Source organism: Peromyscus leucopus, chromosome 20, assembly GCF_004664715.2.
Source record: "Peromyscus leucopus breed LL Stock chromosome 20, UCI_PerLeu_2.1, whole genome shotgun sequence".
NCBI lineage: Eukaryota > Metazoa > Chordata > Mammalia > Rodentia > Cricetidae > Peromyscus > Peromyscus leucopus.
The window spans coordinates 19,812,977-19,883,650 of NC_051080.1; the positions used below are offsets into that span (position 1 = coordinate 19,812,977).

General features: G+C 53.6%; 1 protein-coding gene across 6 annotated transcripts; it reads right to left on the reverse strand.

The window, feature by feature from the left end:
- Nucleotides 1–5,893: 5,893 nt before the first annotated feature.
- On the reverse strand, nt 5,894–46,849 carry Prr5 (proline rich 5). Of its 6 annotated transcripts, none has more exons than XM_028878118.2 (9): nt 46,771–46,849; nt 28,601–28,720; nt 22,050–22,130; nt 16,328–16,376; nt 16,029–16,086; nt 10,205–10,296; nt 9,707–9,847; nt 7,899–8,034; nt 5,894–6,799 (listed from the first exon to the last, which is right to left on the reverse strand). In XM_028878118.2, the coding sequence occupies exons 2-9, from the start codon at nt 28,708–28,710 to the stop codon at nt 6,330–6,332; spliced, it is 1,137 nt and encodes a 378-aa protein (XP_028733951.1). In that variant the 5' UTR covers nt 28,711–28,720; nt 46,771–46,849; the 3' UTR covers nt 5,894–6,329. The 6 variants fall into 6 exon arrangements, with proteins under 6 accessions (XP_028733951.1, XP_028733952.1, XP_028733953.1 ...); XM_028878119.2 differs by lacking the exon at nt 46,771–46,849 and adding an exon at nt 40,449–40,813; XM_028878120.2 differs by lacking the exons at nt 28,601–28,720; nt 46,771–46,849 and adding an exon at nt 40,449–40,794.
- Nucleotides 46,850–70,674: the final 23,825 nt, after the last annotated feature.

Genomic DNA, 70,674 nt, shown 5'->3' on the forward strand with positions numbered 1-70,674 from the left:
TAGTCTAACCTGGGCTACATAGAGAGCTCTGGGAGGGGCTACTGTTGCTGTGTGCACCTCTATCTTGTGGAGCGCCTCTCTCTCTCTCTCTTCTCTCTCTCTCTCTCTGTCTCTCCTCTCCTCCCTCCCTCCCTCCCTCCCTCCCACCCCCAAATTATCCTTCAGAAAGGTGTAGGCAAGGTCACTGAGAGGGAAAACCCACAATAACTGTAACTGGCAGACCATGCCACTGTGAGGGGGGGGGGGCTCAGGACCAGACCCCCCCTCCAATTCTTCTTCCATCCCTCCCTCTTTCCCTCTCTATCCCTTCTTTCTTTACCACTTGGCCATAGCCAAGAACAATGCCCTGCCACACTCCATTCCAGCCCCCTCGGTGCTCCCAGCTTGTCTGTAGGAAATATAAGAATGTTGCCTGGTGGTGGTGGCACACACCTTTAATCCCAGCACTCGTGAGGCAGAGGCAGGCAGATCTCTGTGAGTTGGAGGTCAGCCTGGTCTACAGAGCGAATGCCTGGACAGCCAGGGCTATGTGAGAAATCCTGTTGTAGTTAGAAGTTTTCCTGTGTCTTGCCAGGTCCTGAAGCTGCTTATAAAATAATCATTCAGAAGCTTAATATTATGTACAAACTGTATGCCCTAATGGCTCAGTCTTCTCACTAGCTAGCTCTTATAACTTAGCCCATTTCTATTTATCTGTAAGTTGCCACGTGGCTCTGTGGCTTACTGGTACTTTCACGTCTTGCTTCTCCTGGTGGCGGCTCCCAGTGTCTCCTCTCCTCCGCCTCTCCTTTTCTCTTCCTCTCTCTCCAGTTGGAATGTACTGCCTAACCTTATTCTGCCTCACCATTGGCCAAACAACTTTATTTATCAACCAATCACAGCAACACATTTCACAGCATACAGAAAGACGTCCCACAGCATCCTGTCTCAAATACAAAACAAAACAACATAACACACACAAAAAAAAAAAAAAAAAAAAAAGCAAAAACAGTTGATCGATCGCCCCAGCCTCTGTCCCTTTTGTGGCCTCCAAGTTGCCTGGTCTAGGGCCTGGTAAACGCAGGCAGAGCTTAAAGCAGTGCTTTCCTGAATCTGTGGTCAAACAGTGGTGACCAGAAATGATGGGGGTACTCTGGGAAAGTGGGGGTGAGCTGAGGAGTCGCAGACCCTCTCTACAGCATACCTCCCCATCCAGGGGAGGGCCAGGAGGCCCCCCTTCCTGGTGTTGGTGGGTGTAGCAGGCAAGTGTGAACATGTACTGTGAGTGGGTAAGTATACAAGCATGTATGTGTGGGTGTAAGGAGTATTGTCTTCGTACGTGTGTGCATATGAACATGTGAGTGGGGATGTGTGTGTGTGTGAAGGACGGCTGGATGTGTGAAGAGCGCTGGGACTCCAGGGAAGTCCCCGTGTCCCTGTGAAGACAGGACAGCGGAGCTTCCAGCAGAGTGGGTGGGTGGGTAATGAAGGGGGCAGGGGAAGGCAGTGCCCCCCTCCTCGCTCCCAACCCCGCTTCCTGTGCTGTGTGGCACAGGTGCAGGGGAACCTGGGAGCTCCAAGAGCTGGGCTTCAGCCAGGTGGACAGACTGTTGAAAAGGGCACCGAGGAGGTTCAGTCCTGCACCTTGGGAGCACGTTCGCGAGGGAGCGGACGGGAAGGTCAGCGCACCTCTCTGTATGAATGCAATGGCCTTCACCACCAAGCCCCCGGAGTGGCTTGTATCCCGAGGGCACAGGGGAGCCCTGCAGAGCTGGGGACAAAGGAGTACTGTGTCCTAATCCCTCTGTCTGTGCAGTCGGGGCCAGGCTGCTGAGGGCTGAGTGCGGGAACCACAGAAGTACGGCGAGTGGACTTGGGACAGGGTGGGGCAGAGGAAGCAGAGGAATCCAGGCAACCAGGCCCTCTGTCTAACTGGGTCCTAGGTCCTGTGGGTGTGAGGGAGAGGCCAGGCAGGAAGCATGATCCTTACACTAACACTAATCAGACCCCCATGTGAGCCTACAAAACGCCTCGATTTCCCATCAGCCTTGTTGAGGCTCATGACCTGGCTTGCCGTTGCCTCCAAACAGCAGGAGATAAAACCCAGGTGTCTGATAGCTTGATGGAAAAGTGATGGTTCTTTTTTTTTAAGACAGAGGTTCAGTGGGGGATGGTGGCATAGACCTTTAATCCCAGCACTTAAGAGGCAGAGGCAAGGGATCTCTGTGAGTTGGAAGCCAGCCTGGTTTACAGTGAGCTCCAGACCAGCCTGGGCTACATAGTGAGACCCTGTCTCAAAACAACAAAACATAACAAGACAGGGTCCATGTGACCCAAGGCTGGCCTCAGACTCACTGTGTAGCTAAGGATGACTTTGGGTGTGAGTCACCAGGAGATCAAACCCAGGGCCTCGTGCATATTAATAAGCAGGCAATCTACCCACTGACCCACATCTTCAGCCTCAAGCAGTGGTTATCTTTGTATTATCGAACTCTAGTGATGGGAACTGAGCCCAGGGCTTGGCTTGCTGAAGGTGAAACCTACCCTGATTGTGTTCCCAGGGCTCGCTGACATCTCATCCACCCCATCTAAGAACTGCCGGAGCGTGTGAAGGGGCTGGTCCTGCAGAGCCAAAGCTGCAGGATCTCCACGACACAGCGCGACAACAGGATACCGGAGAGGAGTCCCTCTCAGAGGATCTAGTATTGATAGTGTAGCAGAAGCCAGAGGCCTCAAACCAGACCAAGGACTCATCGCAATGGACATTTGCAAGCAAAACTGGGCAAAAGGGTAGACTGTGAGACACACCATGACATGCCACAGCTTCCATGGCGAGGTTCTTTTGTTTTTTACTTTTTATTATTTAATTTGTTTTCTTTGGGGAGGCGAGGTTGTAAAGGTGGAGGGCGGATACGCAGGGACCGGGAAGATGAGTGGGATTGGGATGCATGACGTAAATTCACAAAGAATCAATAAAAAGTTACAAAAAAGATGGACACACATCCCAACATGCCAAGTTTTTAAAGCCCAAGACATCATCCTCTCCACAGATGGGTGTGGTGCTCTTTACTGTCCCAGAAGCTTTTGGGTGTTAGCATAAAACAAAGGGTCAGTTACCAGGAGTCACTCCAGTTGAAAAATGTTTTCAAGGTCATTTTATTGTTGTTTTGAGACGCTGTTTCATCATGGAACTCTAGCTGGCTTGGAAGTGGCTCTGTAGCCCAGGCTGGCCTTGAACTCACAGAGGTCCACCTGCCTTGGCCTCCCAAGTACTGGGATTAAAGGAAAATGCCATCACACCCCACTGAACATGAAAACAACAAAAACTCCCCAGAGCTGTTTTCTGTGTGCTCCCTATATCCCCCACCCCTCCCAAGAGAGTAAACTGAGGCTCAGAGCTGAGGGCCAACAGGCAGGGCCTGGTGTCCCACCCCATGACAGTCAGAAGTTCATGGGCCTTCTTTATGTTCTCCCTGTGGACTGAACTTCTTATCAGTTAGTAGGGCTTGCCATTTGTGACAAACACCTGCCTTCCAACCCATGGGTGGCAGACACACACTGCAGGTCTGCAGAGGGAGGAGGCCAAACCAATGGAACCAGCCTAGGACACTGAGAGTCCCCCACTGGGGCTTCCCCTGGGGCCCCATGCTGATTTAGTAGTAACTAATTAGTAGCAGGACACAGGGCTGGCACTGGAACAGATCTGGGAGCTCAGGGAAGAGGGACTGAGCTGCCTGGAGTGGGGGACTACGAACCACGAAACCATGACGTCTCAGCTAGGAACTTGGGCCCCCTGGCTCAGGGCTCTCCCGAGGAGTGGGCGGGACATCCTAGCAATATGTTCGTATGTGGGCGCATCCTGGTGTGATGGCTATTCTTAGTTGTCAGCTTGACTACATCTGGAATCAATTCAAACCCAAGCGGTTGGGTACACCTGTGAGGAGATTTCTTTCTTAATCAAATCATTTGAAGTGGGAAGTCCCACTTTTAACCTGGATCTTTGAGGTGGGAAGACCCACCTTTAATCTGGGTCCACCGTCTGGTAGTTGCCTGTATAAAGGGTGTGGCAGAAGGAAGCTCGCTCTCTGCCTGCTTGCTCTCAATGCACTCTTGCTGAAGGGTCCATTCCTTCCCTGGCATTAGAGCCTACTTCTGTATAGTCCACCAGTTCTGTTCCTCTGGAGAATCCTAATCTAACTGGCTATGACTGTTCGAGATGCTTACAGCAGAAATCCCCACACACAGTCGAAGCCTCTGCCCATTAATTCCACTTCCACCTCTCAAAGGGGTTCCAGAGAAGTGAGGGTTGGAGATGAAACTTTGCTGGTGCTGAGGGAGGCAGGGTGGCACAGCTTAGCCAGGTCCCAAGCCTACCTCACTTCCCTGAGAGCCGCAGCAACCCGGCCAGCTTCTAGCCAGGGATTCGATTCAGGTTCCAGCCTGATGCCCTGCCTGTCTTGAGACTGGGATGGCTCTTGCTCCCCTGGGCCCCTGGAGGTCACTTTTCCAAAGCCCTGTGTGCTGGCTAGTTTTATGTCAATTTGACACAGGCTAGTCATCTGAGGAGGGAACCTCAATCGAGAAAATGTTTCTGTAAGATCCAGCCACAGGCAAGCCTGTAGGGCATTTTCTTATTTGGTGACTGATGGGGGAAGGCATGATCCATTGTGGGAGGGGCCACCCCTGAGCTGGTGGTGGTGGTCCAGGCCTTTAATCCTAGCACCCAGGAGTGAGAGACAGGTGGATCTCTGTGAGTTGGAGGCCAGCCTGGTCTACACAGTTCCAGGACAGTTAGGGCTATGTAGAGACCCTGTCTCGAAACAATACGACAAAAGAAAACAGGCCCAAGAAGCCATGAAGAGCCAGCAGGAACCCCCCATGGCCTCTGCATCAGCTCCTGCCTCCAAGCTCGTGCCTCACCTTCCTTCAATGGTGAGTCTGGATATGTAAGCCAAAAACAATGAATTCTTTCCTCCCCAAGTGGCTTTTGAGTCTTGCTTCATCACAGCAATGATGACCCTGACTAAGACACCCTGTGAGTTCAGCATGTGCCCTGACCACAGGCAGCACACTCAAGCAGGCCACCCCAGGTGGGAACAGGCTGTTTCTCCCACCCTGGGGCGCAGGGGACCTTCTGTCCTAACATCTCCAGCAGATCCCCTGGCCCCACAAGGCCTGCAGTTCAAGCGTGAAGTCGCTGCTTCCTATCCTATTTTCTGGCCAGGTCTGGTCACTCTGCTCCTGGGTCTGTTATTCCCAGAAGACAATCAAGACCTGAGTGCTTTGAAGGGTTTCGGGGCAGGGGTCAGCATGTGATCAAGAAGGACCAGACTGTTCCTGGCTCTTTAAAGAGGATCTCCACGGGACAGAGGCCAACTCCAGGCATGGCTTGTCAGGCTAAGCCGCTGGGCTGGTGCAGGCCTGTAGCAATCCTTCCAGCACTCAAGAACACTTATGCCCATTGACCAGGCAGTGGAAGCAGCCCATCTGCAGACCTGGGAGGTCCTACCCACCCTCAGCCTCTGGGTAAACCTCTCCAGAGGTAGAGAACTACTCCTAGGGCAGATGGGAAGGCTGGGCTGCCTGTCCCACCAGGCCAGGAGGGTCTTCAGCAACCCCCACCAAACAAAGGGCAAGATCTGTAGATCTCATGTGACCCCCTTCCCTCCCTGGCTGCAGTGGGTCCCTCCCAGCCAATGCTTGGGGGCTTGGACCAGGGATCCACAGTAGTTCCTGTCTTATACCTAAGCATCATCCATTAAGGTTTCAGGCCTACCTTATATGCTTTCTGGACAGTGGGAAGAGTGGACAATGGGCAAGTGGCCATGGCCTCAGCTTGGGAATGTGCCCCTGGCAGGAGGGAGAAGTTCCATGAGGTGGGGGTCCCAGAAGGACACCAGGGGGAAGACAGGAGCCTGGAGTTGTAACTTTATTTCATGCCTTCCTGTTTCGTGGCCACCCAGGGCAGAGGGAGGCAGATCTGGCTGTGGCGTGAGTCCCGTCACTGTGGGGGCCAAGCTGGGCTGGCCTAGGCAGAACCCACTGGCTTCACATTTTCCTGGGTAGGTGTGGGTACCAAGGGTGGGGCAGGCAGGAGGGCACATGGTGACCACATCCTCGAGGTGGCTGAGTATCTGTCTGGGTGGTGCTAACAGGACGTCCCAATCAGACCTGGCGTGAGCATGGGAAGTGGAGAGGTTTTCCAACAGACTGGGAGTATAAAGTGACCAAGGCAGTGTGACAAGGGGGCTGGCGAGATTCGGAAAAGTAACAAGTCTCTCACGCACACCTATACAGACACGCGCACACACATACACCGGCCAGTAAAAACAGGAACTAACCTCAGGTCATCACACCACACTCGGTCGGCTTCCGGCTGCATCAAAGTCAGACACACTGGAGCGACCACCCCGCCCAAAGTCAATGAATATTCCTTCGGAGTCTGAGTCCACGGACTCCAGGATCTGGTCCACCAGGGTCTCAGGGCTGGAGGTGGGTGGGGAGCCGTGGGCTGGGCCCTGCTCGGGAGAATGGGCAGGGGGGTAGAGTCTGCTGGGGCAAGGCCCTGAGTGGGGTGTTGGAGAGGACCTGAAGGTCCCCGAGGGGCCCTGACCAGGTGTGTCCACAAAGCCCTGGGGCTCAGGACAGGATGTCATCTCGGAGACTGAGTGCCTGCGGATGCTTGTACCACCAGCCGCTGTGCCCTCCGCTTCATGCTCAGCCACGGGGTTGAGCAGGGGTGTGTTGTAGCTTTTGGATCGCACCACCGGGTTCTTGGCTAGGACGTCCCCGGAGCGGGCGCGGCGCAGGAGCCGTTTCTCTGCAAGAAAAGACACAGTCATGGACACCAGGACGGTGGCGGCTGCCACCCCACATGTTCCCTGCATGTCCTAAGTCCCACCTCTGGGCAGAGGCTCCTCCTCAGGTCTCTAACCCACAGATGGGCCACCCAGTAAAAGGCTCAGTGGCCGCTAGTTCTGGATCAGCCAGCCTCACCAGCCCCTGGGCACAAGCCTCCTGCCCTAGCGAGAGGACTTTAACATTCCCAGCCTTGGCCTGAACAGGCAGTGGGGCCTCAGCTGCCCAGGTTCAAATCTGCAAGCTGCCAGTGACCTGTGAATGACCGTACATCCATGTCTCTCCTTCCTCACCCACGGAAACCTATGGATCTTAGGTACCAGTCTTCCCTAGGCCACGTCGGAGTAAGGCTCCCAAGCAGGACCCTGCAATGCCCCACAGTAACCATGGGGTGGCACTCCTGAGTACAGATCAGGAGGGGTGGCCTTCTTGACTGCCAGGTATCTTTCTGTCTACAGACAAACAGGTCCTGGGAGGTGCCAAGCTCTCCAGCTCGAACTTGCCTGAGCTGAGGGACACCTAATACCAGGGCTTTATAGCTCAGGTAGCAACCCAGATGATGGGGAGCCTTCCAAGTGACCCCATCTTGCCTGTTCCTACGATCCAGTCTGCATCCCCTCCTGCAACCCATTGGTCACCATGGGGACTCACTGACACGTCTTCCCTGCCAGACCAGAATTACGAAGAAGGGTGTGGCTTGGTCCCTGGGCTGGGAATGCAGAAGGTGCCCAGATACCACTGAATAGGGGATGACATGGCTGGCCTCTGAGGGACCCACCAGACTCTATAGGGCCTCCTTTTCCCTCACCCCTCCCTGAGCCAGTACAGACGTGACATCTAGGGGATGCGGGAGGCTCCCCGCATGGTGGGTCTCTGTGGAGAGCCATCACTGTTCTAGGGGTTACCTGCTACCCTCCAACACCCTCTACCCTGGGGGTCCAGGCATGCACACAGCAGGGCCAGGCAGGTGCACAGGACAGGCAGGCTGTGTGACTGTAGCTGGTCTCCTGGTTTTGCCCACACTATCTATCGCTCCAGCCCTAGCCCCAGGCAGCACCCACCAAGAATGCAGGAATGGGTGCAGGACCCTTCGCTGGAGTAGAGGCCATAGGTGCCCAGGTACGGTGACACCACCTTCTGGATCAGGGTCTCCAGGCGCAGGTAGTCCTCGGTCACACCCCTGGACTCATGGACTCCCTGCAAGAGAGTGGGGGGGGGTCACACACCCTGGTCCAGCAGCAGCTTGTCTCTGCCCCATCTTCCCCAGGCAGGAAGATGCTGCTGCAGTCTCCTTCCTAGCTGGGTGCCCTATAGTCACATAGGTGACAGACCCTGAAGTCACAGGCACCGGTGTCCTGGGGGTCCTGGGTGGCCTTTGAGAGACAGCTGGCTTGACCCAGGAGCACCACGCGTATCACTGGAGGTCCTACACTCATTCACTGCTCATGCCCGGGGGGTGGGGAGGGTGGGGTCCAGGCAGGAAAGGCTGCTCATAGGGTGAGACAGGTCCCCAGCCCATGTTCTTTTTGAGATCAGGTCTCATTATGTATTCTAGGCTGCCCTGACCATGAGATCCTCCTGCCTCTGACTCCCGAGAGCTGGGATTGCAGATGTGAGCCACCTGACCCTGCCCATACACTTCTGTGAAGTCACATCTTCCCTGCCTATGGTACAAATGAGACTCACACACAGCTGTTAGTGTGACTGGCACCCCACCCCTCGGACCCCCAGCAGGAGCTGTGATTCTGGGGATGAGGCCGGGATACACAGTAGGCTCTCAATACACCTCAGAGGAACTCAAGACCTGAAACAGTGAGGGCCAGGTTTACTTGGGGGGCCAAGGTGAGATCAGGGAACAAATTCACAGCAACCTCAGGGCAAGGTCACTCAGGCTGGGGAGAGGTGGCGGGCGGAACAATGGAAGCCTCTGTGGTATAGAGGCTATCTATGCTGGGATGTAGAACCACAGCCAGGAAGCTGCAGGAGGCAGAGTAGCCAGCAGGGGGCAGCACCGCTCTGGGCACTGGTTGCCTCCTCCAATGGAATCTCAGATCCCAGGACCAGAGACCTGATCGCTCCCAATTCCCTTCACACCCTGCCAGGCTGGACCTAGTCTACGGAAATCCCACCCAAAGGCTTGTTTGCACTTGGCTTCATTCCAAGGTGACCACAGCCTCCAACCCAGGGCAGCCCCCGGGCCCTGAAAACCCTGGAAACTACAGCCTGTTCCTTGCTCTGAAATCTTTACCATTTCCTTCTGCCCTAAGCCCAACCCCATAAACCCTAATTTTAAGAGGATTCCACAGGTGTGTGTGTGTGTGGGGGGGGGCTCATTACAACAAGGCTTTTGGTGCCTATGAGAATCCAAGTGAGGTCGTATTCCCATGAACAGTAAAATGTTTCCCTGTTAGTAAAATGGCGGGGGGGGCAGTTGGTGGTACCTCTAAAGTCCTGTAAGGATTTCAAGCTGTGAGAACCCAGTAAGGTGAGCTGGCGAACTGTAAGGGGATGTGCCAGATGCAGGACACATGTCCTGCATGTCTCTGTCCTGGGGCAGCCCCTTTACTCCAACCATACTTGCTGGCCACTGTCTCTTCTCCTAGCCCCGTTGACGGAGTCCATCTGTACCAAGTATCTGGAACCTGTGTGTGTGTGTGTGTGTGTGTGTGTGTGTGTGTGCGTGTGTGTGTGTGTCCACCCCTGGTAACTGATCGAACATACAGCCGGCAGCTGCTGCCATCCATAAGTAATTCTGGTCTGGTTCACATCCCGGCCCCAAAGCCTCCCCTGCCCATTCCCTGGCCAAGAGTCGGTCTCTATCCATCATTCCCCAGTCTCAGAGTCTTGGGCCCCCAAACCCTCGACCCACCTGCAGCACCAGCAGCATCTGTGCGATGGCGGGGGGGACACGAGCGTGGGAGCGGGCCAGCGCGTCCTCCAGCTTCACGCTAAGGGTGATGGTGTTCCGGAAGTGCAGCAGGGCCAGCTGGCGCACCGACGGCTCCTTGCCCTGTGGACACGGGAAGAGGCAATGCTCGCCCCAAGGCTATCACACAGTTTTCTCTCTCTCTGTCCCAGGTCAGGAGTGGGATGTGGGGACAGGCCCGGTGACACTCAGCCTTTCCCCGTTCTCTCTCCCACACGAACCCGGCCACAAAGACCTAAGATTCCCCGAGGCCTCCCCTAGAAGGGCTTTCTCTATCATGTAGGGCCTGGCTGCTCCACTAGGCTTCCCTACTCCAGGCCTGTAAGGGACAGCCAGGATCAGTGCAGAGGCCTGGAGTCCTTCCTGGAGCCATCCCAGGACCCCACAGTGTATCTTGGACAGCTGGGACTCCCCCTCACTCCCACGCACCCAGCCATATACCTGCACGGGGTAGAAGATGGCCTGCAGCGTAGGTAGCACGTCACTGAAGAAGAAATCCCAGGTCTCCGCCAGCGAGTCGAGCAGCTTCTGTCCTGTGGGCAAGAGAAGCCATCACGGTGGCATGTCCTGAACACATGCAGGACAAGGAGCTAAGCAAGAGTAGGAGGCCCCTGAGGCCCCGCAGAGGCCTCGCCTGCCCCGGCACAGGGCAGCTCTCTGTGCGTTCATGACATCTAGAGCAGATGGGACAAAACGAGATGAAGCCATGAAGATGCTCAGTCCAGGTGATGGTGAATCCTGGCGGCTGACTCCTGTCCTGCCTGGAGTATGCTGCCACAGGCGCTGGGTACAGACCCTTTCACCAAGCTGTCTCTTCCCCATCCGCCCATCTACTTCGAGAACTCCTAATTGGGACAGGCCCGATCTTGGGCACTGGGGACAGTCAAGTCCCCAATGGCGCTGGACACCCCTTACTATGTGGCAGGGAGGCAGAACAGCCTCGGGGAAGACAATGGGTAACGAGTGGTTTCTAGCTAGGGTCAGTGACCCAGGCTACAATATTCCAACCTACTTGTGGGAGATGGGGCAGAGAGTCGGCAGGGAGGACTTCCTGGAGTTGTCTGGTGTCTAAGCTGGCTTCCCAGATGGATATATGTTGGGCATGGGACGCCCGCCCCTACCCCACCCCTACCCCACCTCTACCAAGAGAAAGAAGCAGCTGTGTGGGGAACTGGAGTTTGGACAAGCTGTAGGAACTCAGCCGGCCTCAGGCAGAGTGGCATCACCTGTCAGGTGGGTGGCCATTGGGGAATGGGGCAGTTAGGTGCCCCAAGATGACTCTGTGGCTTGGAATCTGTCACCGGGGTAGACAGCAGAGACGGCTCTAGGAGTGAACAGACCCAGCATGTGTCCCATTGGCGTCTGCTGCCATGTGGGTCTGAGCAGGGAGGGAAAAGGGTCCTTGATTGCGGGCCAGCCTGCCTGTCTCCAGGTTTCTATGGGAACAAGGAAGCCCGTGAAGGTCTTTGCCCAGCTTCCCAGTACTTGTGGAACTTTCCCTCATGGAAAGCCCCAGGTCCGTACAGAGTGAAGATGTTGGGGGGCACAGAGAGCTAGCCCCAGGAGCAGGCTGGCCTCTGTGTGTGGCCGCCCAGGGCTGCCTGCTGGCGGAGAGCTCTAACATTCCCGGGTGGCCCACACCTGGCTCCAGGGGCAAGGAGGCCGCAGGAATGCCCGGGGCAGGCGGATGCTCGCAGCCCCTCGGAGCCCTGCCTGAACACAAAGTCCCTTCAGTTCCTGCCATCATACAGGAAGAAAGGCTGTTCAGTCCTGGCTGGCTGTGGGGTGGCCCCTGGGCGCCGGCCAGGGCAGTGTGCCACCAAGTGAAGGTCGTCCTCCAGCCCACAGGGCGGACACACCACAGAAAGCAGATGTTGGAAAACACAGAACCCAGGCCCCGGCTGGAGCTGTGTGCTGTCAGAGACCCGGAAGGATAGCCTGGTCCCTGGCTGGGTTCTCGCCTGGGACTGCGGACTGGGCTGTGTGCTGGGGAGTGGGATCAGCAGAGGCTAAACTCGGACACGAAGGTTGGAGCCTTGCTCTGTGGCTGTGGCGGAGCCCTAAAAAGTTCTTCCAGACAGACCTAGTGGCACCTAATGGGGACTTATCCTCATGACAGTATAAGTCCCCAGGGATCGATGACAAGGTACCCTGTGTTTGCTGCTGGTATGACACAGCCAGTGTGTGTGTGAACCCTGCCTGGGCCCCAGGCAGAGGTGGAGCAGAACGCCCTGGTGAAGGGCCAGGCTGAGGCTCCATGATGGTTTCACGGGACAGTTAGGCTCTCCCTTCTTCGGCCCCAGGGTGGTAAGAACCAACGGAAGAGAGGCAGGCCGGTACAGTTCCAGTCCACAGGCACACAGGGAAGGCTCCAGTGACCACGGAGAAATGTGGCGGTGGGAGCTGATGTTGTATACGCTGGGGCTGAGGCATGGGCGCAGGCGGGCAGGCAGGGATAGAGGAGAGAGTGCTGTGCACAGTCACATCAACTACACTCAGTTTGGCTCCTGGGTTTGAGAAGATACAGACCCCAGCCTCAAGAGCCACAGACCCCTGCGGCCGCCTGGGTGCTGAGCTGGGAAGCTTTCGTGAGGTGCCAGGCTATTCCCTTGCAGGGTACTCCTGCTCCAGCTGGCTGCCGACTCCAGGCAATCACCCAGTTTGGGAGATGATGACTGAGGCCTCCCTAGAGGCTGCAGAGAGGGGACAGGTGCCCAGGCTTGGACTGCTCTCTGGAGGCTACCACCTGCCTCCACGTGTCCCCTCTAGCAGTTATGGGCTGAGGGCACAGCTGGCGTCAGGGAGCAGTCTCAAGGGGATGGATTTCACGAGGTGGAGAGAGCCTGGGATGGCAGTGGTGTGGCTGAAAGGGATGGATAAGCTCCCGGGCAGACCACACCTGGAAGCCACATCCAGGGGCTGCAACACAGCTCTGCACAGCTGTCCCTGTGTGCGAGGATGGGGTCACCCTTCCTTCCCCAGTTTCCCTTCACCTGACATTCATCACACTGGCCTGTGGACATCTGGTTTATGTCTCGGTCCTCAGTTGTGAGTTCCAGCAGGGTAGGGCCTGTATCTTTTCCATCTCCAGGTCCAGGGAGACTCCCTGGAGCCCTGGCTTGGACATAGCTCCTTCTTTGCTCCAGTGGTTAAGAAAGGGGCCCTGAGGGCAGGGCGGCTGCAATACGTGATATCCATGGTGTCTTCACAGATGCCTGGAGCTTGCCGCTTTCCCTGGGCCGAGAAGTCGGACAGTCCTGTCCTCTCCTCTTTCCCTGGGAGGCCCTGAGTCACAGTCATGAGGCTCCAACAGGCCTCACAAAGCTGCCCTTCTCCCAGGACCTGGCTCCCCTGCGCTGCGTTGGTGGGAGACAGAGGCACCTCAGGGAATGTGCTGAGTCAGGCGGGTCAGGAGGGGGTGGGAGGCCTCTTCCTCAGGTGCCAAACATTCACTGCGCCATCCTAGGCCTGGCTACTGCCTCCCCCGGGAAGCCCCCTGGACCCTGGCTGCCCCGGGCCTCCTGCCCACATCCACTGTTTTCAGGCTTTCTCATTCTTGCCTTGGCCTGCCTTCTCTGACACATGTAGGAAGACGGCAGGGAACAGGGAGTCCCTTGGAGCGAAGCAGGACTCCGCAGGACTCCGGGCCTCAGCCCCCCAATCTCTGAAGTGGGCCGACAGCCATTTGCCCAGGGCCCAGCACTTGGGGGAGGAACCTGGAGCCGTGAGCGACTTGAGTGGGCTACCGAAAGCCAGCCATCTGCTCCGTACCTGAGCTGCCATGTATAGAGTGCGACCCTGACAGGACTGAGTATTGGTGGCTCCTTCCCAGGGCTTGCTGGGGCGCCCGCCCAGTCAGCAGAAGCAAACCCACCAGGACATAACCTAGTGGAGACCACACCTGGTGCTTGGCCCGCGGGAGATGCTCAACGAACGCACACAAAGCCCACAGCCAGCCAGCACAGAGCCAGGCCACAGTAAACGCTTTTTTCTTTGTCTTCCTTCCCTTTTCCTGTCTCTCTTCTTTATTTTTATGGGTTTTTTTTTTTTTTTTTTTTTTTTTTTTTTGTTTGGTTTGGTTTCTGAGACAGGGTTTCTCTAGGTAGTCCTGGCTGTCCTGGAATTCATTATGTGGAACAGTGAATTCATTCACTATGGCCTTGAACTCAGAGATCTGTCTGCCTCTGCCTCAAGGCCACCGGCCGGCCATAATAGGTACACTTATATAGAACACTCAAATCCTGAAGCCAGAATAGGAACTAGTATACAGAAAGTAGGTGCTTATAAAATGCTCACAGCCTGAAGCCAGTCTAGGACCCAGTACATAGTAGGTGCTCATTAAATGCTGCTCACCAAATGTGCTTACCAAAGTCACCCCGGCACACAGCAGGAATTTGCAAAGGAGAATCTGTATATACCGAGTCTTCTGGACACCAGCCATACTAGGGTGCCAAGCTCCTCCTGGGACCCCAAGACTATCAGATGCCAGGGGCCTTGAACGCTGGGACCAGGAGGTCAAAGCCCTCTGCCCTATGACGCAGGTTGAGCCAAGCAGGGAGGCTGGCTGGGACTGTTGAGCCTGAGAAAGGACTAGGGGTGCCCTGACATCACACCAAGGCTTGAATTCTGCCTCAGCCCCTTCCCTGTCGCGTGGCTGTGGACAAACTGCCTACTGTCTCTGTTGTCCCAGTGTGGGGACAGTGACCTTTGTCATCATCTACTTCTCTGCTCTTTGGACATTCACAGACTCAACATGGTAACTGTCAGACAATGGGATGGGGCTCCTGTTATGGTCTGGATATAAGGTAGCCCCTGAAATAGCTCATGTGTTGATGGTATGGCCACCATCCCGTAGCCAGGGGCGCTGTGGAGGTACCTGGATCATGAGGGCGCTGGCTTCGTCACAGGATGGATCCACTGACTAGTTCAGAGTCACATGTGCCTTAGGAGGCGGGGCTTGGTGGGAGGAAGTGGGTGGCATGTGTGATGGTTAGTACTGGCTGTCAGCTCGACAGGCTTCAGAACGGGGGATCTATCCGCCCTGGGTATGTCTACGAGGGAGTCTCCAGGCTGGGTTAACTGAGGTGAGAAGACCTGCCCTCAATGTAGTCAGCCCGATCCAGACGCTGGGGTCCTGGACCGAGTCAAAAGGAGAATGTGAGCTGAGCATCGGCATTCACCTCTCTGCTTCCCGGCTGTCGGTACCATGTGACCTAGCTCCTCATGCTTTCCCCATCATGATGGGCTGCAGGCTCCGACTGTGAGCAAAATATCCCCTTCCTCAAGCTGGTTTTGCCATGGGAATAAGAAACATAGCTGATGCACTGGAGGCTAGGGAAGGTACGCTTTGCCTCTGGTCTCTTCCTGTCTCTCTGCTTCCTGGCCAGAGGCTGGTCCTGGTGCAGAGCTGTGCTAAGCCACATGCTCTGACATGACACTGGCTTCATCTCGGGCTCAACGTGATGAGGTCACTACCCACTGGGGTGGTGCCCCCTCCGCTTCATCTCACTACCCACTGGGACTGTCCCTGGACCTCTGACACTGTGAGCCAAAATAAACCCTGTCCCTCTGTGATGGTTGGCTTTGCCGACTTGACACAGCCCACCATCACACAGCAAGAGACTCACTCAGAAATGATCTAGATCAGGTTGGCTTATGGGTCTCTCTGCGGGGGGCACTGCCTTGATCGCCAGTTGATACGGGAAGACCCAGCCCTCTGGTGGGTGGCTCCGATTCCTAGGCAGGGGGTCCTAGACTGTGTAAGAGAGAGCTGAGCACAGCAGACAGCAGCATGCACATGTTCATCTCTCTCTGATCTCGACTGTGCCTGTGCCTGTGTGATGTCCCTGCTATGAGGGTCTACACCCCAGAACTGTAAGCTAAATAAACCCTTTCTTTCCTAAGTTGCTTTTTGCAGGGTGTTTTTTTTTTTATCACAGCGACCGAGATGAAACTAGGGTACCCTTTTAAAGCGCTGGCTTCGTCACGGTGGTGTAAAGCAGAGGGGCACCGTCCCTGTGGGTAGTGAGGTGAAGCAGGGGGCCTCCCCCTGGGGCTGCACAGCCTTTCTGGGCTCCCAAGTATGGGGGACAGACTCTCCCCAAGGTCCCTTCTTAGCCCTGTTGCTCAAGGCTGTTTCTTTCCTTTTCAGCCATCTTAACCAGAGAGCCACCCCTCGCTCCCAGGACCTGCCATGCCTCTGTCCCAGAACATCAACCAGAACCGGGACGCAGCCAGGCTGGCTACATCCAGCCCCCAGACTCACCCTCGTAGAAGCGTATCTTGTCACGAAGGATCACCATGCCCTTTGTGAGCAACTGGTTCTGAAAGCGAACAGAGGCGCCATCACCGGCCTGCAGCTACCCCAGGTGGTCTGGCCCCCAGGACCCCCAGGAGTCCACCAACAAGCAGCCAACACGAGACCCACCCTTCTGCCACACAATCAAAACCCCGTGCACCCTGAGAGGCAAGCCTTGAGCCTGCTTGGGCTGTCACAGGTCACATGACAGAGCGGCATCCTTTGAGAGACAGACCAAGCCTTCCTCTGTGGCAAGGCCCACACACCTGCAGGTACTCAGTGAAGAAGGACCCCAGCTCCGTCTTCAGCAGCTGCCTGTTGGGGAGGGGAGATGAGAATGAGTTGAGGTCACAGGTGCTGGCGAGGGCTGGAGTCATCCGGGCAGCCAGGAACCCACCTGCTCGGTACAGCAACACAAGCGGCCCAAGAGAACATTTCCCTCTGTGACCCACGGAGCGTCTAGCTCATCATGTATCTCCTCTAACCATCCCACAGAAGGGAAGCCTGAGGGTCCCAGTGGGACCATGACATCTCTACTTCCTCAAGCTGACACCTGCAGGCCTGACCCCGTAACCCTGGGCTCTTCCATCTTCTACCTGCCTGACCCCCACAGCTGGCAGCGCCCTCCTTTCCCAAGCGGCTTCCCCTTTATTCCGAGTCTTCACAGAGCCAGCGTCAGGCAGGCACTGACTGGGGCTCCAGCATATAGCTGAGGCAGGAGCAGCTGAGAGAGGTCTGCTACTGTCCCCAGGCCACACAACCCATGTCAGATCAACACAGGAATCGCTACTTTGTGAACAGTGCTTCTCATCTCCAGTGGAGTCATTTTCCGCCCGGATCCCACGCTGAGAAAACATGGCTATGGTAAAGGTTTGAATGAGAATGTCCCCCATGGGCTCCGGATCCTTGAGCACTAGGGTCCCCGGATGGTGACGCTGTTTGAGGAGCTTGTGGAACCATTTGGAGGTGGAGCCTTGATAGAGGAATTAAGTCACTGGGGGACCACTTCCTGTTTACTCTCAGCTTAGTTTTGGAGATGGGAGCTCTCAGCTCTCTGCTCCCCACCACGGTGGTCTCTTATCCTTCTAGAGCGTAAGTCCAACAACTCTTCCTTCTGTGAGTTGCTGCTGGTCACAGCATTTAATCACAGCACCGGGAAGGAAACCGCTACAGCCACTGACATGCACAATCCTCACGTGCTGAGCCAAACCCAGCAGAGGTCCTACCTTTGCTGACCGCTGATGTAACCAGTCCTGAATTACAGGCAGCCCTCGCCCATCATGGTTCCGATACACACCAACCCTAGTTAATCGGGCTTAAACAACATCCCCAACAGCATGGTCCTCTTTCAGTGGCCACAGCGAGTAACTACAGTATAAGCTCCTCCCCATCCTGATAGGTGGCTGAGCAAGCTCCTCCTCATCCTAATTTGGTGGCTGAGGGCAGCACTTTCTTCAAAGCTGCTCTGTGATTGGTCTTATAGATCATCTGTCCTCCAGTTCACACTCAACCCAGCACGTGGCTCCATCGACTCCTGGTCTCCCAGGAACAACCCCCACAAGATGCTTCATGAAAACAGACAAGCCAGGTGCTGGAAAGGTGACTCCGTGGTAGAGCACCTGCCCGGCACGGACAGGGCTCAGCCCTCAGAACTGCGAACAACAGAAATAAGGACCAGCCACACAGGAACTGGAAACACAGGAGGGCGAAAACTCCAAACACAAACACAAAAACAGAACAAAAAGAGGAAGTGACCAGCAGACGCGAAAGCAAGTCCTCCCCCATGTGCACAGGAAGCTGAAAATGCCCACATCCAGAATATACTCACAAAACTGGGTGCAGAGGCACACATGTCAGGACACTGTGGTCATCCTTGGCTATATATCGAGTTTGTAGGTCAGCCTGGGCTACAAGAGATCCTGTGTCTTAAAAAAGCAAAAAATGCACCCACTCCATCTAATGAACACAACAGCATGGGTGGGCCCACCTTGGACATGCTCAGAACATAGTCTCCTGTTGGCCCACACTGACACAAAGCGCCGACTCAGGCAATTTACTGAGTCTTGTACAGAGCATGAAAAACAATGGTTTTGCTGCAAGTGAGATGCTCTGGACAAGCCAGGCTGTAAAGTCATTCCCTAATGTTCATCCATTCATTTTGGACAGGGTCTTGCTATGTATGTAGCTCAGGTTGACCTACAGCTCACTATGGGGCCTAGGCTGGTCTTAAGCTCACAGTGATCAAGTCTTCAGGAGGAGAAACTGAAATTCGGAAGACATGAAATGTGGTCAGAGTCAGACCTAGGGGCCCCAAATTGGCTCCCTAGTCTTGTGGATTAAAAAGGTAACCTGGCCAGGCATGGTGGTGCCAGCTTGTAATGCCAGCACTCGGGGTGGGCAGAGGCAGGAGGATTGCTACAAAAAAAACTTTCCTCAACAGTAAACCCTCTGTGCTCTCAAGAAAGCCAAGGAAAAAGGGGAAGGGATATGGGATGTGGAGAAAAGATTGAAGGTAGCGCCCAGTAAGGGTTTAGACTTCACCATGTGCTATGGAGGTAGCAGCATCATGAATGTGCTGGGCTGCATTCATAGCTATCCAGAGATGCATGTGGCCTGAGGGCTGCAGGCTTGATACACCTGCTAGACCAAGAAACTCACAGCAAAGACGGTCAAGGATGCAAGGCAATGCTTCTCCAAAGAAGATGTACAAGCAGCCAATGAGCATCAAGAAGATACCCAACACCATTAGTCACCAAGAAATGCCAACCACAGCCACAAGGAGACACTGTGGCACCCCCAGTGCTGTGAGAATCTCAACCAGAAAGAAATGCAGTGAGAAGCTGGGACCCACTTCACTGCTCACACTCTGGGAAGCAGGGAGCTCCCCCAAACTGAAACCCTGGCACCCAGCAGATCCAGACATACGCTAAGAAAAACAGTATCACACATCCTTGTAAAATCTTGAACAAAGAACCTGGATACACATCCACAATCCTGGCACTCAGGAGGCTGAGGCAGGAGGATCTCAAGTTCAATGGTAGCCTAGGTTGTAGAGATCATCAGATCCACTCTTTTTTTCTTTTTTCCAAGACAGAGTTTCTCTGTGTAGCTTTGGCTGGAATTAAAGGTGTGTCCCACCACTACCCGGCCAGACCCATTCTTTAAAACCAAAACCAAGCGAGGCAGTGATGGTACATACCTTTAATTGCAGCACTCAGGAGGCAGAGGCAGGTCCAGCCTGCTCTGCCGAGAGTTTTCCAGGACAGCCAGGGCTACGCAGAGAAACCCTGTCTTGAAGAACAACAACAACAAAAAAACATAGCCAGGTGGCCCATACCTTTAATCCCAGAACCCAGGAGGCAGGGACAGGAGGATCTCTGTGAGTTCAAAGCCAGCCAAGGCTAAATGGAGAGTTCCAGACTCGTCACTGATACATCATGAGACCCTGTCTCAAAAGAACAGACAAGACAACGATAACAAAACCCAGAACTAAATGAAAACCCCCAAGCCTTCTGCACAAGAATGTCCACAGCAGTAGCACTCAGCACTCCACCACAGCCACGGGCCACACAGGTGACCAGAGGAAGCAAACTCAATGTCACCACAACTCCAGGCTCCGACACAGAAGCACCAAGGGAATGGCCGCATGCTGTCATGAAATGCCATTCATATGGAATGTCCAGAAGAGGGAGTCAAGAGGGACAGGAAGGAGACATGCTTGCCAGGCTGGGGTGAACAATGAATGGACTGTTAAAGGGGAGGGACCCTGCTGGAGTGATGCAGAATGAACTGGGAGTTTGGTGACAGTCCCACAACCACAGATGAACACCCAGCACTGACCAGGGCATCTTCAGGGCATCTTTACGGTGTACGAATTGCACGTGAATAAAAGTTGACACAGCCATGTCACAAGCGGCAGGTCCGTCGAGGACAGTGGCTGTGCAGGTGTACCAGGAGGCTGGAAATTCCTGCCACTGAGCATCTCTGTACCTTGTCCATAACACATAGCACCATGTCACAGTGTCCTAGTGCTCAGGACAGTGACCTGCTGGCGTCTGGGGAGCACTGGGCAGGCCACACTCTGCACCACAGGCATGCAGCTGGATCGATCTACTATCTGGGTTTATGAAGCCATACTCTGTGATTATCTCACATGGTGGAAGTGCCTGGGGATGCCGATGTGACCAAACCACTCGAGGCTCTGTGTACATGTGCATGCGTAAGTATGTGTACACACATACATATATAAAGGGAGAGAAGAGTGATACAGATGGCGGAGACTTCAATTGTGACTGTCCCTATCTAGATACAGCTGATAGACCCGTCCATGTCACCGGCTAGCCCTTACTATGGTGGTTGGTAACTTTTGTATGCAGCCATCAATGGCTCCTGCCTCCACAGACTCTCTCGCTGGATCAAAGCCAATGACCAGCCACGCATGTGAAGCACAATCAGTTGCAGTTAATTTTTTATTTGAGGCAGGGTCTCAAATCTGTTGGGATGGCTTTAAACTCGATATCTAGCTGAGAGTGCTCTTGAACCCCTGACCTTCTGTGTCTACCTCTCCAGCGATGCAATTACAGGCGTGAACCACTGATGTACTGATGCTCAGCAAACACTTCGCCTCCTGAGCCACATTCCCAGCCTTAGTCCTAGTTAATTTAATGTGGAGGAGAGCCAGAGTGGGAAGGGACACTCCTGAATGGGCGTGGACCCTGGAGTTGGGACCTGAGTTCTATCTCAGTCACCAAGTCACTCAACTGCCAGCCGGTGACCGTCTGTAAAATACAGGCAGGAAGACATGGACCTGCCAAGGGCCGTGGTGAGTGGAGGGGTTCAAGGAACCGCAGGCGCTCAGCACACGCTAGCACAGCAATGGGCTTCACCGAGGGAGCCCAGTGCCATTTATGGAAGGATTCCTGGCGTTCTGCTTTGCGCTGGTATAAAAACAGCCACCCCAAGCTTATCTGATGGCCCTGAACCCAGCACCTCCCATCACCCTGACTTTTACCCACTTTCTAGCCAGGAGCTGGGACATAGGGTGGTTCCTCTGAACCTTTACCCTTCCAACCCATCCCAGGGAGCAGGGTAACCCCTAAGGGCTGGAGGCATCTTAGAGAGGAGACGGCAGCCCCACCCAAAAGTGCCAAGAGAGATGCACAGTGCTGGGCTCCACCTACTCTGTGGATTTAAAGATTGTTTAGATTTGTTATAAGAAACTCATTGGGAAAATGGGTCCCCTGGGCTGGCCAGATGCGCTTCGAATAGCGGGGTGCCACAAGTTAAGCCACAGCTTACAAGGGCTTGGGGAAGCACTCTGCTCCGTTCTGTCTGACTCTGGCCAGCCCCCTTTGGCCCTGGGCCTCAGTTTACCCACATAAGAGCTCTTTCAGGTGGGTGTGGGGTCGCTGACCCCTGACCCATTTACACTCCCTGCCTTCACTACCAAGGGAAAGGTTCACTGCTGACTTTTCCAGATACACTCTGAATCCAGGGACAGGATGCTCCGGGTCAGGGCTGGAGGTTAATAGCGCAGAGTGGAAACACCTCACAGTACCAGCTTGTGTGACCGTGGGGAGGCAGCAGGACCATGCTGAACCTCCAGCCTCCTCCACTAACATGCTGACTGCAAGCTCTCTCAAAGCGGCCGTGGCCTGGTTTACAGCAGTCGCCTGAGTGCGTTTCTCCGTCCACAGCTGCCTCACAACTTGGTTCTCAGCTAGTCACAGGAAATGAGGGGTGTTCGTGGCTGGACTGCTTCCTGAATGGCAGTGGGTCATTAAGCAGGTGGGCCCTTCCTTTTCTGACAGAATAAATATCCTTCTGTAATGCACCGGGGCGGCGGGGAATGTGGACATTATCTCAAGCCGCTAAGTTCCACCCTGCTGGCCCGAGACGGGCGTCCCCAGGAGGGTGGGGTGTGGACCTTCCCTCCCCCTCCCCCAGCCACACAGATGGCTTTCCCAGACAGGACTGGCTTGTACTCACCGGACACCCTCGTTGAGGATGAAGAGCTCCTGGTCGGGCAGCCCCTTGCGCTGGAAGACAGCGATCACGCCGTTATGGATGCTGTGGGCAGACAGGAGAGTGGTCACCCAGAGGCGCTGGGCCCCTCGCTTCCCTCTGGGCCTGCCCCCTCCCACCTCTCCAGTCCCATCCAGTCCTACTCAGCCCCTCCTGAAACCTTGGGTGTGCCCATGCCCTAAGTCCAGGTCTGGACTCCTGACACAAAGTCTGCCTCCCAGGCATCCTGTGGGCACTGCCGTCCAACCTGGGCAGACCTTCCCTTCCTTCCTGCACGCTTTTAACCCTCCCAGCCAGGCCAGATACTCGGGGCCCTCCACATCTCTTCCCTCTCTGCTTTCCTTGTGTCCGCCTAACTTTGCCTCCACACCCCAATACTTCCAGCCCCATGATGGAGCCACTGGGGTCCCAGCCCTCACAGCCCTTTCCAATGTCAACAGTGACACTGACCCTGTCCAGGCCCTGCTGATTAAAACCCTCTGAAGCAGGACGCTGCAAACACTTTTCTCTAAAGGGCCACAGGGTTAGCTGTTAAAGGTCTGAGGCCTACCCAGCCGCCTGCAGCTACCCAGCTATCTGCTGAAGTTAGGAATGTGGGACTGTATACCAATAAAACTTTATTGTTCATACGTCAGGTGATGGATTGGGTTTGGCCCATAGGCTTGCTTCAGCAGCCCCTGAGATGAACCTGCCTAGGCATTAACCTAGGCTGCCATGGCTGAGCCAACAGCCCCGGAGGCCCCCCCCCCCACACACACACATAGCAGCTGACCATCATCTCCTAGGCCAGTCCAGGTTGAGTCTCTGCCCAGCTCCCCACCCACCCCTTGGGCCTCGCACTCACTCCAGCCTGATGGATGAACTAGCTGAGCGAGGGGCAGGCCTGGGTTTGCATCCTGTTCTGGCTTCTCAGACCTTGGTGTTCCTTTCCATATAAATGAACTGAGTGAACATGGCGTCTACATCCTGGGGGCCTCCAAGGCCTCTTTAGAGATGGGTACTCAGGACACCTGGCCACACCCAACCCAGGGGCCACTCACTGCATGTGGCCTCTTTGGTGTTCTAAGCACCAGCACGTGGTGGGGACAGTCAGACCCCAATCAGAGAAGAAAACACTGAGTCTTCATGAGGCCAAGGGACACATCTATTCAGCAGGACCAGAACTGAGATGAAGTCATGGCTCACTGTCTTCCTGTCCCTCACGTTGCGGGTACACAGGTTAGACCCTGATCCTTTTGACTCTCCCTAGCTCTGAGGCTCTGTGGGCTTTCCAAAGCCCCCCCCCAAAAAAAAAAAAAAAAACCAAACAGAAACAAACAAAAATCCTGTCAGCTTGGAGAAAGGGAGGATAGAGAAGGCCAGAGGACTTCACATGATTTGTCATCCTGAAATACAGAAGTGAAACCCCGCCTATCTCAACAGCCTCCTGGCCAAAGCGGCAAGCCCAGTCAGGACATCTGCAGATGGTCCCCAGGAAACCACAGGCACGGAGGGACTTCCGGGAGAGGGCAGGGGAAGACATCCTCAGGTGTGGAGCCCCACCCCTCTCTAGCCTCCACTGGAAAACCAGGCCCCCAGTGCAGGCAGGCCAGGTCCCAGCCTCGGAGCCTGGATCACTTCACTGGGTGGGCACAGGGAGAGGCAGAAAGAAGTTCAGCCTAAGGCAGACTCACAATGTCACCAGGAGGCTGAGATTCCGGCAGAGAAGTGTGTGTGTGTGTGGGGGGAGAGTCAGGGCACCATTTCCCCCAGATCCTGGCCTGCACTGGACTCCCCCAGAGGCATCTGAGGACATGGAGATAGAAGCTTGTTCCTTCTTTGCCAGGGGCTCTCCTGAATGTACCTGGAAGCTGGGCTGACAAGCAGCCATGGTGCCACCTCAGACCTTAGTTCTTAGTGACCAAGCCCAAGCAGGGAAGAAGAGCCGGGGTGAACATCTCGACTGCTAAAGATACTTAGTAGCCTACAGCAAGCCAAATCTGCTCTGACACCTGGGAGGCAAGGCACCCATCACTCACCAGACTGGGCTAAATCCCAGCATAGCACGCGCCTCCTGGGGAGGCTCCAGGCTGTATGTTCCACCTTGTGGGCCTTCTAAGCACCTGTGTCCTTTGCTCCAGGTCCTTCCTTGTCTTCAAGGACAGCAAGGCAGGACTCTAGATCTCAGCTCCCTGATTACACCTCTTACTCTGACTTGGCCCACCCATCACAGATTCTGTAACCACACAAAGCCACCTAGACAGGCTGGGGGCCATCTCTTCGGCTCAGCAACTGTAATTTAACCACATTTGCTGAGTCTGCTAGCCACGTGAAAGCCCACATCCACAGGCTGAGAACGAGGGCAGGGACACTTTTGGGGGCCACCACTCTGCTGACCACACCTAGACTGGGGTCCAGGGCACAGCAAGGCAAGTGAGGGCCCAGAACCCTAGGACCCTAGCCTGGATGCTTTTGGCTCAGTCCTCTGGTCCTTAAAGACACCATGGACTGGAGGCTCCCATAGACTTCAGAGTTGAACCTGGGTGGGATCTGGCCTCCGTTCCCTCTCACATTTTGGGCCTACGTGGTTCCTGCAGCTCTTTGAATCCCAGTTTTCTCATCTCTACATCAAGTGTACTCAACTCCTCCCTGCAGTTCCTGCTCCTTATTCTCACCTCGGCTAGGACCACCTGCCCTGGAAAGACAGCTCTAAGCTAACCCTGCTTCCCCCTGCCTCGGGTGGAACAGGAACTCAGAGGCATCCCTGACACTGGACTCCCTGACGGGCCTCGTTCAGACCCCAGACACTGCTGTCAGGGGGTACCTTGGTCACCTCCTTCCTCTGATGCCCTCATTCTCTTTACTGACAAGGAGAAGGACAGCCCGCTTGGGAGGAGGAGGCAGGCTGGGGGCAGGGGTGCACACCTTGCTTTGCAGGGGTCCCACACTTTGGGGTGTACTTTCTCCTGCTCCTGCCTGCCCAGGACTTCCACCTGCTGGGGGACAGAGGTGAGGCATTGGTCGAGGGATGGCTCAGAAGGCTAGGATTCCCCCATGTGTTCCCCTAGCCCTTCGGATCTGTTGTGGATCTTGACATCTTCTAGGAGTTTGTCGGGAGCCTCTGGGCTTGGCAGGCTAGGGACAACAGCCAGGGCCCATCCCTGGCAGGGGGAAGCTGTGAAGTCAGGTGGGGAGGCCTGTTGTGCCCTTGAGCTCTGGGAAATCAGCAGCAGGTGCCCGGGAACAGCTCTGGACTCCAGGTGCTGGGAGGGGGCAAGGCAGCATGCCACGCCTCTTTCAGAGAACTTCCCAGGCCCCTGCACACCCAGCGGACATGGAGAGCAGGGGCAGACCTGGTCGCTAGCAGTCCAGTGTCTCCTGCTCTACTTCCTCCAAGTGCTAAGTGCCACCCGCAATTACCTCCCCCACTGACAGCCCTCTTGTCTACTTTCTGACTAAGTCTAAGGTCTCCAGCTCTGAGCAGGCTGTTTGCTGCTAAACCAAGATCTCAGCCTGGTCCAGCCTGTAAGGATTCTGTCCTTAATTTCTGTCATCAGCCTGCGACAGTGTCCCAGCCTAAAAAGTGGGCGGGCCCTCTGTGGGCCCCTTTCTCTTTCTGCTCTCTCTCCTTCCATCTGCCCCCCCCCAATAAAGCTCTAAAAAGGTAACCATGGCTTGTGATTCTTCCGACCAGCATTCTCCTCCATAACCAACACAGCCAACACCAAGAAGATGAATGAATGAATAAATGAATGAATGAACGAACACATGACTGAGTGCGTGGACTATCTCAGGACACAGCAGGGGTTGTGCAGGGAATTTGGGGGATGCACTCACTGTCACTGTAGTGGGTCGGACACCTGTCCCCGGGTATTTGTGTAAAGCTAAAGCTTCCAATCTGACTGGGAAAGAAATTAGCTACAATGTCGAGGGATGAAGCGGTCCTGGGCTGAGGTGGCCTCATAAACAAAAGACACTCGGGTCAGGTGTGGTGGCACATGCCTGCAGTCTTAGCACTTGGAGAGGTGGAGGCAGGAGGATCAGAAGTTCAAGGTCATCTTTGGCTCCATAGTGAATTCCAGGTCAGCCTGGGATATGTTGGGACCGTGTCTCAAAAAACAAAAACAAAACAAAGCTAGGGAGCTGGAGAGGTGGCTCCGCAGTTAGAGCACTGAACTCCTCTTGCAGAGGGCCCGGGTTCAGTTCCCAGCACCCACGTGGTGACTAACAACCACCTGTCACTCCACTTCCAGGGAATCCAACACCTTTTTCTGGCCTCTGCAGGCACTAGGCACACACACACACACACACACACACACACACACACGGCACACACACACACACACACACACACACACACACACACACTGGGATTAAGGGGGTAAAATACTCATTCATACACACTAAGCAAAAATATCAAGAAACAACAGCAAACAAAACAAAACAAAACAACAACAAAAAAAAACCCCTAGAAAACCACCACTCCCCTACAAAACTCAGAGACCTGGCTAGAGAAGGTTCTGTAAAGACAGAGATGGAACTAAACTGAAGCTGCCATGAGCCCATGACAGCAGAGCCAGCAGAGGCAAAGCCAGGACCCTCTCTAGAGTCCCCAGAGGTGGACGGCCAGGCCACACCCCCACTTCTTATTGTGCCAGAACACACTCCTGTTGTTCGGGGTGGTCCAGTGTGGTATGACTCTACAGCCCCAGGACACTAATGAGGTCACGGAGGAAAAAGGGGGCACCTTGGGCTCAGAATGAGGGCCATAGCTTGGAGGCCTAGCCAGGATCTACAGGCTGATCCTGCTGTGGGTGATCGGGCTCAGGGCTGATATCCTGGAGCCCTTGCAGGCAGTATACTGGGAGAGAGGAGCAGGAAGATAGGCAGGGGCTGGGAGGGGACTCTGGGCCCATGGTCCCAAGCCCCTTCACTTCTTTTGGGAGGGGATCAGGAATCAAGCAATGCTCACAGTATGGGTCCCAGGTGCTCTGGGTAACCCTGTATCTCTTATCTGGGGTGGAGGGTAGAACCTCCCTCGTTGGCTAAGATCGTGGCAAGGTGAACTGAGGTCCCTGAACGGGCTCACACAGGACAGGAGCACAGAACACAGCAGAGCCCCAAAGGCTGGAGACAGGAGCTGTTCAGGTACTGTGGGGGCTGCCATCAAGCTTCTGCAGTCTGACAGGCCACCAAAGGAAAAACCCTTGGAAAACTTGGGTGACCTCTCCTTGCAAAGCCCCCCAGAGCTCTGACAAACAGCAGACCCCCTCACCACCACACAAGGTGAGGAGCCATCTAAGCCCTCTGAGCCAGAGGACCCCAGATGGGAGTGAAAGGGGTCCCCCCAAAGTTGCTTTTAGTAACCCCCCAGACATCACTCCTAGGGGTGTTCTCTCCACGTGCCTTGACTTGAGTTCTGGATCACAGGGTACCTACCTACTGTGTGCCAGAAGCCATGCTCAGAGCCTTATTACACATTCCATATTTAATCCAACAACAGTCACTCACCCATATTATTGATAAAGAAACTGAGGACCAGAGATGGTAAGCAAACTGCTTAAGGTCACACAGCAGAGAAGTGGAGTTGATATCTGAGCCAAAAAGTCAGCGTGGCTCCACTAAACCCTGGCCAGAGACAAGGAAGGGGATGAAGACAGTAGTGAGCAGTTCTGGGGCAAAAGGAGTCTTCCTTCTCTCACTGTTCTGCTCCCAGCCCAGTCAGGAGAACTGTGCAGGCCTAGGATAGAGGGAAACTGAGGCAGGTAGGTAGTCTTGGCTCCTAAGCAATCTGCAGCTTAGTGGAGGGGTGGAAGACAGGGTCCCAGCTGGCAGCCCCATCTTCCCCGGGTTGCTCACTAGACTAGATGAACAGAAGATGTGTGTCCAAGTGACAGCCGGGTCCCTGGTGGCAGACCACAGCGGGTGAAGCACCTGGCAGGATTTCACTGCCAGGTGGAGGGGTGGAGTGGAGAGCCAGCCTCCACAGACCTCCCTCAACAGCCTGCCTCACACTCCCTCGATCCGTATTTTACTTTGGGTGGAAATACTTATTTTTGAAGGGGCCAAGAGGAGACCTACTGGGGAACTCAGCTAAAAGAACTATCTGTGACTCGGGGCTCTGCTAGCACAGCTGGGGGAGGGGCTTCCCACGCCCGGCTGGTCCGGGATGGGCCTCCGGAAGGGTCCGGTAAGGAATGTCTGGCAGCTGCCGCACCCCCACGGACAGCTGGGAGGCCCGGGGTCCAACTCGGGGGAAGCCACCGCCCACCCCGCGCCGACAGCCCGACACGCATACAGGAAGTGCAGCGGCGCCCCGCTGGGCCCCCACGAAGCTCAAGTGCGCCCCTGCGAAGTGGGGGGCGCAGGGGCCTCCTGCCCCGGGCCGCCCGCCCCCCGGGGCGCGATCGCGGGCTCGAGCCGCCGACACGTTGCACTCACTTCCCTCCCCGCGCGCGGCCCGGCGGCGGGGCGAGCTGCGCGCAAAGTGGCGCGGTGCCGTCTCCGGCCACGCCGCTCCGGGCTGCGCGCCTTACCTGTTCCAGGTGGCGTTGGCGCAGGCCCGGCGCTGCTGCGTGCCCCGCTCGTCCGCGCCCGCCGCGCCCGGCTCCCTCTTGCCCAGGTCACTGAGGCTGGGCGAACTCATGAACTTCAACCTGCGGAGAGTCCTCATGCTCACCCCGGCCCACGCGCGCCCGGCGTCCCCTACGACTATACTCGGCTGCTAGCCGCAAGCCTGGCGACCCCGTGGGGTCCCGCCCCGGCCCCGCGCCTCCGCCCGGGGCCGCGCGCCCAGCGCCGGGCCCTGTGAACCATTGCTCGCGGCGGCGCAGCGTGGAGCGCTCGGAGCGCAAAAGCAGGCCGGGGGCGGGGCCTCCCTCTGGGCGGGGCCACGATGGGCGTGGTCTCGTGTTGGGAGGGCGGGGCTGGCGTCTTGGAGCCCTCAGCGGCCAAAGGGCCAGTTCAGGGGGCGCTTTCAGCCGCCTCCTCCCTTCCCTTAGGAAGCCACCACACAAGAGCCACACAGCAGTCCAACCCCAACTGCCCACCCGGCACCCAACACTATGGTCACATACACACACCATGCACAGGGACCCCTGGTCTCCCATCAACGTCTCCTGAAGTCACCCCTCGCCAGTCATCCATCCCAGGAGAAAAGGCTGTGCCCAAAGAGATCCATCCAGACCCCTTCACGTGGGCACAAGCTCCTCCCACTGCGGATCAAAGCTTTCAGGCGGGTTCCTCAACCATCAGCCCCACCCCACCTGAGTCCAGCTTGAACCAGGCTGTCCTAGACCTCTTTCTTAGGGGAGGGGCCAGGGATTAGGGTCCTCTCTCAGGCAGGGATCCTGGATGATTGACTGGCGAGAGGGGTTGCTGCACTGGGATTAGAAGGAATGAAGGGGCAGTGATACCCAGAGTCCTAGGTTCCCCTGTATGGTAGAAGTCAGGGAGTATCCTAAATCCTTGTGCCTGGGCAAGACGATCCTGGGACAGAATGCCACACAGCCTTGGGGCACCGAGAGCAATCTGGATTCTACCTGTTGGGGATGTTGTGGCATCCAGGGTAAAATAACCTCTCCAGGGTTTTGCCACTCAAACATGGCAAGCCGGACCTAACCCAGGCCTCCTGAACACACAGCGCCCAACCCCTGACACAGCCGACCTTCTGAGAGTCCCACTAGTTTTGCCTGCCATCTCCAAACACAGGGGACAGGCGTGGCTCCTGGTGACTTGCAGGAGAGCAGAGTCATGGTTCAGTTACAATCAGCCAGCATTTCCTAAGCACCCACTGTATACCGGACACCCCCACATGCCTGTCTTAGGAGGCAGTGATAAACAGACAACTCCTTGTTCACAAGAACTCTCCCAGAGCCTAAGGCCACTCAAGCTACTATCAAGGCCAGGGAAGGGCTGGGCTCCCCAGCCTCCCTCCCAGTCAATGGCTCCAGGCTGTCTGTCCCTGCCAGTGTGGACTTGGGGGTCAGCAGCAGATGAGCTCACCAGCCTCCAAGCAAGGGTGGAGGTGACTATGGCAGGCACCAGCTTCCTGATCCATGTCGAGGAACCCAGGTCTGGAAAGAGGAGGCACTCAGGTGGGGGTTGGTGAGGGGGGCTTCTTCCATTCCTTCTCATCAAAGCAGGGATGAGACTGCTCGCCCAGAGAGGTGCAAAGTGCTCACCCAACTACGGAGGGAGCGCTGGGCACCCTGGCCAGGAGCTCTGCTCAAGGGAGCAGGAAGAAGCCAGCTTGAGCACTTTCCAGCCATACTGACATGCACAGGACACTGTCACCACTGGACAAGGTGTTCCTATCTTAATGTAAAATAAATAAATAAATAAATAAATAAATAAATAAATAAATAAATAAATAACTTGGATGAAAATCCCAAGTGAATTACTGACCCACCAGCCCATGCTGGTGTGCACTGTGGTCACCCTGGTTAGGGTGGGTGGGTGGGGCAGTCACTGTCGCACAGCACTAGCCTTGAGAGATCTGGACTAGCTGGAGCCTTGGGTGAGTCACTTCTCTAGGGCCTCAGTTTCCTGTGTGGAACGTGAAGGCCATAGGATCTTCGCTTCTCCCTGTCCCTCCAGGACATCCAGGCCAGGTGCTGGGGTTTTTCATCCTGTATCAGGAGTGCCCAATCCACTGCCGGTGAACTCGGTGTGTCGGGATCGCTACCAATGCCGGCCACCATAAAATCACAACTCTAACCCTAAGGCTGGGTCTCAGCATCTGGCAGTTCACAGCTACCTGTCACTCCAGCTCTAGGAATCTGACACGCTCTTCTGGCCTCTTTGGGCACTGCATGCAAGCACACAAGCCTACAGTCAGGATACACACACAGACACACAATTAAAATTTTAAATAAAAACAAAAACAAAGGTAGGATACATGTACTAGACCCTCCTCTTCCTCCTACCTGCCCTTCCCCTCCCCAGCCTCAGTCCTTAGCATCTCTAGCCTGGACTACATACCCCTCCTGATCATTCTCTCCAAGTCACACCTGTGCCCTCCCAAACAGTAGCTGGAGCTGGCCATGGCACACACTGCCCTCCTGAGTTCCCACCTCCATGCCTCCCTGCTCTCCAGAACATCAAAGCTGAAGGTCATCTCCCCCTTCCGATTGCCTCTGCCCTTGTTTAGACTTAGGATGGCTTTCTTGACATTTTCTATCAGGGCTGGGGGCTGTAACATGCTTATACCCGCATTCCCTATGCTTAGCACACGGTAGGTGTGCGAGAGGAATGGGTAGATATACTCATCTCCTATTTTAGGCCATATTGGTGAAAACCAAGATGCACAGACATGAGGCGGCCATGTCTCTGCCACTGGTGGTGTAACTGCAGGAGAATCCCAGGCTCTTCAGAGAAGCCTGGCCTTGTACCCAGCACAGATAGGCAGGTCAAGGGGGCAGGACTGACTTCTGGTTGCCTGCCTGGCACGAGTGGCTGGCTGGGAACGGGGAGGCAGTCTGGGCTGCTCTGGAAGAGGCTGGTAGATGAGGGGAGACCACAGTGGGCAGGAGGAGGGAGGGAGAAGCCCGGGGATCCAGTGGAAGGGGCTGGGGTGCAGCCAGGGTCTAAGAAGTGAGATAAATAACATGCAGAATGGGGTCCGCGGTTGTACGAATTAGAAGACATCTCTAGAGGCAACTGTAGGGATGCTCCTCTGTAATCTTGGTAGTTGAAAGGCTGGGACAGGAGAACTGCCTTGAGTTTGCAGCCAGCCTGGGCTCCATAGTGAATTATAGATTCTTAGGAGACAATGTCTCAAAGAAAGGAAAAGAGAAGACATCTCCAGAGAGAGTGAAGAAATGAGCTGTTCCCGCCCCAGCACAGATTTACACCGGCTACACCCACAGCCCAAGGCAGAAGTGTGACAGAGACGCGGGGGTGCCACCGCCGGCGCCGGGTGTTGGGGCTGGTGGTAGGCAGCGCGGGTGAGTGTTGGTGGTAGGCAGCAAAGGGCAGAGCTTGCTGGTCCCAGAAATCCAAGGCAGAGTCTGGGAGATCAGGCTGTTCCAGTTCCCCAGGAAAGACAACTGAGGAGTTGGGGGGCAAGTCTAAGCCCCAAAAGTGTTCCTGTGGCCTGAAGTGTCAGGAAACCCCAGCAAACCCCTATGAAGCCAACTTCGATAGGTCGAAGGGACAGAGAACCCCTGTTTGGCAGAATTCCTAGACAGCTCTTGGTACAGCTATCACCCCTGTAAGCAGGTACAGGGACTTTGTGTCCCTGCTGGCCCTTCCAGGCACCAATGAGGACCTGTGGGTTTGGTACCTGGATCAAGGATTGAGCAGCTGTCTTAGGAATGGCCCTGAAGAGAGTCACTTGTGTCTAAGGCTCTTGGTTAAGGACACGGGAGGATAAGTGAACCCACTCACACATCCCCTAAGAAGCCAGTGTCTCCACCTCAGAACCATGGCCTCCTCCCACGGGACCCCCGCGCCAACCTCTACCTGGCCAGCAAAGAACAGGAACCTGAGACGGGATCCTGGCCACCAACTGAGACACCAAGAGCATCAGGGCTATCCTGCTGGGAGTGAGCCCTAAGTGAGCAGCCAGGATTGGGGTCCATCTAACCTTGCTGCTGGATCAGCTGACCTCTAGGGACCCGGGGAACCCATTTGGAAGATGGGCAGTTTCTCAGAATTTGAGGGTCAAGAAAGAGAAACTGAAGGAAGCCCTTAGGGGCCCCACACTCCCCACAGTCCTCTCCCATTCATGGGGTATGAAGGTACTGAGGGGCTGGCCCAGATGGTTCACATGCAGGGCACGGTACTCTCAAACCCTGACCACCGACCTCTAGTCTACTACGACAAGATCACAATGTGGTTTCACCTGCCCATGACATTTAAAGGGGACAGAGAACTTATCTAAAGGAACCAGTTGAAGAAGGGTCCCCTGCTAGGGGTGGGAAGGACAAGAGACAGGGCAGAGAGGCAGGACCTGAACACACTGGCCCATCTGGTCCTCCCAAGGCTGCTCACCCTGGAGTCACCAAGGGGATCCCATGTCATAAAAGAGAAATGGACGCTCCGGGAGGCTGGGGCACATGCACAAAATCAGGGTGGCCAAGTGGCAGGGCTGAAGCTGGAGTCTAGCCTGGTGAGCAGGAGACAGCCCCAACTCAGTCATTGTCACCTACCTCCCCCATAAGCACGCTCACTAGGCCCTCCTCTCAAGAGTCACCCACTCCAGAGGGGGCACTTTTGCCCCATTGGGAAGGCCTGGCAGTTGCCCAATGCTGACTGGTACCACGTCTCTAACAGCCTGTGGCAGAGTTGGCTCCTAACCCTGGGGTCCCAGGTACCCAGGAGAGGACCAGCAGACAGCTAAGAAGCGTGCCTGGCTCTGCCTCTCTGGCCTGTGGCCCTGGGTCGTGTCTCATCCCTTCCTTGGTGTGCAGAAGATGGAGAAGCAGGGCAATCACAAGGTCGCGGGGTCACACCAGGAGCTTGGCCACTGCTCTTATTACAGAGGAACAGTGGGAAGTGGGTGTTGAGCCAGGGCTGCAGAAGCCCAGTGAAGCTATCACCACCACAGGGTAAGACTAAGCTAGGATCCTAGAGGCTCTTCTCCCTGCACCCCAAAGCCAGACGACCAGTCAGCAGGCAGTGCCATCTGCCTCCTCACCCACGTCTCCTCGATCCATGCTACCTTTCCCTCAGGCCTTCCTGACATGGGACAAGCTCGCCTGGCTGGTCCTGATCCTCTGTCCTAAATACTTCTCTGCTATGCTTCTGGCTGCTGTGAGTTTCTGACCAGCAGAGAGAGATCCCTTGTAGCTGACACCCTCACCATATCCATGTGACCCCAAGAGACTCTCCCTTCAAGCCTCAGTGAAGGTCTGGGACATCAGTTTCCAAAGGTTCTTTGGGTAGGGTGGTTTAGAACCCTGGTTCGGATCCATCACTCAGTGGCCCCGGGGGAAGTGAGGTTCTCCATGGAGCTGAATCTTGGAGTGGCGGAAAGTTAGCACTGACTCCCTTAGGGAGATCTGCTCCAGCCCTGCCAAAGGCATCACAACCTTAACATTGAACATGGCTGTCCTGCTTCATGTGGGTGCCTGACTGTGGTGCTTGTCTCCACTCAGTGGACGGACGAAGGCCCACACGCCAGCAGCAGGGACCTGCAGGTTGCCAGCTTGCCTTCCTGCTCTGGGCTCTCCTTGAGGCACCTTCTTGCCAGTAGCTTTTTCTTAGAAGAATTCTTGGAAAGAATGAGTGTGACTTAGGAATCAGCTCCTGCTGGCACTACCGGAGAAGAGCCCAGACACAGTAAGCACGCAAGGCGTGGTAGGAGATCTGAATGGAGAAAGTTCCTTCTCTCTCTGACTGTCTGAACCTTGCACCCAGCCCTGCCAGGTAGCAAGAGCTGCTCCCTGTCAGGATCCAACGTGGGCGATTGGAACAGGGAGAACCAACCCTTGGCCTCTCTCCCTCACTTCCTGGTGGAAGTACAAAGAGCCAGCCCAGGGTTGGCTGGATACCACCAGGGCCTCCCAGGAGGAGGGTGCTGTTCTCCAGGGTGATGTTCCCCAAGCCACCCATTCCTGGCCTTCTACACTCAAGAAATTATTATCTGTGAAAAGCTCTTCTGATTAGAGAGCCCGAGCTGGGGGAGGAGTCATGTCACGTGGTGGGGGAGAGGCGGAGACAAACCCAGCCGTCAAAACTTGGGTCCTTCAAAATCTCCGTGAAGGAGACGATCCCTGGAGGGTGGGATCCCCAGCGGACCTGGACACCAACGTCAGGAAAAGCAGTGACATTTACCAGGTACCTGCCACACCCAGCCCGGGCCACTGAAGCCCAGCTGAGGTCCCAAATCCTGAGGTCACCACAGAGTCACAGACTGGTGAGAACCAGAGCTCAGACTGATGCTGGAGTTCCTGTTGCCTGTTCTGTCCCCAGCTCCCCTAATGTCAGGCAGCAAGACCAGAACCCACCCGAGGACAGCAGGACCCACCACTGCTGCCCGGCAATGTGGCTGGGGCTCTAGGGGCCCTGGCTCTCTGCTGCCCCCTAGAGCTTCTACAGGGACCAGCAGCCTCCTGTGGGCTCAGGACTCCACTGCCACCTGCTTGGATCCCTGGCCCTGTCCAGACGGGCCCCTGCCCTGCCTACCTAATCCTTAGATCGGGTCCTGTGCCTTCGGAGAAAACTCCAAATTCCAAAGCCTGGCATTCTGGACCCTAGGCAGGCAGGGCCCAGCATGCATTCTTTGGGTCCTGTTTCCTCTCTCGAGACTTCCATTCCCTGTTCCCTCCACTCCTGCCGGGGCCTCAGAATCCTGCCTGCTTCCCACCTAGCGTTGTCGAGACTCTGCCCTGCGAAACAACTTAAGCACACACATAATGAAGCAGCCCTGATCAAGGTGCGGTCTGGTGGTCTCTCTTTGGCCCCACCTCTCATTTGGCTATGGTTTTTTTTTTTTTTTGTTTTGTTTTGTTTTTTGTTTTTTTTTTTTGAGAACGTAATTATTAATGTCAGGGAGGGGTCCCTGCAACAGGCACCAGAAAGCCAATTTTGCTAAAAGCACCCAGGCCCTCTCCGTCCAACAAGGCCACTGAAGGCAGAACGAGAGCACAGCATCCCTTGTCTCGTTTTGTCTGTCTCCTCCACTTACTTCTGTGCAGACACATGTCAGTCACTCAAGGATTGTCTATGAGCCGGTCCTCTACCCTTAGCTTCTTGCTTCAAGGCTAGAAGCACAAACAACTGCCGAGGCAGACATGGTCAACTTTTACAGTGTCCTATTCCAGACCTTGAACGGCGCCCAAAGGTCTCCAATCGCTGCCCTAAACCTGCAGTCACCTTGGATCCCGACAACATTGAGAGACAACCCCTCTTTACGGCAAGGTACAGAAACACCCCCAAGCAATGGCGAAGTGCAGAGCTTCGAGGGACGGGACACCTCCCAAAGGAGGGCCTCTTCCAGAGTGGCCAGGCCACATGCTGGTCCAGGAGTGACAGACAGTCTTAGGGGATTCTGATCATTTCCCATACAGCAGAAATAACTTGGGGCCACCTTGTCGAACAGAACCTAGACAGGGATCACCCAGGCTACACCGTGACCAGGACTGCTCAATTATGTGTTTAAATCGTTTTGCCGGGGAGCTAGAGAGCTGGCTCAGCAGTTATGAGCACTCTTTGCTCCTGTAGAAGACAGTTCAACTCCCAGCACCCACATGGTGGGGACTCATAACTGCCTGTAACTCTAGGGGATCTGACACCCTCTACTGGCCTCTGTGAGCACCTGCATACCAATGCTCAGACACACACGAGTGAAAAATAAGATAAAATCTTTTAAAAATGAAATACGATCTCAGTGTAGCCCAGGCTAAGCTGGAACTCACTATGTAGCCTTGGCTAGCAGGATTCAAATTCTTAGTGCTTCTCTTGCCTCAGGTGATATCACATGTATGGGCCATGAGGCCTGATTTTTAATCCTGTGATTTCATGCTTCCGGTTCTGCCTAGTCCAGCTGGGCCTCATTGAAGAGTCCTGGGATTCTGAGGAGAAAAAGACCCAGCCTGGGACCAATATGGATGAACCTTGCGCTTAGCTCATCAGAGCACTTTTTTTGTTTGTTTTCTTGTTTTTTTTGAGACTGTGTTTCTCTGTGTAGCCTTGGCTGTCCTGGAACTCGCTCTGTAGACCAGGCTGGCCTGAAACTCACAGAGATTCACCTGCTTCTGCCTCTCGAGTACTGGAATTAAAGGTGTGCACCACCACTGCCCGGCTTTCAGAACACTTCTTAACATAAACATTTTTTATTACAGGTTTTTATTTATCGCGTGTGTGCACACTTTTATGCCTTGGCACACATGGAGAAGTCAGAGGACAGTCTGCGGGAGCCCATTCCCTCTTTCCACCATGTGGGTTCCAGGAGTCGAACTCAGGTCAACACCTTTACTCACAGATTCATTTTGTTTGGCCCCACACCTTCAATTTTTATGGAATGGGGGCGCGTCACAGATTTGAGAATTGCAAAGAAATGCATTGAAATTTGACCTTGACACCATTGTAATTTGACCTTGACACCGCTGTCACAGCTAGCCTGCCCACTTCGGCCACCTCTGGCTCCAGCTTGCCCAACTGCCAGGCTCCATTCCGGCAGAAGGCCTCTGACTCCACGACCTAATTCAGCCCTCCTCCGCCTTGGCTCTTTGAGGACCTTGGGCTGTGTGCCCCTGGGGCTGCGGCTCCCGTGTGCTGGGATGGGAAGTCAATGGCCAGGGTCCACTTTACACTCACTGCGGAGCAGGGATTCCTTCACGGTAGGCCCCTTCTCCTCTGGCCTCACTGCCACACGGCTCTCATCTGTTCTCTCGGTCACTGGTCACACGGCCTTCTTCCCTCTCCTCTTCCCTCTCCACGGGATATGCTCTGCTCCTTGTCCCCAGCACCACCTCCTCCTGCTCCTCTGAGAAAATAGTCCAGACAAGTTCCTATGCCCAGCACCCACAGTGCTCCCTCTGAGAGTGGAGTGACTATAGTGCTCCTTCTGAAGGTGGAGCCTCCATGGTGCTCCCTCTGAAGGTGGAGTCTCCATGGTGCTCCCTCTGAAGGTGGAGTCTCCATGGTGCTCCCTCTGAAGGTGGAGCCTCCATGATGCTCCCTCTGAAGGTGGAGTCTCCATGGTGCTCCCTCTGAAGGTGGAGTCTCCATGGTGCTCCCTCTGAAGGTGGAGTCTCCATGGTGCTCACTCTGAAGGTGGAGTCCCCATGGTGCTCCCTCTGAAGGTGGAGTCCCCATGGTGCTCACTCTGAGGGTGGAGTCCCCATGGTGCTCACTCCGGGGGTGGAGCCCCATGATGCTCACTCTGGGGATGAAGCCCTCACAGTGATCACTCTGCGGTTGACACCCCATGGTGCTCACCAGTCCTCATTTCCCCCACGTGAAGTACCTCTCTGAGGTACACTCATTTGGGTATATCTGTCACCGCCCAGATGCTGTGGGGTTCCCACAGCAACCCTGGAATGCCACCCCCTCCCCCCTACTGGAGCACTGAGGTGGATGAGTCAACAGGTCCAAAGCTTAGAAAGTAGGCTCTCGAAGGGGCTCCTATGCTGCCCAGTGCTAGCCAGGTAATTCTGAGGCCCAGAGCTGCCAAGTGAAAAAAAGCATACCACCACCTGGGCCAGATGGGGCTGCTCAGCAGCCACAGCAAGGTGGCTCCACTGACCTCTGCCCTGGACCCACTCTTCACAGAGTAGGTGTCTGTGGTGGAGGTGGGGGGGGGGCGGGGGTTGGGGGGAACGGTGTTACACACCTTGCACTAGGCTGCCACCTACTGGCCAACCACCTGCTATAGGCATTACACCTGACTACACCGCTCACTGAGTTCCCAAGCAGCCCAGGGGTCCCCCGCTCCAGGCTCCATTGCTGAAGCAGGCTAGCTAAATCCGACCCCCACCTCCCCAGAGCTGAGCAGTGTCGGCTAGTCTCTTCACAAAGGAAAGAGCATCCCACACCTCCTGTGCCTATGTTCTGCAAAGCACAGGGCTCCGGGGAGCCTGACTGGAGGGGAGCTGGCCCTCGGCTGTGCAGTGGACATCTGGAAGTGACAGGCCCAAGTCCCTCATGTGGATGCTGGGAGAAATGCCCAGTTCTGCGGATGGAGCTGTGGCTCCAGAAATTCATCGGCGGGGCCACCTTGGCCAGCCACTAGGCTCTGTCAGACTATCAGCAACACCACCCCCACCCCCATCAGATTGCTTGGTGGTTAGCTTCCTCCATCAGACTGTCTGCCCAGCTTCTCCCATCGGGCTGTGTCTGGCAAGCCTAAGCTCCCACACTGGCTTGCCAGCCTCTGCTGCCAGACTGTGGTCAGTCATCCCATCAGGCTGTGTCCCTGAATGTCCTTGTGGCCACCGAATTCAGGGTTGGCCACGGGACTTTGAATACATCCAAAGTCACTGAAGGAACTCCAGGATGATTTTCAAAAGCAGACGATGGAAGAGAAAGCTCTGCTCCCACCAGGGCATTTCCTTGGTCGTACTTTTCAACACCAGGCTGTCTGTCAGATGTGGCAGCCACCCTGGGAGTGTGACAGCCCCAGCCTGCCCACCCCCTGCCTGCCCTTTAGAGTGGACAACACTGGCCCTGCCCACTGGATTTGAGGCAAGATTATCTTCTGCCCCAAGCCCCACCTGTCTCCCAGGCTCAGATGCCCTAAGTATCACCCCATCACCATCAGCTTCCACCACCCTCGAGAACCAGGCAAACAGAGGCCATTGGCTGGGGCCTGCACGGACAGGCAGGGGTTCATTCTGCTCCGCGATGCCTTCGCTGGACATCCGCCACTTGCATTCCCTGTCTTCGCCTAAGAGACACTCCAGAAACCCCACAAGGAACCACTAGGGCCAGGAGCTTTCACACAGGGCCCCGAGAAGGTATGGGAGGGCTGTAGCAATCACCTCTCAGAGCCAGGAGAAGGGCCCCATGGCTGGCATGGGAAGGCACTGGGGCACATAACTGGGCAAGGGAGGCGGACAGCCAGGAGGGGCCCCTGGAGCAGGATGGCTTCCTGGAGGAGCTTAAAGAAACAGTGCCCTTCTGGAGGAGAGCAGCAAGAACGGCAGCAGAGGAAGGCCTTCCAAGGGCAGCTGAGCAGGCGGGAACGGGGCAGCAGGCACCACAGGCAGCCAGGGGCATGATGGCCAGGCCAGAACTAGGCCGTGGCACTGGCTCGGCAGCCCACAGGGTCCCCACTAGCGGCTGGGGTGGCCAGCTCCCTGTCCCACCCCCAGATGCCCTGGAGCAGCTCCAGGGACCACAGACTTTCCCTGGGGAACTTGACAACCTCAGAGACACTTCCATCCAGCCCAACAAGTACTGTCCTCAGGCCTCTGGTTTACTGCCTGGCAAGCCTACCTCAGGCTGTGCCAGGGCCTTTCTGGAAAGTGGAGCCTTTCCAAAGGCCTACTGAGGCCCATCCGGCCTCAGGGATATGAGGACATGAAGGAGATCCAGATGTTACCTCAAGTCACAGATCCAAGAGTGAGCCTCAGAGAGGCGGAGCAGCCCATCCAAGGTCACACAGCACAGCGTGCACCTACGACCCAAGCTAGATGGCTGGCCCGGATGGGCGGACGGTTTTATGAATGGGTGAACAGAAGACTCGGCAGCCTGGGTGCGCTCGCACTCCGCGAAGCAGAGGGAAGGCACCATCTGCCACTGTTTCTGATCCCAACGTAAAGTCCTAGTACTACCACATCAGGATGGACACAGGAAGTGGTCCTTATCGGAGTCCGGCTCCTCCGAGACAGACTCTGGGTCAGACAGACAAATGCCGAGTCTCCTCTAACCACCGGGTCCTGAGAGATCCACCCCAGCCTCAGTGTCCCCATGGTAAAGAGACAAAGGACCTACCTTGCTCAGGTGCCAGAGGCTGCAGGGCAGTTGAGGGGAGGGGTACCCGTGGCCTGTCTGCCTGTGACCTTGGCTGAGGCCTGCACAGTCCAGAGAGGTCTGAAGATGGCTGGGTCAGCGTTTTTCACTGTGCTGGGTGCCCTGGTCGTGGGGCTACCCAATGGCTTACATATAATGAGGAATCCACGTGGCCACAGGACAGCGAGCAGGCGGGCTGGGCAGAGGGCTCCTGGGCTGTGACTCAGCGGAACTCGGGGAGGCTGCAGCCAGCTTCGGTGGGAGCTGCCCATGGCGGTCTGTGCAGGGAAAGCCAACTGCTTGCCTGCTTCCTGATAAATATTTTATCATGCTTATGGAGCAGGTCCCAGGCGGGTGCCTGTAGCCTTGGAGCCCATGGTACACCCCTTCCTGTCCAGGCCTGAAGTGACGAGAGAGGCGGGTGCCAGGAGATGCAACTGGATGGCTCCTTTCATTTCTGACCCGAGATGACTTCTGGGCATCTCAGTTCAGCTCATACACAACCCCACAACGCCTATACCCAACTCAATGCTAGGTACTGTGTATACTCAACTTTATGCTAGGCTTAGCCACGTCCCTCGCATTAAAGCCCCCTTCTTCACTCTACTAGAATGCCAGCCAGACTCTGCCCTTCCATCTTGCTGGATGCTAGCCACCTCCTTCAGGAAGCCTTCCTGGATGTCTCTTCCTGTCATGCAATCCTGGGAAGGCCTATCTTGGTGCCTGGCTTTCCAGCGGTGTTAATGTTCCCCGATGAAGGGGCACAAGATGAGGTTGTGTGAATGCAGTATCTCCTGGAACTTTGTCCATACGGAGGCTCATTTTAGCTGGGAAGCCACAGCACATCATGTCAGGTGGGCTCAGAATGTAAGACCTGGCCCCCTCTTGCAAGGACCAACCACTTTAGTAGGGCTACAACAACAATAACTCAGGCTCTGGCAACCACAGCAACGGCAGCCACCATGCCGTCCTTTGCAGCCTGCCAGACACCGTCCATTGCATCCCACCAAAGGCTCACTCCTTCCAGGGCCACTGGGATACCGTGTCTCCTTTGACAGAATCTAAGATGCAGAGGACCTTCACATCTCTGTGCCCTGGGAACCCCACAGAGGGGTATCTGCAGAAGAGGATGTTGCACAGTGCACGGTGTTGCACTGCTAAGAACTCAGGCATGGTAGGAACTTTCTAGAAACAGTGAAGAAGTCAGAGTGACACCATATGAAAAAGCAGAACATATGTTCGTGTGCTGCTTGGTGACATATTGGGGCTGGGTACTGTAGACACAACCCCACTCCAGAATCTATTGAGGAAAAAAAAAAGAGAGAGAGAGAGAAACGAAAACAGAGGTGTGGTGGTGCTCACCCACAATCCCAGCACATGTGAGTCTGAGGCAGGAGGATTGCTGAGACGCTGAGGTCAGTTTGGGCTATCTAGTGAGTTCCTGGCCAGCCTGGGGTTACAGAGTAAGACCCTGTTTTAAAGCCCAAACCCAAACTCTCAGAATAATGGTCTGAGGGTGTGGGTGCAGTGAGCCTGGCGTCTCCTTCCAGGCCCTGTGCAGTTGGGCTGGTCATGGCTGACACAGGACTGGCCCACCTGAGGGTCTCTGAGCACATGATATTTACCCTCCTCATTGGCTGTTCTCTCCTTTGCCTCAGGATACAGCTATGAATGATATAAGTGGGGGAGTCTCCCCTCCCTACAGGAGCCTTCTGGCCTCTCCCAGGAAGCAGGATCGAGCTATGCTCTATCTTCCTCTGGCACAATTGAGACTATGCACCAGGGGTTGTGACCGCCACTATCCAAGTCCTAGACTAACAGTCAGAGGGGAGGGAGGGAGCTCCCTTACATCTGGAATAATCAAGCAGGAGCCATGTCTCCCCACCAAGAAGTAGCCATGATGGATGGCTTTTGGTTCATATGAGTCAGACTCAGTCTTATAGTCTTACAGTGACCCAGGGCCTGGATACTGACTTCGCTGCCTCTCCTTCATCTGCATAGTGGGGTCACCATAGTACAGCCTTACAGTTGCAGACATGGAGGCAGGTCTGCGTGCCTGTGAGTTGCCTTTCTAGAGCATTCCTAAGGCCAAGAATGGTTATGCTGGCTCTCAGTACTGCTGGCTACCCCATCACACTCTCTGCAGCCACACAGGGTAGAAAGCTTGTTTTATAGATGAGAAAACTGTAGCACAGAAATTAACTCCCCAGACTCAAAGAGGGTGTCCAGAATGGAACCATGCCTGGAACTCAGGTCTAGGGCTTAGGGGGCTGTCTTCTAGGCTGGGTGTTCTCTTGTGTCTTTCTCCTGGACTGTTCCCTGGGTGCAGGTTCATTCATTTTGCTTGACAAAATGCTTTTACAAGTTAATGATTGCCTCCAGTCAATCTAGCAAGCGAACTTTGAGAATCTTTTAGAAAAATGCATGCGATTCATGTTGGGATCCAAGGAGCCCACATGGTGGCCCCTGATGGTGAGGCTTCCTGTCCTTATCTTTAAGCATACCAATATGGCAAGTGTCAAGTGGCTGGCTACAGAGATCCGGGTCTAAGCCCTGGCCCTTCCTCCTGCTGGCTCTGGGCCTCAGTCTGCCCATCTGCTAACTGGGCAGAGCCACAACAGCATCCTAGGCTGCTGGGAGAGTAGACAGAAGCCAGGGAAGCTCCCATGGGACCCAGCATAGAGCAGATGATCAAGACACAGGGACACCTATTCATTTCAGGGTGAGCCAAGCTCTAGGGAAGAACCAAACAGAGCAATCCCTCTGAATGCCTGCTGGACAATCTTCTAAAAAGGGGCTTCCCCCACATGTCCCACTATGTAGTTGGAGAGTTTCATCTCTGTGAGTCACCATTCATCTTTTAAAAGATGAATGACAGACCCTCAGTCTCTCGGACTCCCTTGCAGCTATATGGTATGAGTAGGTTACTCTGTATCTGGACACACCAACTCCATTTTGAATTAGAAACTAGTGATATAAAGAACTGAGGACTTTGATGACACCCAGCATGGCTGCAGGTGACAGCAGCCACACTCTAGGTACAGACATAGGTTCTGGTATCTGGACAAGTCCTAGACTAACAATCATAGGGAAGTGAGCTCCCTCACAGCTAGAATAATCAAGCTGGAGCTCCATGTCTCTCCACCAAGAAGCAGCCATAATGGATGACTTCCAGTTCATCTGAGTCAGACCTAGTCTTACAGCTGTGTCCAGCTGATAGGTCCTGGATAGGGACTGTCCCCTCCCCACAGGCGCAGAGGTCAGTAGGTTCAAGGCAGTAAAGCTCCCCTCCTCTGGGATATTTACAGATGACACATAGCTGCTGACACATAGTTCCTTGGACTCTGTATTACGTGGATACCTATTCCTTTCTCACGTATGTCCTTTCCGTCACCTCAGCCCACAACGACACTATGACCTGGGCTTGGGTGGCTTCCCTAGAGTCTACAGCACCACAAGTACTGTGTGGTGGCGTCACTACAACAGAGACCCCCTCCTACCTCATCAGCAGAGAACACTCCTGGCTGGGGCTACTCTTCAATTCTCACGATGACATGTAAGGCATGTGGTGGCCATTCTCGTCATCTGGTAGACAAAGCAGGAGGCAGCCAGAGGCTGGGAAATCTGCCAAGGCCACAGGGCTAGTGAAGGTGTGCAGATTAGATCCTGACAGTTGGGCCAGAGCCTCCACTTAGTGCAAAAACTGTCTATTCCAGCTCTCACTCTGCAGAGGAGAACCACAGCTCACAGGGATCAGGCAGTTTCCCGGGGCAGGTGATTTCCTCCCCCTTCCCCTTTCCTGAGACAAGGTCAGGGTCTCTAGCTCAGGCTGGTCTCAAACTCACTACAGAGCTGGATGACCTTAGAGTACTGATCATTGTGCCCCCCGACGGCCCCCAGTGCTGGGATAACAGGTATATACCATCATGCCTAACTTCTGTGGTGTGTAGGGCAGGGGCATTGAATCCAGGGCCTTGTGAATGCTAGGCAAGCACGCTACTAATTGAGCTACAGCCCCAGCCAAGATGCTGTCCCTTAAAAAAGTCCTGCATCCAGATCCAGTTTTGAGACACGAATAGGAAGGTAGTGAAGAGAGAAAAGCATTACACTGTCTTTAAGGGGTCACCTCCTCATTCCAGGCAAACTTCGATTTCCCATCTTCTGCCCCTGAATGGAGAGTGACTGGCCCCTGGGGCCACCCTGAGCTTCTAGGCAGGACTCCCGGGCCCTGCTGTATAACCCAGGGGACCATCGTCACCCTCACCTGAACCTCCAGCTCTGTATCCACATGTCATGTGTACCTGGCTCCCTCTGTGAGGTCTCTGTCCCATCCCCCGCCCCTCCAGCCACCTGCAGGCTAGGGCAAGGTCTCTGAGAACCGATCACTTTCCTGATGGGGGTCTCGTGGGTATTCTGGGAGAACAGGGGAGCACTCAAGGTGGGGCTGGGTGGGGAGTTGCTGAGGTAGCTCTACTGTCTGTCACCCCTCAGGCTCGCTCACAGGAGCTGGCATCACACCGAGTGCCTGCTCTGCCTCCCCAGGCATTTCCGCCCAGCCAGCCCTAGCCTTTCAAGCCATCCATTAGAAACAAAAGCCATTTGCCAACTAGCATCTGCACAAACACTTTCCCTGCTGCTGAGGAAATACAACTGTCCCCAGCACCCTCCATTAACACAGTTATCCTGAAAACAAGCCCCACCCACCCTGTGGCTGGCACCTCCACTTTCTGTTCTGTGCACAGGAATGGATCCTCCTGGGGTACCCCGTGTGGGTAGAGATACTGACTCCTTGTTTTCAGACGAAGACACTGAGGACCAGAAGAAGCAAAGTGACTTGCCCAGAGCCACACACTCACTCAGCAGTGGGCTTCATAGAAACTTGTGTCCCACAGTTCAGCAAAGAGCTGTGGATACCAGAACCGGCAGTGGGAGACACTCAGAAGGTCATAACCTCTGACCAGGGGACTCAGGCTCACAGAGGGCAGTGGCTGGCTCCGGGACACAGCTGAGCCTTGGCCACTAACAGGGACCCTTCTTGAGACTGAGCCACGGTCAGCCAGCCTTCTCTCAGTGAGGCTCACACCTCGATGTGCACTTGGACACGTCTGAGGGACTGTGTGGTAAATGCAGATTCCTAGGGCCCCAGCAACATCCTAGGGCAGCCCAAGAGCTTGCATTCTATGAATCAAACGTCCTCAAAGGGATGGCCAGAGACCTGACTAGAAAGAAGGACCTAGGAGGCCTATCCTAGGAGGGCCCCAGGGAGATGCTGGCCTCTCTGAATGCAGTCCAGGGCATAGGCCCAGGCCTTTGGGATCCTGGACATGGAGGCAGGTGCAGCCACGCTCTCAGCCAAGTACATCCCTAATCACTTCACTCCGATATCATGCTACAGCCTCTACAGTCCCTCACAATGTCACTCCTACCCATGCCTGACAGGGATATGGGAGCTCAGGGGGCAGGATGGAGGACCGTCTCCTGGGGCCTGCAGGCCAGGGACCCTCCCACAACCCTGTGCTTCTTTTTCACCCTGGCTCCGGCAAGGAAAATCTTGGAAAGCATTAGGCCCTGCTCATATGGGATGGCATGTAGGAATCATGTGATTTAGTCACTGGCTCAGACCCTGGCCAGGCTGATCTGCCAGGTGTCCCTACCTGCTGTCAATGGCCAGGGAAGGTGACAGACCCCTAAGTGCTTCCACCCTGGGGCCTCTGCCTGTGTGGGATCATCCGCTGCCCTCATCCAGCTCCCTGCCAGGAGGTGGCTGGAGGCCCAGGCCAGAGGCCAGAGGGTGTGGGGGGACACAGCCTGAGCCAGGAACAGCTTGGAAACAAGGGTCCCCCTCCCTCGACCATCTTTGTTTGCTCTATTAAGGGGGGCAATGGAGAGGGAGAGGCAGGCTGCGATAGGGAGGAGGCACGCTCGGATGGAGGGAGGGTGACAGGATGGCTAGGCGGCTGGACAGAGGGCTGGACGACCCCAACGGGACCCACCCACACAGACGGAGAGAAACTCAGATACCGAGAGAAAGGGGCGGGGCGGGGGGGGGCTCTGAGAGACGAGCCAGGAAGGTCCCAGGAGGTTGACGGGGGAGGCTGTACTCCTCCAGGGGCCGCTTCTGCCTAGAGGTCGCCCCCACCCCTATCCCACCTTCGGGCGCTCGGCGGGACTCTCGCGCACACGCACACATGCACTCGCGGCGCCGCCCGGGCCTCGCCTTCTGCGACCGCGCGCGCGTGCCGCCCCCTCCCCCAGACCCGGGACCCTCCCTCCCGCCCGGCCTCGAGAACCGGCCGCCGCTCACCTGGGTCCCCGTGCCGCCGCCGCCGCAGCCGCCACCACCGCGCAGAGCCCCGGACCGGCTGGGGGAGGGACTGCAGAGACCACGCCCACCAGAGACCACGCCCGCGGATCCCGCGCCCCTGAAAGGCCCCGCCCAGCCCGCGGTGGCTCCGTCTCCGGCAAGAAGAATTGGGGCGCTTAAGGGGCTGCGGACACGCCCATCATCCGGGCAGCGCGGGCTCCTCCCTGTATACCACTGCGTGCATTGCGCAAGCAGTGTGTTCCATCCTCCCAGTAGGGGGCTCCCCGGGTCACCCTTGGCCAGAAACCCCTAGAACTCATCCCTTGGTGATCCTTAAATGCCCACCGAGAGCTCGCAGCTGTGAAAAAAAAAAAATCTGACAGACTCAGTCCTCGTCCTGAGTCACAGGGATATTTGCAAATATCCCGGCTAAGGTTCTCAAAGCTTGTAGCGATTTAGGCGACATCAGTATCCTCTGGATTAGAAGAAAAACATGGGTTGCCCTGTCTACAGGGGGCCCAGCACAGTTCCTGGTGGGCTACGGCTCTGTGCCATTCCCATTTTGCAGCTCAAGAATTGTTCTTGTGGGAATACCCAACTCTCCACACCATTCCATGTCTAACACGCTACACCCAAGCCTCACCCTCTTGTCTCAGGTTTTTTCTTTTTCTTTTTTTATTCACCTCCATTCTGCCTTTGTGATGTGTTGATAGGAAGTGAAGAGGTTACTCCAGGACCAGGAATTCCCAGGGCAGCAAGCCTATTCAGGGTCAAGGCTTCCGAGAGCAAGACTCAGTGAGGATGGTCTCTGGTTATTGTATTCTCATGTGTAGAAATGATTGACAATTCTAGAACGCAATTGTGCCAGTCTGTGTCTACACTCACACATACACCTTACCCTCCCATCATTTGCTCATTTGGAGTGAAACCACCCAGCCCCAGACATAGTGTTCACTGGTACGGGTGAAGTACCAGCTCTCTTGGTGGCCACACCCCAGGAGAGGGTGACCCAGCCAAACCCTCAGTGGACTCAGGGGTCCACACAGTCCAGGAGTGAAGGAGGCAAGAGGAAGATCTATCTAGCAGAGGGCAGGCTGGACCAAAACCTGGGATGTAAGTGTTTATGAGGCATTGAGCCTGAGTAGACTGGGAAGGGGTTCAGAGGTGGGGCTGAGGTCCCTGAGGTGTTAGAGGGACCTGGGGGGAAAAGGTTATGGTGATGCTGGACCTTAAGGCCATCAAATAGCCCTCTGGGTGTGAGATAACACACGTTCACCACTTCTTTTTCAAATTAGATTTTCCTTTTGCTTTACTTATGTAGCCCTGGCTTGCCTGGAACTCTCTAATAGACCAGGCCAGAAACTCACAGAGATCTGCCTGCCCTTGCTTCCAAAATGCTGGATTAAAGGCATGTGCCACGATGCCTGGCTCAAATTAAATTTTCTTATTTTGAGAATATTGTAGATATAACATGAAGTTATAAGAAATAATACAGGGACCTAGAGAGATGGCTCTGCAGATTAGAGCACTGGCTGCTCTTGCAGAGGACCTACGCTCAGTCGCTAGCACCCACATGGTAGATCACAAGTGCCTGTAACTTCAGTTCTAGGGATCGATGCCTCTTTGATCACTGCACCACACACACACACACACACACACACACACACACACGGTGCACACATATACATGCAGACAAAGCAGTCATACACATAAATGAATAAAAACAAACAAGTATTAAAAAAAAAAAGAATGCAGGGCTGGCATCCTGGTTCAGCAGTGAAGGCACCTGCCACTGTGCCTGATGTCCTGAGTTTGAGCCTCCAAACCCACACAGTGGAAGAAGAGAACCAACTCCCAAAAGTTATTTATTTTTCTGAGACAGTCTGTTTCTCTGCGTAACTGCTTTGGCTGTCCTAGAACTTGATTTGTAGAGCAGGCTGGCCTTGAACTCACAGACATCTGCTTCCCTCTGCTTCCAGGTTGCTAGGATTAAAGGTGTGCACCACCACCTCCTGGCTGAAAGTTATCTTTTGACCTCCACATGAGCATCATGGCACATCCCCCACTCCCAATAAATAGACAAACTGGGCATAGTGGTGCACACCAGCACTTGGGAAGTAGAGGCAGAAGGATTCATAGTTAGAGGTCATCTTTGGCTACATACCAAGTTCAAGGCCAGCTGGTCTGCACGAGACACTGTTAAAAAAAAGAGAAAGAAAGGAAAGAAAAGAAAGAAAGAAAAAGACAAGACAGACTACAGAGAGCTCTCTTGGACCCATTTTCCTTGCTGCTCACACAGACAAAAAATACCATTAAGATAGAAGACATTTGGGGGCTGGAGAGATGGCTCCGTGGTTAAGAGTGCTGACTATTCTCCCAGAGGTCCTGAGTTCAATTCCCAGCAACCTCATGGTGGCTCACAACCATCTATAATGAGATCTGGTGTCCTCTTTTGGCCTGCAGGGACACATGCAGACAGAACACTGTATAGCTAATAAATTAAAAAAAAAAAAAAAAAAAAAAAAAAAAAAAAAAAAAAAAAAGACAGAGGACATTGGGTTTGGTCACCATAAGGACACCTGTGTTGTCCTACATCCTTGTCTCCTTTCTTGTTCTCCATTTCTACAACTTGTCATCTCAGAGATGATGCACGTTGGGCCAGGGAGACGGCTCTCAAGCGCTTGTCCCACAAGATTGATGACCTGAGTTCCATCGCCAGCGATGACATCTGTAATCCCAGCACTCATACGGCCAACAGCGAGTTCACAGGCCAGCTAGCCTGGAGTCCTGCAGTCTAGAGGCAGAAACCAGAGAGACTGGGCTTTGAAATAAGGTGAAAGGTGAGACTCAACTTCCCCAAGATTGCCTTCCACACCTGGGCCACAGCGCCAGCATGCCCTCCCCCACTATGGTGGAAATAAAAATGTAAAAGAAAACGTCCTGTCCAACGCTTATGAGGCTATTTTTGGAGTCAACAGCCTTCTTTGTGTTCCTTCAACCGGGGTTCAGGTGTCCTAAGCCCGTCTCTTGTCTTGATTTTGGAGTTGTCCTCCAAGGGATGGGCACGCACCGTGTGTTTAGCCCATCCCTTGCTAAAGGACAGCTGGATTGTTTCTAGTTTGGGGAAAGTGCAATACAAAGCTGCTATAAACACTCGTATATAGGTTTTCATGTGAACATATGTTTTCATTTGTCTGGGAAAGTGCCCAGGAGTGTGATGGCTGGGTTATGTGGTATGTGTATGCTTAGGGTGTAAGGAGACGCCTGTGTTCCAGGGTGGTTTTGCCAATTCCATCCCCATCCACCATGGAAGACAGTGCTTCTCCTCCAACCCCCTCTGCCCGCCAGCATTTCATGTTGACACTGTATTTTACTTTTGTTATTCTGTTCTATCCGACTCTATTTGTTTATTGCTTTTTGTTTGTTTGTTTGTTTTTTTGAGACAGAATCTCACTATTTTAGTCCAGACTGGCCAGGAACTTGCTACGTATACCGGACTGGCCTCAAACTTATAGAAACCCTCCAACTCGTCTGACTCCATCTCCCCATCGCTGGGGTTGAGAGTGGACCACCACACCAGGTTTATGCTCTGCTGTGGATAAGACCCAGGTATGCGCTCTACCCACTGAGCTGCATCACAGTCCCCCATGTCTGCTCTCTTTCTCACTTTACTCTTCGTCTAAGCAGCACGTGGGTTAGGTGCTGCAGCCAGATTAGGGGTCCATCTACTCTGATCCTCAGGCTTTGTCCCTTGCAAGAGGCCAACTGCACCTGTTGATCACGCCAGCTGATTTTCTTCTGTTCACTGGCTGGTTGAGAACTGGAGGAGGCTTTGATTTGGCTCATTACCTATGTGTGAAGGAAGTATATTGTGAATCTGTGTGTGTGTGTGTGGGGGGAATTACTACGAATCCCGACTGGCCTGGAACTCTCCACGTGCATCATGCTGGCCTCAAATGTACAGCGATCCACCTGTCTCTGCCTCCTGAGCATGGTGTGGTGTCTCTGAACTCAAGTGAAAAACTTCCTTCTCCCTATTTCCTCCACAGCCTCTGGGGGCTCCTAATACCTCGTTTGGTCAGTGGGGTCTTTGATCCTCCGGAAGGTGGGTGAAGTCTCTGGACTGCCAGCTCTGTGTGCTGAAGTCAGGGAGACAGGTTCAGCATGGTGGGAGACTTGCCGGGGTCACACTCAGTGCCAGGCTGCCGTATCTTCTCCCAGAGATGTCCTCATCTCAGTCCCTGTGATCTGACATAGTCCTTAGAGCAGGAGAGACTTGGTGACTGTGCACAGGGATTTTGAGGCGGGACTCCTGGCCCGAATTCTCGCACTGGGATTGCAGCCATCACCAGGGCCCTAAAGAAAGGAGGGTAATAGTGAAGTAACGTCACAGCGGAGAGAAAGGTCTATGATGGGCAAGGACTGCAGGTGTCTCTAGCAACTGACAAAGGAAAGAAGAGATGTTTCCCTCAGAGCCACAAAAGGAATGTGGCCCTGGCAGTAGTCTCCAAAATTGGATAGTTTGAGCCCCCAAATGTGGCCATCGGTAGGAGCAGCCAGAGAACCCTGAACACAGGACTCAACCTGGACTGGACACAGCTTATTCAGAAGCCCAGTCATGCTGTGTCTGGGGCCCTGTCCTGTGGCCTCCCATTAAGAACTCTGCAGCTGATGAGATCAGTTGGGTCCCCTCCCTCGGTACTTAAATGTCATTTAAATGTTACATGCATTTAAAGGAGCAAAGAGATAAAGGGGAAAGCATGGCTGACTTTCCAAGTGTCCCCAGGACCCAGTGGGAGGACTGGAGCCTGCCAGGCCCATCGTGTGCCCCTCTCCAGGAAGGGCCCCTTCATCAGGGGGCAAGTGTGACCACTGCAGCGCTCAGCCTCACTTCCGGTCTCCTTCCCGCTGTGGAGTCCCTCCTCCCCACTCAAGGGTCTGAGATTGAAAAGGCAGCTGCCGTGCAGCATGCTGGGATCTGAAGGGCAGAGTAGTTAAGGCTTGGGGAGGCAGGAGTGTCTGTGCCAATCTGCCTCCTCGCTCTGCCTGACCTCTGCATTCGAACCCCGGGGTTCGAATTCCGGCTTTCGGTTTGGGCTTTCTTTTATGTGGAGGGGTTGAGAGGAAGGCCTGCCTCAGTCCTGGCCGTGCGTGCGTGCAGCCACGCTGTGAGTTCTGGAACACAATGAAGAGGAGTGGCTACTGAGATGATGCACTCCCATCCTCCTCCTCTCCTTCTAGAATGGAAAGTCCTTGAAAGCAGACAGCCTGCTTTCCAGCTGTGTCTCTGTGGACTGCGTGGTAGATGCTTGGGGGAATGGCCGCTGAGGGATATGCCACTCCGCACTTTTATGAAACGCACCGCTGGTGTTCACACTTGAGCACAGCACCTGTGCCCTGCACCTGCCCTCCACACCTGTGCATCATGCCTGGACTCTGCACCTGTGCCCCACAGCTGCGCATCCCACCAGTGCCCTGTAATTGTCCTCCACACCGGTGTCCTGCACCTGTGTTTCACATCTGTTCCTCACACCTGTGCCCCACACCTGTGCTCCATACTTGTCTTCCATGCCTGTGCTCCATACCTGTGTCCTGCACCTGTGCATCGCACCTGTGCTCTGTGTGAATGCTTCATGGTCTTACAACTATCCCTCACACGCGTGAGCCACGCTTGCACATCTCACCTGTGTGCCAGAGGAATAGACGATCCGTGAGAGCTAGAAGATTCCTTTTTAGGCCTGCGGGCTCCGCCTTCTGCTTCCAGGCCAGGACAGCCTCTGGTTGTGTCTCCCCGAAAGTTCTGGGCTCATCCTTGGGTTCTGGAGGTGCAGGCTTGCTGGACAGCACTATCCTCTGAATAAAATAACCACCGTTTTCTCAGGAAGAGCTGTGTCTGCTTACAAAGGATCATCACAGCTGGGCCTGTTTGACCTTTGCTAGTCTAGAAGGATGGGACTGGGAGGGACAATGGATCTTCCACCTAAGTATCCAGTTGTTTGTATGCAGTTCTATCCTAACTGCATCCTAGGAAAGGGCTAGGATATACAGGCTGTGGAGGAATAGGGTGCTCTGGTCTCTTGTTAACTGCAGGTAATTCTTTAGCCTCAGCTAACCAGAAAACACAAATTTTCTCTCTCTTTTTGAAGATTTATCTACCTTTGTTTTTATATGTATGTGTGTTTTGCCTGCATATATGTTGATACACCCCAGGCATGCAGTGCCCCCAGAGGCTAGGAGGGAGTATTGGATCCCCTGGAACTGCAGAACCATGCAGGAATGCTGCTTACTAGCCTGCTCCCCATGACTTGCCTTGCCTGCTTTTTTTTAAAAAAAAATACAACCCAGGGACCACCTGCCTGGGGTGGCACCACCCACAGAGGTCTGGATCCTCCCACATCAATCATTAATCAAGGAAATCTCCAACAGCCTTGCCTACAGGCTAATCTGATGGAGGCATTTTCTTAATTGAAGTTCCCTCTTCCAGGGTGACCCTAGCACATGTCAAGTTGACAAACAAAACAAAACAAACAAACAAGCAAAAAACAAAACAAATCAAAAAACCAGTGCACAGGAAGAAAGGTTTTCCTTCTCATAGACATAGAGGACTACCATCCATCATCCATGCTGGGTGCAGACCTCACAGTGGGGCTGTGTTAGGGCTCCTTATGCTCCATACACCCATGATTTTGTCATTGGGACCTTATGAAGAGGGGAAGACAGACATAATTCGCATTTCCCCCAGCGAAGGAATTTTAGCAACATGGCTCCATCTTGGGGTGCAGTTAATGAACCACACTTAGATTAGTTTGTACCAGGAAGTTTTTTTTTCCTTCTAACACAACCCACATCTCACATTTTGAGCAAATCCTATTCAGTCCTCAGGGGCCCAGGACTTCTGAAGGCTTCCATGTTGCCTCCTCCCCGCCTCTACCCCCTACCTCCCCCCCCCTCAGTCCATTCCCTTGAGCCTGTAACAGCCTGGCCAGAATAAAGTTATTCTGAACAGACTCTTGTGCCCCTCTCTTTGGCTGTCAGACTATTGAGATAATGCACCCCAAGATTCTGGAATATCCCCAGGCATCTCATGCTGGGAAGAAAAGAAAAAGGCTGAAGTCCAGGGCTTGCTGGAGGAGGAGCTTGCCTCCTAGGAAGAGATTTCACACAGTTCTCAGGGTTTATCAGAGCACCTTGCGGGACAGACTGGATGCGGACAATGATGAGGGGCGTGTTCACACTTTGGCCAGGACCGCTTTGCTCCGCATACCTCTTCCGTCTAAGTCACCCTAAATGTCATGTCAGGACACGGGAGATGGACTTGAGGGCAAGGCAGTCGCTGGGCCTCCCTGTTCGTCTTCCCACTGTGGCCACATCGAATCAACTTTCTTCTTTCTGCTTGTGACTTGTCTTTAACTGGTCTGCTGAGGACAGTTTGCTGAGTTTGGCTTGTTGGGGGGCTGCCAGGGCCCAGACTTTAACTTGGGTAACGAGCCCACAGGGAGGAGGCCTAGCAACTAGGGCGCTGATGTTGGGGGACAGAAGGAGCCACAGCTGTTCTGAGGAGCTTGCAGGTCAGGGAGAGCTGGACCCAGACACTGATTCTGCTGCTTCCTACTATGGAAGCCGGGATGCTGGCAGCCCATGTTCAGTGCTCAACCTTCCTAATGCTGTGACCCTTTAACACAATTCCTCATGTTGGGGGGACCCACAACCATAACATTATTTTGTTGCTGCTTCATAACTGTAATTTTGCTACTGGTATGAATTGTTAATGTAAAGACCCCTGTGAGGTTCTCGAACCACAGCCTGAGAACAGCTTCCACAGAGGCTCTAGCGGGTTGGAGACTGAGCTGCTTCTGTCCACTTTGGAGTTGGGGGAAAGTCTTCCTCAAGAGTAGGGTCACAGATTTTCAATTCCTGGGAGACTGCCATCCTACAGTTCCCAGCTCTTTCTGAGTCTCAGGCCCGACCAGTGAGGGACCCGAGTCCCCACAGAAGAGCCTGAGAGGATGAGCAGGATCAGGACCTTGGGGCTTCCTGAGTAGACCAAATCCACTCCTCAAGTCCCTGGACCCAGGCGGGGGCGGAGGGCTTCCTTCATCCCTCCCCATGGGAACAACTCTAGCTGGCAACTGTTCCTCCCCCACCCCGAGGCATAGAACTTGGGGATAAAGGATCCTGGGCTGAGACTCTTAGCTCCCAGTGAGCCCCGTCCTCTGTGTGCACTCCGAAAGCTCGGCAGACAGCTCCCGCTAAACTCAGCCACATCCTGTGCCCCAGGGTGGGATTAGTGACGAAGGCTGTGGCCGGGCAGCCTGCCAGCAATCCGTCTTCTGTGGCTGCTTTCAGGTTTCCATGTGGAGTCGGCACAGGCGCAGTTGCCCTGAGATAGCTGATTTCCGGGAGAGTCTGTAGCCAGCTAGCCTTCGGCATTCCCAGGCTTCTCAATGTGCCCATTCAGTGCTTCCCCCGCAGAGCCAGGCCTGTGTAGGGCGTCTCTAGGGTTCCTACGCGAGCACTCTAGGAGCGTACAGGCTGTTCAGCACCTCCAGGATCAGGTGGGGTGGAAGTGGGGGGAGCTGATGTCTATGTCTTAACACCTGGATTCAGAGAATCCTGGGAAAGCCTTGAGCCTCTGAATCGCCATGATATTAGTTTTATACATTCTTGGAATTTCTTTACCAATTGACAGAGTATACCTTATTCTCCCAGTTTGTTTTAAGGATTAATATTGTTTGCATCTATTGAAGTCATTTGTTCTTTCAAAAATTATTTATTCTGGGGCTCAGTTGGTAGAATGCTTGTCTATAATGCACCACGTTCTACCCACAGCTTGGCATAAAACCAGGTAGGGTCCCAGAGGACCAGGAGTTCAAAGTTATAAAGCAAATTCAAAGCCACCTTGAGTTGCATGAGACCCTCAAAAAATTATCTATTCTGTGTGATGGCACATCTCTCTCTCTCTCTCTCTCTCTCTCTCTCTCTCTCTCTCTCTCCCTCCTTCCCTCCCCCTCCCTTCCTTGCTTTCTTCTTTCTCCAAGACATGGTTTCTCTGTGTATCCCTGGCTGTCTTGGAACTCAGAGATCTTCCTGCCTGTTAGCATTAAAGGTGTGTGTGACCACTGCCTGGCTTAACCCTAGAATCAAGAGCATTGCCTCTTCTTGCAGAGGACCTGGGTGTGATTCTCAGCATGCACATGGAGACTTCAAGCCACCCAGTCCTAGAGGATCCAAAGCCCTCTTCTGGTTTCCATGGGTAATACCATACACACACACACACACACACACACACACACACAGAAGCAGAAGAGCAGAGACAGAAGAGAGAGAGACACAGACAGAGAGAGAGAGAGAGAGAGAGAGAGAGAGAGAGAGAGAACATACAGACATACAGGCAAAAACATCAAACACACAAATTAATTAAAAAAGAAAAAGAAAACCTGGCTCAAATGATTTTCCTAGGTCAGGACTACAGGTATGCACCAGGGTTCCTAGCTGGCTCTGTTTAAATGTTTAGAGCTTTAAAATGATCTCCAGTCTTACTTTACATGCATATCTGGCATATTTGGGGGCTGGAGAGAAGGCTCTGCAGTTGAGAACTAGCTATTCTCTTCCAGAGGACCCAGGCTCAATTCCCAGCACCCAAATGGTGGCTCACATCAGATCAGGGGATCTGATGCCCTCTGCTGGCCTCTGTGGGTACCAGGCATTCATGTCATACACAGATGCACTTGCAGGCCAAAGACCCATACATGTAAAATAAAAAATATATCAATCCTAAAAAAAAAATGAGATGTTTTATTTTCATTTTCTTTTATCTTTCCAGCTCAATTTTGATTTGGGGGATAGGGTCTCACGTAGCCCCGGCTGACTTTAACCTCCGGATCCCCGTGCTTCTTCTCTGTTATATGTTTTATTGCAGAGGTTACAATACTCACTTGATGCTCAGGGTTAGCTGAGACTTTCATTAGTCTGGGCTCTCCTCTGAGTGGAGCCCAGTCTCCTCAGTCGGTCCTCCCCAGCCCCGCCACAGAAGGGTGCTGAGCTGGCCATGTGACCAGCATCTGGGCTGGGAGGTCACTCACTGCACTGGATTCTTGGGAAGACATTCTTCACTTTTAGACCGAGCAGATTCCTGGAATCTAAGAGCATGAGAACTCACAGCCCCGGGCAAGGCTGTGCTTCTTAACCCCAGCCTCCCCCCCTGCCCCCTGCTCTGCTTCCCCTCCACCACTGCACCATTTAGTAAAACCTGGGGATGGGAAAGGAGATGCCCCACACTGGGACCCTCAGACCTCCATCTACCTTGACAGTCTGTGTGTCAATACCAGTCAGCTAGTTCTTCCTCCAAAGCTCTCATTTGGTCTCCTACACGGGCTGAGTCTTGCCCAGATCAGGAGTTTCTGGGGTCCTGCCTGATCTTCTTTGGAACTCTGTCTTTCCACCCTTTCTTACGTTCACCTTTCTTAGTGGCCCCAGAGAAACGTGGCATTTAAAATTTTGTTTGTTTGTTTGTTTTTGAAACAGGGTCTCGCTAGGTAGAGTTGGCGGGCTTGGAACTCATAGAGATCTGTCTGCTTGTATTTCGCAAGTGCTGGGGTTAAAGGCATGCACCATCATGCCCTGCCACTTTAATTTTAAAAGGATTTATTTTTATTTTATGTGTGTGAGTGTTCAGCCTGCATGTATGTCTGTGCACCACAAATGTGCCTGGTGCCTGAGGTCAGAAGAGGGCATCAGATCCCCTGGAACTGGAGTTAAAGACAGTTATAAACTGTCACGTGGGTGCTGGGAACTGAACCCCAGTCCTCTGCAAGAGCAGTCAGTGCTCTTAAACACAAAGCCACCTCTCCAGCCTCTTTAATTATTTTTGAGAAGAGTCTTAGGTATCCAAGGCTGGTCTTGAACTCCCTGGGGAGCCAAGGATGACCTTGAACAACTGGTCGGTCCTCTTGCCTCCAGCTCCCAAGTGCTAAGATTGCAGGTATGCACCCCACACTTGGTTTGTGCCCTGCTTGGAGGTTGAACTCTTAAAGGAGGGGACAAAAAGGTATGTCCTGCTTCTTTACTAGGAAGCCTATATTAGATAGCAATCTTTTCTGATTGTCCTTTTTATTATTTTTAAATTATGTGTGTGCGCACATGTGTAGGACCCAGGAGTCCAGAAGATAGGGTCAATTCCAATTGTCAGTCACCCACCATGGATAGTGAGATCCAAGCTTCGGTCTCCTACGAGAGCGACAAGTGCTCTTAACCTCTGAGCCACCTCTCTGGAACCAATCCTTAATGATTTCCAAGCTTATTAATGTCTAACTAACTACCTAACATAACTGAAATTTTTAGGGCAAAATCCTGGGCTCCAGCACTACAGACAGGACTTGGCCACTATATAATATATAATATATAATGGGTATATAGTTCCCAATATACCCATTAAAGAGACAAACAGTGATTTAAAAAAAATAGAGAGATTTATTCATTGTGGCCACACTGGGAAGAGGAATAAAGAGGAACCCTGGTCCATCTTTGGGGTTCTGACGGTTAAACAGAGGAAGGATTGGGGTAGACAGCAGGAAGTCTACATAGTGAAATCATGCCGGGGAAGGTGCAGCCCCGTTATCACTTCCTAGACTCTGGTCCTGCAAGGTGGTCTGCAGATGTCTTTATCACTGTCCTCACTTGAGGGTTTTCAGCCATTTCCGTCAAGATGATCATTCTAAGGCTCTCCTTCACTGACAATCGTGGTATCTGGGGTGTCTGTCCTTCAAGGATTTGCTCTTCCTGGAATCTGAGACGATTACAGGTTTAGGAGAGTGACTTGTGTCTTCGACCTTGAAACTCGATCACATGAGTTAGACAGACACTTCTTGAATGACTGGCATACTGGCATGCAGAGGTGAGTAGGTGGTCCCAAACGAAGGAGACAGACACAAAATAAAGGCAGAGAGGCTCAGGTTTGACTTACCCTGTGGGCCTAAGGGAGTCAACTTTTTTTTTTATTTCAAAGGCAGCTTCTAAGTGGCTGTTCTGTCTTGCCTACCATGAGCCAAAAGATATTGTTAGTTCCTCCAGTACCAACCTTCCAGTACATACGAATTACATAATGGAATGGGATGACTTCCCATAAGAAAGTCGGGGTGCTGGGACATAGGGAATAAGGCACTAGGCAGGAGGAGTCAGTGGATCTCTGCTCAGACTGGCCTCTTCCAAAGAGTGCGTGAAGCTCTTCCCATGGTCGATGCTCCTGGCTGCTGAATTAGGAGGGTCTGAAGCAATGAAGAAAATCAGCACGGCCATCTTCTGTTACAAAACTCACGCTCATTGCTCACCACTGAAGAAGGTTAATGATTCAGGGTAAGTTGTTGGAACAAGGAAAAAGACTTGAAAAGGTAGCAAACTTAAGGATGAGAGACTATCAGAGTCAGCTTTAACTGTCATCTTGATGCAGCCTAGAGTCGCCTTGAGAAGGGAGTCTCCACTGAAGAACTGCTAGGATCAGATTAACCTGGAGGTATGTCTATGGTAGAGCACTTTGATTGTTAATTTATGTTGGAGAGCCCAGACCAGTGTGGGAGATACCATTCCCTAGGCAGATGGTCCTAGGCTGTACAAGAAAGCTAAGTATGAGCCTGGGTGAGTCACCAAGCTGTTTTCTTCTGTGGTTTCTGCTTCAAGTTCCTGCCCTGACTTTCCTCAATGATCGACTGTGACCTGTAAGTGTAACCCAAATAAACCCTTTCCTCCCCCTAAGTCAGGTAGTTTTGTTTGTTTGGTTGGTTTTGTCTGTTTTGTTTTTGTTTTGCTCCGTGTTTTTTGTTTGTTTGTTTTAACCACAGCAACAGAATGAAGCTAGAACTGAGACTATGATCAACTTGGTCCTCCCAGGGAGGGACAGGAGGAACTGGGGTGATAGATCAGGAAGTAGTGAATGACTGGAGACTCGAAGGCACTTGGCCAGGGCGTGATGCTGCCTTAGTTGTCAGCCTTGAACATGTCGTATCACAGAGGTAAGCAGAAATCTGACCCCAAGGTTGAGGCACCAAAGGAGACAGGCATAGGTGCCATAATTTTCTACCCATGTTTAGTCCCCTTCTGAATCTGCAGGGCTGAGGGAAGAGTCGGCACTTTGAACACTAGGCTTTGGGTCCGAGAAAACAAGGGCAGATGAAACATCATCAACAGCAGCCGGAAGTCTTGTCATCTCCAGCAGAGATCATATGAAGTAAATATCAGCGGCATGGCCTCCAAAATTAGTAGTTTTTACGTTACCTTGAGAAGGGAGTCGCCTTGAGAAGGGAGTCTCCATTGAGGAACTGCTAGGATCAGATTGGTACCTCCCACACTGGTCTGGGCTCTCCAACATAAATTAACAATCAAAACGCTCTACCATAGACATACCTCCAGGCCAATCTGATCCTAGCAGTTCTTCAGTGGAGACTCCCTTCTTAGGGCGACTCTAGGCTGAATGCTCTCTAGGTGTTTAGATCTGTGTATCAGTTATTTTTCTTACTGCTGAGACAAAGCTCCTGGCAAAAGCCACTTAAGGGGGGGTTCGCTGTGGCTTGCAGATTGAGAGTACAGTCCATCACGATGAACTAAGTATGGCGGCAGGAGCGTGAGGCGGCTGGTCACATTACATCTGCAGCCAGGAAGCAGAGAGACGTTAACACTGGTGCTTGGCTTGTTTTCCTCTTTTTATTCAGTTCAGTCCTTCAACCTATTAAATTGTGCCACATAGATTGAGGGTAGATCCTCCCATGTCAATGAGCCCAATCTAGAAACTCCCTCACAGACACACTCACAAGATGGTCTCTTCAGTGTGTCTAGGTCCTGACAAGTAGACCGTATTGGTTACTTTTCTGTTTTCATGTGTCTTAGTTAGGGTTTCTATGGCTGTGACGAGACACCATGGTCATGGCAACTCTTATAAAAGAAAACATTTAATTGGTGCTGGCTTACAGTTCAGAGGTTTAGTCCATTACCATCATGGTAGGAAACATGGCGGCATGCAGGCAGACATGGTGCTGGAGAAGGAGCTGAGAGTTTTTAATTTTGATTCTTAGGCAGCAGGGAGTGAAATGACTTGAGCACATGAGACCTTAAAGCCCGCCCCCACAGTGATACATTTCCTCCAACAAGGCTACACCTGCTTCAAGAAGACCACACCTCCTAATGATGTCACCCTTTCTGGGCCAAGCATTCAAACACATGAGTCTATGGGGGCCACACCTATTCAAACCACTACATTGTGATAGAACACCATGACCAAGGCAACTATTAGAAGAAGAGTTTCATTTGGCTTACAATTCCAGAGGGTTAAGAGTCCATCATGGTGAGGAGACATGGGAGCAGTCAGGCATGGCACCTAGATCAGGAAGCTGAGAGCTCACACCCTCAACCATAAGCATGAAGCAGATATGGGGGAGGGGGGACTGGAAGCGGGGTGAGGCTATAAAATCTCAAAGCCTATCCCCATAACACACTTCCTCTGGTAAGGCTGCACCACCTACACCTCCCCAAATAGCACCACCAAATGTTCGAATGCATGAGCCTATGGGGAGATGCCTCATTCAAACCACCACATTGACAATCAATATTAGTCATGATAGCCACGTTCTGACTGCAGGGCATGTATGGTGCCTGGCCCCTGGAGGTTCTCAGCACACACACGTACAATGAAGAGGAGAGCTGGATGGGCAGAGTACAGGCCCTTCCCCCAATTTAGGTATTACAAATGCCTACTGTGTCAAATGATGTTGTAGGACACAGTCTTGGGGAAACACGAACAAACGTCTGCTCACTCACCCCAGATAAAGAACCAAAGTAAGGGTACTATCAAAGTCTGACTTGGTGAATCAGTGAGTTTATTGAGGTTACATACAGGAGTATGGATGTAGGTTTACTTACAGGAGCAGGAATGACTCAAAGACAGCTGTATCACAAAGGCCAGCCCAGTATGGGTGACAGCTGATGAAAGCTGGAACCCTGGAGCTTGCAGGTGAGAGGACCGAGCAGACGCCATAACAGGCTGTTCGGTCTTCTGTCAGAGATCAGGCCTCAATTTCAGTTTTCTGAGACTGAGCAAGCAGTTTCTGAGGGAACCACGAACAGAGGGCAATTAGTCAGTCACCAATGCCCAAGATGGGAGAAGGGGGCTGCATGTACCGGGCCTGAGCCAACCCCTATACTCAGTAGCTCAAGGTAATAACCAAATAAAGATGGAGCCTTGGAAAACCATAGCCTTCACCTAGCCAATTAGAATGTACTAATATGATTGCCACTTGTGTAAGCCAATCATATCTGAGATGACCTAACTGCCCCTGAAACTCCCCTTAGCTGTGCTTAAAAGGAGCCTGCAAGCCTCTCTTGAGGTCGCCATCTTGCCTTTGTGTCAGATGGGTGGCCCCAGCATGTTGGTACCTTTACTCTTGAGATAATAAACACTCTTGTTGATTGCATGAGTGGATGGTGGTCTTTTGTGGGACTTCTCCAGGACCCAAACAGCAGGCAGCTCAATAGGCCAGAGAATCTTCTAGGCAGCTCAGCTGATCTGTGTCTCCTCAGCAGTGCTTATCACTTATTTGACCTTGGTTGGTGGTAAACCTAGTGCATCTGATCAGTTTCAGGAACTTCCCGAGCCTTGTAAGTTGTTGACATCCTCAGTCTTAAGGAGCCTCCCTCCCTGGTGGAATGTTTGAATTCGAAGGAAATTGGTGAGGATATGTATGGCCCTGGCCATGGAGGAGGTGACCCTATTGGGGCAGGTTTTATTTGTTTGTTTGTTTTTGAGACAGGGTCTTGCTGTGTATCTGTGGCTGGTCGGGAACTACTACATAGACCTGACCTCAAACTCACAGAGATCAGCCTGCCTTTGCCTCCCTAGCTTGGGGATTAAAGGTTTGAACTTTTTTTTTTTTTTGTAACATGTCAGTCCAGCAGCAAATGAGACTTTTGGAAATCTCCTGGATGTCAATGTGAGTGCTGGGTGTTACACGTGTGGAAACGTTTGCTGCCGTCAGATGGGAGCCAGGAGGATGAAGGACTCCCAGGATGCTGCTCATTTTTTATTTTTATTTTTTATTTTATTTTATTTTATTTTCAAGACAGGGTTTCTCTCCATTATAGCTCTGGCTGTCCTGGAACTCGCTCTGTAGACCAGGCTGGCCTCGAACTCACAGAGATCCGCCTGGCTCTGCCTCCCAAGCGCTGGGATTAAAGGTGTGCGCCACCACCGCCTGGCCAGGATGCTGCTTATTAAAGACACACTACATACACCTCCACCAGCAGAGGCTCCGCCACGACAGGCCTCAGCTGTGTCCCTGACAGTTGAGCAGGGCTTGTCTTCTAATCTGACCTCAAAGTGATGTGCAGAAGCCTCTGGCCAGCTCAGGATGCAGCTCCTAGGGTTGGAGAAGGGCTGACCAGTGCCCCTCACTTGCTTCTGGCCGTGCTCTCTTCCGGAAGAGCAGGGCCTAGAGATTCCAGCTTTTTAGCTTTTGAAATCCATCCTGCACGTTTGCAAACACCCTTGGGTGGAAATCCATCTTGGAATAGTGACGCAGAAGCAACTTCACATTTCCTTCTGAGCTGCTATAAGATTTCCCCTTAGGGGCTGGAGAGATGGCTCAGAGGTTAAGAGCACTGACTGCTCTTCCAGAGGTCCTGAGTTCAATTCCCAGCAACCACATGGTGGCTCACAGCCATCTGTAATGAGATCTGGCGCCCTCTTCTGGCCTGCAGGTATACATGCAGACAGAACATGGTATACATAATAAATAAATCTTTAAAAAAAAAAAAAAGAAAGAAAGAAATTCCCTTAGAAGCATGGGGATCACATGACAAGTCAGAGGCTGTAGGGGCTAGACACCCCAAAGACAGACAAGGTGCAGAAAATAAAAGGTCTTGTTATAATACATGCTGGGTCTTCAGTCTTGTTGAGCAAAGCCATCATGGGGGGTTTGGAGACGATTCCCATGGCTGTCCCATGCCGGTGTGTGTTGGGCATGAGACTCCAGCTCTTCTTTGTTCCGGTCTTGGCTTGTGAGGCTTTGACATTGATAAATTTGTTTTCTCAGCTGTAGGAGCAAAGGCCTGTGGCTGGAGTGGGAGGTGGGGCTTAGGATAAGGGAATGTGTGTGTGTGTGTGTGTGTGTGTGTGTGTGTGTTTTCCACAGCTCTTGAAACTGGAAGACAGAAATTGAAGAATGAGCTGGGGCCTGCGCTGTCTGAGAGAGGGGTCCTGGATGGAGAGGGTCCTTCCTGCCTCTTCTAGCTCCTACAGTCCCAGCACACTGTCCGGTCTCCACCTGGCCCTGTGGTGGCATCTTCGCTCTGTGTGTGTCACAGCAGTCCCACTGAATGAAGGTCCCACCCCAGCGTAAGTCTGTTTACAGGTTCCAGGTGGATATGAACCTTTGGAAGATACTTCTCAACGCACCCTGAGTAAACAGCCCAGACACACAAAGATGCTTCTTCCCCCTCGCGTGGATGGCTGAGTCCTGCTGGCCAGGACTAAGTTCCCTGAGTTCCAGGCGCCTGCCCTGTGTCTGGCATGCAGGGCCAGTGTTGTTCTGTCTATGCGGTTGCTGGGAAGCCTGATGAGACAATACAGATCCTCTGGCTCCTGCTGCTACCTCGTCACCACTGCCCTTGATTTAGCTGCACTAGTCCGGTGTCTCCTGACAGGATCCGTGGCACTGGGTAAGCTGATCCTTCTCAGCTCTGAGGCTCTTCACAGTGCTCAGTGGGAGAACCCAAGCCTGAGGGAGTAGCATCACACGAAGATGAAGACTGTGAGATTGAGGGCAGAAATCCAGGACGAGGGGCCGACGAGATGGCTCGGGAGGTGAAGGCGCTTGTTGCTAAGCCTGATGACCCGAGTTCAATTCCTGGGACCCACAAAGCCGGTGCCTCACAAGGTACCAGGCTGTGTGTGGGGGGACTCCTGCCCCTGTTCTCCAGCTGTGGCAAGAGGATCAGAGAGGTAAGGCAGCCTGAAGCACGAGTCATCCCTCCTGGTTTGCATAGAGTGGCACACGCTTAGTCCACGGCTCCCCCAGCATCCTCTTTTCGGGTCCTCCTCCCGCTGCACCGGAGCCCCTGGGGCTGTGGTCTTGGTGACCAGACTCAGTGTGTGTGAACCTTCAGCCCCATCCCTGGGTCTGAATCAACAAGTGACTCACCCGTGCTGGGAAGGAACAGCGGAGTGGAGTGAATGCTTTGATCAAACCCTTTTGGATAAAAGCCTAAAGACTTAAGCAGTCCAGGCCAATGTGGAAAGCTTTCTTGGAAACCAGGCTCCCGGGAGCTGAGCCTTGCCTACTGGGGTCTCCAGAGACCTGGTGTCCACACCAGGACTTGGCATACGGCAGACAGTTTATGAACATTTCTCGCACCCAAGTGCCAGCCAGGTCTGAGCCTCCTTGTCTTCTGAGGTCAGATGAACTAGAATGTGTGCCCAGTGTGCCACTACAGTAGCGTGTCTTGGCTGAATGTCGCCTCTGGGGAGATGTATCCCAGATCTTGAGTCAGCCAGCCCAGGCTCTGCTTCGGTGTGCTGTGCAGTTTTGGGGGCAGCACTTGGCCTCTCTGGTCCTCAGTTTCTTGGTTCATTAAGTAGCAGGGTGTTGAGAAGGTCTTGGTCTCGTGGTGCCAGTGGGCATCAGGCCATCGGTCCTTTATTGCTACAATCAGTTCCCCACAGGGATCCCAAGGCATCTGCCTGACTCAGGGTGGCTTGGAGGCCTGGAGTGGCTGTGGGCTCTGGGTGCCGGCTGTCTACAAGGGGCTCTGACAAGATTGTGCATGTTGGTGAGATCATCTCTTATCTTTGAGACAGAGTTTTGACTTGTAGCCCAGGCTGGTCTCGAACTTGCAGCCCTCTGTTTCAGCACAGTGGTGGGGTTATTGGGTGTATGCCACTGTGGCCAGCTCCCCGGATCCCTGTTGTAGATCCCTTCCTGCTATATGTTGCTGGTGTCCAGGAGGAGCATTTTGGTCGGAGATGGTGGGCTCCCTACTCTAGTGGTCTGAGCACACGCTAGGGTTTGGTCTTTCCCATATACCTCCTGGCCTTTCTGTCAACTCAGCTGTCCTTCCTAATCCACCCAGGTCTGGGCTCCCCATAGGCGCAATGCTTCTCTAGTTGGGACAGAACTGAGGCAAGAGAATTGGGTCCCAGGACATAGACGTCAGTTGAAAGTGAATTGTTGGGTTTGACTCTAGCATTGGTTCAAGCGAAGTCTCACGTAGGCCAGGTTGACCTTGAATTCTTTCTGCAGTCAAGGATGGCTCTGAAGTTCTGATCCTCCTGCCTCTACCTCCAGAGTGCATGGATCGCAGGGGTGAGCCATGATGATCCTTTTTATGCTGTGCTGGGGACGGAACCCAGCTTTGTGCACACTACACAGGTACATTGCCACCTCATTCTCCTAGCTGGGACCACTGATCTCCAGTCGGATTTCTGGGCAGGGATCCACGTTCCTGCCCTGGGAAGGGACGAGAGCTCAGAGTCACAGCAGCAGTGTGCTGTCCCTGCTTCCTCAAGATGGTGGGGGTGGGGGTAGCCATGCTCCTCCACGCTTCCCACAGTGCCGTCCTGTGACCGCTTGTCTGACCCCTGGCCCCCATGGCCCTGTGGCTGTCCGTGTTCTCAGCTCTCTCCGAGAAGGCTTCCAGGCCTCTGGTCCCATCTCTGCTGACAGCTTGGGTATGGCCTGAGCAGGTGCTGACCCTCACTGGGCTACTGTTTGCCTCAGATCGCTAAGGTTTAGGACACATTCGCTTTCTAGTGGACAGATTTTTTTTTTTTTTTTTTTTTTTCAAATTCTGGCACAAGGTTTTACTCTGTAGCCTAAGCCAGCTCTGAACTTGGGGCAATCCTCTTTTTCTCAGCAGCCTGAGTGCTGTGATGAAAGGCAGGAGCCACACACCTGATGTAGGAATTTATAATGTCGATCGCAAGCCCAGTTTGTGACTCACAACCAGATATCAGACAATATGTTTTTTTTTTTTCAGTGTAGTGAATGCATAAGTCACTGCTGACTCTCTGCATAGGACTCTGTGTGTGTGTGTGTGTGTGTGTGTGTGTGTGTGTGAGAGAGAGAGGGGGGGGGAGGGGGAGGGGAGAGGGAGGGAGAGGGAGAGGGGAGGGAGAGGGGAGAGAGAATTGTCTGTCTCCAAGCCACACTCCATGTCCGGCGGAAGAATGAGTGTTGAGAAAGACCAACGACAGAGGCTCCCTGGTGTCCCCTCCCTGGTGTCCCCTCCCTGGTTCCCCAGCCACAGCTGGCAGAAGCTCAGAGACTGGAGCAGTGTCCACTGGCCAGTTGCACACTGACCCTTGCTCTCCTCCCGAGTGGCCTTTCAGCCCATCTGGAAGCAGAACTGCCTGCCCCTAGGGCCCTGAGCCTCCAAAGTGGGGACAGATACTCAGACACTCTGAGACTGTGAGGAACCCCAGGCCCCCATCTCGCCTCAGTCTCCAAGCCAAACAGTTCTGGGAGGGGACAATTAATTTGAAAAATGTTTCCCTGGTTGAATGGAAACTTCTGCTGGGCAAAGGGAAGAAAGGAATTGTTAACGACGTCCAGAAGCCCAGAGCCTTTCATCTTCTGTTCCGGGAAGAGGCCGGAGTGTTCTGGCCTGGAACAGCCTGTCCTTCTAAACAGGCCAGCCACAGCCAGCCAGGGTACACAGGCTTTGGGAGAAGACCATGGTGGCCATCGCCAACCATGCCTGCTGTCCACACATCATGTCTTGTGAGCCTCTTTTGTGTTTTTGTTTCAGAGGGCCCAGGGGCTGGGGCTGCACTGTGGACCTGGTGGGTCCCTGGGTCCCTGGGTCCCTGGGTCCCTGGGTCCCTGGTTCCCTGGGTCCCTGGGTCCCTGGGTCCCTGGGTCTCTAACCACACAAGGTTTACCCTGAAGTCGAGCAGCCCCGAGATAGATGTATGGTTCCCTCGTCCTCAGGTGGATGGAGGGAGCTTAGTGGTTAAGGTCAGGGATGAACATCGTAGAGGAAGAGTCAGCCAGTCTGGGCCTCGGCTGGCAACTGAAATATCTGCATTTTCTGGAGGTTGATCTGGCAGGAGAGTTCAGGCAGTGAGCCGACTCGGTGGAGCTCAGGGAACTTCACACTGTCTACCAGCGCACGGTTCATAGCTGCAGAAATGCATTCACCCCAAAAGCTCATCTTGAGGCAAAGCCCACTCTGGAACAGCGTGCATGGGCTGTGTATGGGAGGGTGTGTGTGTGAGGGTGTGTGTGTGAGGGTGTGTGTGTGAGGGTGTGTGTGTGAGGGTGTGTGTGTGAGGGTGTGTGTGTGAGGGTGTGTGTGTGAGGGTGTGTGTGTGTGTGTGAGGGTGTGTGTGTGTGAGGGTGTGTGTGGGAGGGTGTGGAGGGAGCTAAGGGTGTGGGGGTGAAGCATTGGGTTTTGTCTTCTGTCTCTCCTCCTGGCTGGGACAAACACCAGACAGAAGCAACTTTAGGAAGGAGGGGTTTATTTATCAAATGGAGGCCTCACAGTTTGAGGGTGCAGGGGGTGCTGGAGGCATCTGGTCACATTGTGAGCTCAGTCAGGAAGCAGAGAGACAAATACGTGTGCTCAGCTCACTTTTGCCTCGTTCCGTCTGAGATGCCAGCAGAAACAGGCTGCTGCTGCCCGTTAGGGTGGGTCTTCCCATTTAAACGTCTCTGAAAACACACACACACACACACACACACACACACAGACATAAACACACAGACACACACATTCACATACACATAGACACACACATATACACTCACAGAAACATAAACACACATATTCACACACACATGTACACACTCACACAGAGACATAAACACACACACACTCACATACATACAGAGACACACATACACACTCAGAGGCGGTCTCCCAGGTGATCCTAAACCCTGTCGGGCTGACTTTAAAGATTAATCACACGGCTGCCTCTTAGTCAGTATTCCATTGCTGTGAAGAGACACTATGACCAAGGCAACTCTCAGAGAGGAAATCACTTAACTTGGGCTGGCTTTCAGTTTCAGAGGTTTAGTTCATTATCGTCATGGAGGCACGCTGGCAGACATGGTGCTGGAGAAGTTGAGAGTTCTATATCCAGATCCAAACGACAGCAGGAAGAGAAGCACTGGGCCTGCCTGCAGCAATGGAAACCCCAAAGCCCACCCCCAAGGCCACACCTACTCCAACAAGGCCACACCTACTTCAACAAGGCCACACCTACTCCAACAAGGCCACACCTCCTAATGCCTGCCAAGTAGTGCCACTCCCCAATGACCAACAACTCAAATATATGAGCCTATGGGGGCCATTGCTAATCAAACCACCACACAGGCTTACAACACAGTTTTGAAGACATACAAAAAGCCAAAACAACCCAAACAAGACTACAATTGAGGAGGGAGGCCACTGATGTAAGACTTAGAAGAAACACAAAAAGCCCAGGAAGTAAACTAAATTCACAAGGCTCAGGAATCTCCTGAAACTTACAAGATTCACAAGACCCTTCCCCAAGGCTATAGAGACTGCAGACCTCTCTACAAGCAGCACAGGCAGCTTCAGGAATACAACTTTTATGAGTCATCACCATGCTGGATTTGGCCTTCTTAGTGATGCCCTTGGATCCCTGGTTCCTATAAGTAACCCCTCACTCATGCCCTTGGGAGTAGCCTCTCCCTCACACTTCTGTGAGTAATCCCAATAAACTCACTGGTTTACCACGCAAGCCTGAATGGGACTTTTTCTTTGGTCTATTTTCAGTGTCCTGTCTGGGATGAATAGCTATTTGTCCACATCTCCCCAGGAAAAGTGACAAGCAGCTGTATTGAGTCCAGGGTCAGCCTGCAGTACATAGCAAGACTCTTAAAAAAACCAATTAAAAGACAGCCGGATGGTGGTGGCACACGCCTTTAATCCCAGCACTTGGGAGGCAGAGGCAGGCGGATCTCTGTGAGTTTGAGGCCAGCCTGGGCTACCAAGTGAGTTCCAGGAAAGGCTCAAAGCTACCCAGAGAAACCCTGTCTCGAAAAACAAAACAAAACAAAACAAAACAAAACAAAACAAAACAAAACAAAAAAACAATTAAAAGACAAAATGGATAAACAGGAGGGGAGTGGGATACTGAAATAAGGAGATTAAGAAAATCACTATGAGTGAGACTCTTCAGATGATCATGGGTTAAGTTTTCTGTTCTTTCTGGTTCTCCAAACCAGCATTTTATTTCCCAAATATCCAGCAAACAACATGTCCTATTTTCACAGCGGAGGAGCAGTAAATACATCCCCCTTGGACCAAGAGCAGCCTCACATGCGATTAGAAGAGCGCCTGGCTTGCATCAAACCGGAATAGCGGAGTCCAGGCAAGCCTTCATCTCGGCCTCTTGAGACATCAGCAGAATGCGGACGGACATCCCAAACCACAGAGAACACTTAGACATGATTTCCTCATCGCTCACAAGCTCACAGCCTCCATCTGAAGGCCCAGAGACTCCCAGCTCCCCACGTCCACTCCCCCTACCCTTCCGGTGCTCAGGCTCCCCTCCCCCATCTGCTCAGCCCTGTCAAGGCCTTTTCTCTCCAGCTTTGGCCTGTGTCTGTCCTTGAGTCCAGCTCAGCCAGGAGGCATGGGGCTGCCTGACGCTCTGGACTGTGGGAGAGCAGACTGCAGGCCACTGTATGGCCATAGGTGCTTTTACTTTTCTTTCCTTTTGTCTTTCTTGGCTTTTTGACAGGGTCTCATGTAGCCTCAGACTCTCTTTGAGAGGGTGGTCTTTAGCTCCTGATTCTCCTGCCTCTGCCTCCCAAATGCCTGATGACAGGAGTACACCGCCACACACAGTTTCCATTTTTGTTTTAAATGCTGGTTGCATGGATTCTTAAAACAGAG

Coding starts and splice junctions, on each gene's coding strand:
- Prr5 (XM_028878116.2), bottom strand. CDS start 28,737: ATGAGGACTCTCCGCAGGTTGAAGTTCATGAGTTCGCCCAGCCTCAGT. Junction 22,131..28,600: donor GCCAACGCCACCTGGAACAG/GTAAGGCGCGCA, acceptor GTCTGCCCACAG/CATCCATAACGGCGTGATCG. Junction 10,297..16,028: donor CAAGATACGCTTCTACGAGG/GTGAGTCTGGGG, acceptor TCTTGCCCACAG/GACAGAAGCTGCTCGACTCG.